The 72,089-nt window shown below is 41.6% G+C and overlaps 1 protein-coding gene across 2 annotated transcripts; it reads left to right on the top strand.

Annotated features, from left to right (window-relative positions):
* Positions 1-39,700: 39,700 nt before the first annotated feature.
* On the top strand, positions 39,701-64,072 carry LOC148037187 (ubinuclein-1-like). Of its 2 annotated transcripts, none has more exons than XM_087676107.1 (13): positions 39,701-40,204; positions 40,515-40,598; positions 40,688-40,786; positions 40,873-40,949; positions 54,279-54,864; positions 55,201-55,300; positions 55,427-55,527; positions 55,617-55,700; positions 62,179-62,304; positions 62,397-62,537; positions 62,626-62,673; positions 62,896-62,994; positions 63,073-64,072. In XM_087676107.1, the coding sequence occupies exons 1-13, from the start codon at positions 39,941-39,943 to the stop codon at positions 63,490-63,492; spliced, it is 2,229 nt and encodes a 742-aa protein (XP_087532233.1). In that variant the 5' UTR covers positions 39,701-39,940; the 3' UTR covers positions 63,493-64,072. The 2 variants fall into 2 exon arrangements, with proteins under 2 accessions (XP_087532233.1, XP_087532234.1); XM_087676108.1 differs by having other exon boundaries at positions 39,702-40,204; positions 40,691-40,786.
* Positions 64,073-72,089: the final 8,017 nt, after the last annotated feature.

Here is a 72,089-nt window from a genome sequence, read left to right as displayed (position 1 = left end):
TAGCAGAAAAGTTTGGGTGTATTTTATGAAAAAGAAAAGTGAAGTTTTTGGGCATTTCAAAACTCTTAAAGCGATGGTTGAAAAAGAAACAGGCCTGCAGATAAAATGCCTAAGGTCAGATGGAGGGGGAGAGTACCTCTCAAATGAGTTTGCAAGGTTCCTACAGGAGCATAGCATAAAGCAGCAATATTCATGCAGTCATACCCCACAACAAAATGGAATTGCAGAAAGGAAAAACATGCATATTGGAGAGGTATCTCGTGCCATGCTCAATGAAAAAGACTAGCCAGATTTTTATTGGGCTGAAGCAGTTGCTACAGCAGTCTACATAATGAATAGAACTCCCACTGCAGCAATACATGGAATGACTCCAGAGGAGAGGTATACTGGTAGGAAATCAGATATTTCTCATTTGAAAATTTTTGGTTGCATTGCCTATGTACATGTGCCAAATGAGTTGAGATCCAACTTGGATCCAAAAGCTGAGAAGTGCATCTTTATTGGTTACTCTCTGCAACAAAAAGGGTATAGATGCTATAACCCTTCTACTCGTAAGTTTACAGTGAGCAGAGATGTTGTTTTTTATGAGATGAGTAGCTGGTATAAACCAGTAAATGTGATTGATGATGTAGATGCACAAAATGGTAATGCTGCACAGAATTCACAGCAGCAGTCACAAATTATTAGTGGACCTGGAGCATCCTCTAGCAGTGGTTCACATTCTTCGCCATGGACAGGCAGATTGAGATCAGGAGAATCTTCTCAAAGTAATGCAGATAGTGGTATGCATGTATCACGAAAAGGAAAAGAGAAGGTTGATCAGCCCATGTTTGATGTGAATGTAGGTCACTCTTATGTGGATGGTGAATCCAGTGGCTCAGAACAGAGCATTGATGATGAGTTGGGTATTCCTTCTATTGTTACACCTGGAGTAAGGAAGACCAGGGATGTTTTGAGAGCACTTGGGAGTGAACCTACTTTGCGCAGGTCTACAAGAGCTAGGTATCCTGTGGATAGGCTGAAATATGATGGATTTACAGCCATTCACTATGCATATATGGTCAAAGTGATACAGGAACCAGAACCCACTTCTTTTGAGAAAGCCATGGGAAAAGAAAAATGGGAGAAAGCCATGGATGAAGAAATGGATGCCTTGGAAGCTAATGCTACATGGGAATTGGTACCTTTGCCTAAAGGTAAAAATGCAATTGGCTGTAAGTGGGTTTATAAGGTGAAGCACAATGCAGATGGTTCTGTGAACAGATACAAGGCAAGATTAGTAGTCAAGGGCTATGCACAAACATATGGTATTGACTATGAAGAAACATTCAGTCTGGTTGCAAGGATGGCAACCGTAAGAGCGGTCGTTGCTATGGCTGCATCAAAGGGATGGTCTTTACATCAGATGGATGTAAAGAATGCCTTCTTGCATGGTGATTTGCAAGAAGAGGTCTATATGGAGCAGCCACCAGGTTATGTGCATGCTGTTCATCCTGAGTTTGTTTGCAGGTTGAAGAAAGCCTTGTATGGCTTGAAGCAAGCACCTAGAGCATGGTCTGACAAGATAGGACAGTATCTTGTCACTATTGGCTTTCAAATTTCCAAGGCAGATTTCTCACTTTATGTGAGAAAAACAGAGAAAGGTATTATGCTACTTGTCATTTATGTTGATGATTTGATTATGACAGGTGACAGTGATGAAGATATCCTTCATGTGAAAATGCTATTGAAGCAGAAGTTTGAGATGAAGGATTTGGGAGAGCTGCGTTATTTCTTGGGCATTGAGGTGATTAGATCACCAAGTGGGATACAGCTCTTGCAGAGGCAGTATGGATTGGACATGCTGTCCAAATATGGGATGACAGGCTGTAAGCCTATTTCAGTTCCTTTGGAGCAGAATGTGAAGCTGAGCACAGATGCAGGTGAGCTTCTAGAAGACCCTACTATGTATAGACGCATAGTAGGAAGTTTGATTTATATGACTATTAGCAGGCCAGATTTGAGCTATGTTGTTGGATTGGTAAGTCAGTTTATGCAGGCTCCAAGGAAACCACATTTGGATGCGGCTAGACGCATACTCAAGTATGTGAAGTCCACATTGCAGTATGGACTATTTTATGAGACTGGGGTTCAGATATAGTTGCATGGATACACTGATGCTGATTGGGCTGGTAGTATTTCTTATAGACGATCTACCAGTGGATATGTGTTCTCTTTTGGGAGTGCTGCAGTCACTTGGAGCAGCAAGAAACAGCCTACAGTTGCCTTGTCGAGCACAGAGGCTGAGTACAGGGGTGCAGCAATGGCTGCATGTGAGGTAGCTTGGTTGCATAAGCTACTTTATGATATGCATCAGTCTACAGATGGACCAGTTGTCATTTATTGTGACAACATGAGTAGTATACACTTGGCAAATAACCCAGTCTATCATGCTAGAACAAAGCACATTGAGGTGCATTATCACTATGTGCGAGAGAGGGTTTTACTAGGTCTTATTGATCTAGTTTATGTCAGCACAAAGGATCAGGTAGCTGACATATTCACGAAGGCATTGGGCGCAGAGAAGCTGCGCAAGTTCAGAGACCTGCTTGGTGTGTAGGAATTGGGATTGAGCTCGAGGGGGAGTGTTGAGATATCGAGCTCCACTCGTGATACGCCAGGGTGACCGTTGTGTATTTATGTCACCGACTTGTCAGTTGCAGTTGCAGACGCGGTTGGTACACCGCCCATGAATAATAGCTACATGATAGCTATCCTTATCTACTCTAGTTCGTGGCTCAGTTAGTATGCCACCTTAGTTAGTTGAGTTTGGTTTGAGACCCATATAGAGGGTTCTTCTATTTCTTTGTACTAGAGTTCTTTTGGCTTACACAACTAAGAAGAGGAAAACTGTTTTCAGCCTCCACCCTTGTGTGTCTTCCCCCATTGTGCAAGCAAGAAAGCTTCAAGCGAGACTCCTTCCTTCTCTCCCACAATCTTGACACTTTGACCACAAGTCTGATTCTTGGGCTTGCCCTTCTAGGGCTCTACCTTTCCCTCTACCTAACACCATCACCGATACTAGTCTATAGTCCATGAGGATAGTGTTGCCTTTCTCATCGTACGGCACATATGGGTTTACATAAGGCTCGTCTACATAGTTGACTAGAGTATCACTCGGTGGGTGGGTCATGTAGGGTCCTGGTGGTCTAGAGATGCTTATAGGATTTATTTCCATTCTAGGGGCGGTCGATTTAGCATCATTAGGTGCCAGGAGAGCCAATGGGGCTTCCATTCTGAAGAGTTTTGGTGGCCTGTTCGCAAGGTAGGGTTGATCGTAAGGCTGCGGGTATGGGAGATTCCGAGGTAATCGACAATGCATGGTATCATGGCCGAATCTACCACAATTAGCACAAGGTCATGGCCTATCCTGACACTCAGCTTGCAAGTGGTTTCCATCGCAATGCACTTCCCCATAGCCTATTTCTAGTCAAGCAGAAAAACAATTCCTCTAAACTACAACCACCAGGCGAGACTCCCTCTTCTAGCGAGGATGGAGAGTTTGATTTGTTAGAAATCAAGCTCCACCCATATCTCTTTATGTCTATGTGACTGACCGACACTAGCTGGATATAGCTATACATGTGTTGGACATTAATAAGTCAGGACCTAACCTTAGTTAGATGATGGTTAGTGAAACCTAGTGTAATACTCTCTCTTTCAGTTAGTAGATTAAGTGAATGAAATAACGAAGAAGAAGAAGAAGAAGAAGAACATGAACTGATGCTTATGGGTTATGCTCCACTATCTGTCTCTCCCTCTCTTCCAATATGGTATCAACGCTATGCTAAGTGGGCTCTATGGAGCAGGAGGCTGTGAAGAAGACCTGAAGAACTTGAAGGCCAGGGTATGATAAGAGAAGCATCCTGCCATTATTTCTTAAAAGGTATGCATTGAGACATTGAGTTTGTCATTGCTCAAGCATTGTCTGTGGCTTGTCTGGCAGTGCACCAAGGATCCATTGAGCATTTATAAATTGTCAATGAGCACCATGTGCTACTGATCTGCTACAAATACATCCTATTAGGTTGTGTGAACTACGCCTGCTGGTTGCAGGCTGAACTTCCTTGATTGCCAAGAGATCACATAAAGTGACTACCAAGTGTTGGCCCATACCCTTTGAAAGGTGCCTGAAGACTATTGTACGTGAATGCTTTGGAGAGGGCTCAGTTATGAGCTAGGACATGAATGTACAAATCTAAAATTAAGTCTAAATTGATGTATACTTGAATGGACAGCATGTACTTTGTCATGATTGACACACAGAAACTCTTTGACATGCTCAGAAAGCATCATTGAAGCATAGGTATATGCAAGAAGGACATATGCACTTGTTCTTGTGCCTTGGAGCTGAAATTTGGAGGTAAAAACACTCGAATCTAGAAGCATTTACTTGGCTGGAAAACTATCATGAATTTGTGGACATCAAGCATTGTCTTTGCCTGAAGTACTACATGACATTGATTGGTCCCTATCAAATGTATGACTTAGGATATGTCTGGGGAATGTTTGGAGCATTAATATAAGCATTAAATACTACTGAAAAATGAAGTCTAGAGAGTTGAAAACAAATGCATTTAAAATGTCTTGGCTGGTTACAAGTAGGGAATGCAGTCCATGACCTTGCTCCTTGAAGACAGAGTGTCTATGGTTGTATGTATGGTCATGTATGGATCTCGACACAATGAAGCAAATGTATGAAGTGATTTGAAGAAAATTTGGAGCTAGATAAACTTTGTTTTGCTGAGAATTTGTTGATTGCAACCTACATGCAAGATATTTGACACTTGTACTTGATGCCTATGCACTGATATGTGCCCAAATGATCATGTATGGAACCCTACATGTACTAGCAGATATTATGGAGAATTTGGAGTATGTATGACATGTATACATCTTATTTTTATCTTTGAATCAGGTGCTAATCGCTGAGAGTTTACAAATTTCAAGCAGCATGTATGTACTCTAATAGTAAGGTTGCATGATACATACTTAAAGCAATTACATAGTCTATGTACTGACTCATGTACCTACGGGATATGCCACATGTTTGTGGATGGTTTTGAGATGTTGATGGGCTGAAATATTCTGGTTTTAACAATGAATTTGCTACAAAACATTGTCATAAACAGTCAAAGATTGTAGTTGGTTAGTGATACTTGTTGACTTGCAGGTAGTCAGGAGACATAGTCTGTTACAACATGGCAAATGCACAGGGAACTGACAACATTACCCATATTTTTGGTGAGAAGTTGGATAACAAGAATTTTTCCTTGTGGAAATTTAGAATGAAGAACTTTTTGGTTGGGAGAGGATATTGGGATCTATGCATTGGTGATGAAGCTAAACCTGAATTGCCTAAACGGCCGATACATGATCAGAGAAGAGCTCATAAACAGTGGATAGAGAGAGCATGCAAAGTGCTACATTAGTTTTACTTATGTATATCTGATGCTATGGAAATACAGATCACTGGATGTGATTCCTTGAAGGATGCTTGGGACATACTCATGAAGAACTATGGAAATGTAACACATGCATGAAAGATTCAGTTGAAATAGAATTTCAACAACATGTCTAGGAATGGTAGAAGTATTCATGCCTACATAACAAAGATTAAGACCCTAGCAGACCAGCTTGCCACTATTGGATCACAGGTATCTGAGGATGATATGATTGCTGTCACTCTGAATGAACTTGTTGGTAAGGAATATAAAGAATTTGATACATCTATTTCTGTTAGATTTGAACCGCCAGATTGGGACAAGTTGCTTGCCCTGCTGTTGCATGAAGAAGTGAAGCTTGGGCTGAGAACATAGGTTCTAGCTCGTCTCAAAGCAGAGAGACACTATCCTTTATTCTAGCCAGCATGGCAAAGGTAGTAGAGGCTGTGGCTCTTTTCAAGGTCATGCAAACACTCACAACACCTATGGACAATAGCAATAGAGTAATTGGCATGGCAAGAATACATAGGGCTAGTGTGGATCTAGCGGCTTTAGAGGCAGGGGGAGATCACCCCCAAGGCAGAGGTGGTGGATCCTGGTAGTCGAATGATCAGTCCAAAAGGGATAAGACTGTCATTATTGTGGCAGATATGGACACATTGCCAAGGATTGTTATAAGAAATAGGCAAACATGAAGGCCAAGGGCAGACAACATGGAAACTATGTATCTTCTAGTGGTGCTCATGATGAGCAAGGTGACTAGTTGTTTGCCATGCAGCATGTGTCCAAGAATGCACCTAGCAGAACAGAGATGAGAGATGGTACATTGAATCTGGGGCTTCTAACCATATGACACCCCATGGAGAGTGGTTTGATGAGTTGGTTGTAGGTTCACAAGGTTATGTTTGTACTGGGGATGACACCCAACATGACATTCAGTACATAGGAGTTGTTCTGTTGATGATGCCTGATGGCAAGAAAAAGAGCCTACATGATGTATTGCATGTACTGTCAATAACTAAGAATCTCTTGCCAGTGGGACAGATGGCAGAATAAAATCTTCAAGTTAGATTCAATAAAGATGGATGCTTTATTGAAGAATATGATAATGACTGCAAATTAATTGCTCGAGGCAAAAGGGATAGCATGAACACATGCTTGAGAGAGTAGTGGGCAAGCAGGCCTACAGTTTTTTGAATGGCTTCTCAGGATACAATCGAGTTCAAGTGCACCCTGATGATAGCAGGCATAAGACTGCCTTCACCACTGAGTGGGGTGTCTTCGCCTACATAGTCATGCCTTTTGGATTGACTAATGCATCTATTACTTTTCATAGGCTCATGTGTGCAATATTCAAGGATATGCTTAGAAAAGAGTTAGAGGTATTTGTTGATGACTTGTGTGTTCACTCCAATTGGAAGGAACACTAAGACAAACTCCGAGCAGTCTTTGAATGATGCAAACTATATCGTCTCTCATTGAACCCCTTAAAGTGCCAATTTTGGGTAAAGCACAGGTGTATCCTAGGGCACGTGGTGCCCAAGAATGACATTGCCACTAAGTTCTCCAAAGTTAGGGTTATTGTAGATCTTCCACCCCCAACTGATTACAAGGGAGTTCAGTGCTTCCTCGGCCATACATGGTACTATCGATGGTTTGTGCTAAACTATGCATTGATTGCTAGACCCCTATACAAGCTACTGATAATATTTGAATGGACCCAAGAATGCCAGCACACATATGAGGAATTGAAGAAGGATCTAACCATTGCACCCATCTTAAGAACCCTAGACTGGAACATAACCTTTCATGTTCATATTGATGCTTTGAAATTTGCAGGGGGGGCTATGTTGTTGTGCCAGCCTGGTGACCACAATCTAGACTATCCAGTGAGCTTTGCTAGTAGTAGACAACTCACAGATATAGAAATAAATTACTCCACAACCGAACGAGAGGGGTTAGCCATGGTGTTTGTCATAACAAAATTTTGGCATTATCTTGTGGCTACGCCCCTTATTTTCTTTGTTAACCATCAAGCCTTGCTGTATCTAGTAAAGAAACCCTACGCTATAGGACATAGCTCGATGGTTACTTTTGCTTCTTGAATTTGACTTTTTAGTCATCATACGCAAGAGAAAGAAACACTATATGGCTGATCATATGTCTCATATATCCATAGGAGAAGCCATTGGATAGGGCATTGGAGACGAATTGCCAAATGCACATCTATTCACCCTATCTAGTGAAAGAGATCTATTTAGAGCTGACTTGATGCCATATTAGATAGACGACATAGTCCAAGTGCTTGAGCACGGACTACCTGACCAACCCATAGAAAAGGCCCGATTGAGGCGACTTATTCTCAAAATCCAACCTTATCAATTAATAGCAGGTCAACTCTATCAGCTATAGGACAAGTCAAATTGTTGCCGAGATGCACGTGTGAGCACAAAATGCATGATATACTAGTTGAGGTGCACAGAGGAATTGCAGGAGGACACTTTAGTGCAGATACTAAAGCCCACAAGGTGTTGCAGTCTCCACTACTGTGGTGGCCCACACTCTTTTGAGATGCGGCACGATTTGCGAAACATTGTGATGAGTGCTAATGGATCAAGGTGCCAGTTTGCAAGGGCAAAATGGAGCTAAGTTCCATCATTGCAAGACAACTATTCAAGAAATTAGGGATTGACTTCATTGGGCTTATCAGTCTCACGGCTCAATATTCTCAAGCCAAATACATCATCATTGCCATTGATTACCTCACAAAGTGTGTGGAAGCTTGACCCACCAAGAAGAACAATGTGCAAACCACTGCTAAGTTCTTATGGGAGCAGATAATCTCTCAATTTGGTTGCCCATTGAACTTGTCAATGATCAAGGCACACGATTCATCAATGAGGTGATTACTCATCTCCTGTCCACCTTCCTGATCATCCACCATAAAAAATCCCCACCCTACTACCCTTAAACAAATGACCAAGCGGAATCAACAAATAAGATTATGGTAAATGTCCTGACCAAGGTAGTCTCTACTTTGCGCAATGACTAGGATAACAAGCTTATAGTAGCCTTACGGGCCTATCAGACAGCCTATAAAACTGTTGTGAGACAAACTCCCTGCAAGTTGACCTATGGAATTGAGGCAATTCTACTTGTAGAATTCTTTGTTCCTAGTTTGAGAATCGCTATTCAAGAGAGATGGGAGGGAAAGGAAGCATGGATGGAATGTCCAGTTGAGCTAGAATGCTATTGGAAACTCAGCTTCTAGCCACCCATGCGCCCTGATCTACAAAAAGGCACAATGCAAGAGTTGGTTTCACAAGCATATCAAGCAATGATATTTCAAATAAGGAGATTTAGTGTTGTTGTACTTGGTTAAGGAACATAAACAAAAAATGAAGTTTAGGGGGTTAGGACCTTTCAGAGTTCGCGCCATAAGCCGAACTGATAATGTGGAACTCAAAACCGGAAGGTAAGGGCATAGGTTTCTTTAATGGGCAGCCGCATAAAGAAGTATTATCCCCCCACTTAGTTGAGAATACATGCGATGACTTGGTTGCTTGCCTCAGTCATTTGGATGCCATGTTTACCATGCTTGCTAAAAGCTACAATCGGCTAGACTTAGGTCTTTTGGATGAGCCTTTAGCAACGGAAATGTGAATGCTACCTTGATCATGGGAGGAATTTGAATTCGTATTTTTCAAAGCTTCCCAAGCACAGCTGAGGAACTCATTGCCACCGAGCTTTCCATTGAACAAGCACACAAACAACGCCTGATCACATCTTATGACAAGAGCAAAGTCCTTACTACAGATTAGGAAAGTGGTAAGTTGAAGCAGCTCACTGACAGCCACTCCTCTTTCCTATACAAATGGTATGCTCTTCGCCTTCAATGGAAACTAGAAGGATGCTAAGTCATGACAAATGCTGAATAGAGACACGTGATCAAAACCACGGAGTATGCCCCGACATATATAGTCTTACTTCCTGTAGGGTGTTGATCACCGTTCATAAAATTGATCCCTTCAGGACCACATTAGAGGGCATCCCTATTTTGATCGAATCCTCACAGATGAGGAGGTCCATATTGCTAGCAAAGTCAACTCTAGGGATTTTCTTCTCGATGTCCTCACTTACATTACACAAGTAGGTGTCAGACCTTACGACAAGGACCACTATGATCAAATGGAATACAACCCCAACTTTTATCCTTGGCTCATGCAAAAGTAAACACAGTAACCATGCGCGGAACACCATTAACCCATTAACCATAATCTTAGGAAGGATTCTTCTTCTTTCTGCAAGGGGAGGGGGTAAGGTGGAAATAAGAATAAAACTCAAAAGCAAAGAAAAACAAATCAAAACCATTCACGGTTAAGAAAAAGGGTCATAAAATTTGGGATGCATGGACTGTTCGAGGGAGAAGTTTAATTCTAAAATGATGCATTTCAATTCCACAAGCATGTGCTCTTTTTTCTGTGCAAATAATTGTTTTGAAAAGCACTAATGGTGAGCATGGCTTCATGGTAGGCACCCAGCATGGCATGCCAAGAGTATAAGCTCGATTTTTCAGGTTGATAATGTACTGCATTCTCTCCTCCTCCGTGAAAGGGAGTCAGTGAACCCAATCTTGCTGCAACATCTTTCATTCCTGTCATGAACCATCATTCCCATTACTGCTTGCGAAAGAGTTACTTGTTGAAGAGAAAGGCTTTGTTTTGTTGAATGAAAACATTTAAGCTCCAACATAAACTTTCCTTTCAGACTTTTCCACACTTTAATTCAACTTTTTCATGACATTTTTTCTCACTCGCAAACTAATATGTTTCTTTTCTTCCTCTGTTTAAATGTTGATTGAGGTTTTCACAATGGTGTGGCTTTTCCTCACATGTTTATGCATCTGCTTGATTTGGTTCCAATTTGACTTGCCCACCTTACACTCACCCATCTTACCTTACCCCCCCCCCCCTCCTTCCGGATCTGGGGAGAATCCTTCCTAGGAAGAAAGCTAGGAGGCCCAGGGCTGTTAGCTTACAATCGAGTGTTTACCTTCGCATGAGACAAGCATAGAATTCTGGATTGTACTCTAGCTAAGCATCACGGTCCAGATCGAAGGATCGGGTACCTACATGTGTGATGTAAGTAAGGACATCTATCAGGACATCACCAAAATCAATGCGACTAGCAATATGTAACTCTTCCTCTGTCAAGAGGCAGTCAAGGTAAGGGTGTCCTTTGATGTGCTCTTTTAGGGGTCGGTCACGAATAGTGGTTAACACCCTATAGGAGGTTGAAGCGACATAAGTTGGGTCATATTTCGATGTCTTGAGGGCTTGGCGCTGCTCAGCGTTGGTCATTATTTGGCATCCTGTGAGTTCCCATTGCAATCGAAGGGCATACTAGCTCCGTAAGAATGGGATTCAGTCTCAGCGAGCCTTTTTAACTCCTCCAGTTCTCGATCAGTGATAGCAGAAGAGGCTCGCTTATCATATGATGTGATGAGCCACTGTTTGATGGCTTGCTCTATAGATATCTCAATGCGAGCAACTCTACAGCTGAGTGGGGTGCTTTGATGAATGCAAATTCCAGTGTGTCCCATGAACAAGGCATTGTACAAATTTCTATCGCAAAGGGCTCTTGCAAGAGGTCCAAGTCCAAGAGGTCGTAACTCAAAGCCAGTGACATGAATGTGGCATCTAAGCGTCTGAGGCAAGCAATGACATCATCCCCCGTGTCTTTGGCTAGATCCGTAGCCAATGACAATAATGATTTCTTCTCATAGGAGGGTCTAAGGCCTGTGGGTGGTTAAGGTCGAACGAAACTAGAGAGTTGGGTAGCAGATAGTTACAGGCTCGGTTGTTCCTGAGATTGCAGTTGGGTTGCTTGTTCGGCAGGCTCAGACAACTGGACTATGATTGGGACATCCCTGCTTGGGGGTGTGGCCTCCTACGTCTTGATTAAGTCACGTGAGACTAGTTTGGGAACAGTAGGCTGAAGTTTGGGCCGATAGATTTGGTCAGTCTGCGTGTGCATAATCAATTGCGAGTCAACGTGCTTGGTGACTCAACTCCTTTGCGACGTTAGGCCTTGACCCATTGCACGGTGGGGTTATGGTTACTCATGGGGGTGGCACTTGATTGGTGCTCTTTACTACTTTAGACTTAGAGATCCATATTCGGGAATTACCCTCACAATAACCTTGTGCTTGCAATAGGGTCTTAGGAACCCAGCGCGGCTTGACTACCTGTCGTTGTGTGTAGCTTTATTTTGGCCTTCTAGATTTTGGGGTTATGTTGTTAGCCTTGTGAAGGCATGGTCGATTGCCTTTGGGTGGTAGGGTCTGACATTTAGGCACCCACCTTAAGTGATGTTCATGGGCATTGACAGTGGTTTCAATCAATTGTTGGCATAGAGGCCTGGGAGGGTATAACAAATCACAACTCTCCTCCTTGGACTTAGCTGAATGCATGTTTACCAGTGGCATTGCGGGTTTGGTGGGAGTCGCACAGCCCTTGCTGAAGGTTGCCACTACGCGGACATTGCCAATGACTAAGTGGATACGTTGTGACACATAATCAACATTGCAGTGAGCTTGCTTTTTAAAGGTTCGACCCAGTAGAGATTCAGTGCCTACATTTTTCGTGTTCGACAATACATAAAATGTCATTGGTATGCTCGCAGACTCCATAGAAATAGCCACCCTGCATTTCCCTAGGAGTGCGTATGAGGGCCCCCCATATGGGCTCAGTTTGGCGGTAGTGGGCTGTAGTTGTGGTTTGCCAATATGGGTCCAATGATCGTGGGTTAAGACATTGAAGTCTGCTCCATCATCAATTAAAGCGTTGACAGTGCAGGTTTGCTTGGTAGTGATTGTGATGTGGAGGTAGGCAGGTTCTATCAGCTAATGACATGAACCTTAAAGGGCCCTAGACCTTTAAACTTCATTTTCTGTTTATGCCCCTTAACGAAGTACAGGAGCACTAAGTCACCTTGTTCGAAGTCGCGTTGCTTGACATGCTTGTCAAACCAACTTTTGCATCGTACTTTCTCACATATGACCACATGGGTAGCTAGGAGGCAAGTTTTCGAGAGGCGTTCAAGTTCAATTGGACGTTTTGTCCATGCTTCCTTTCCTTCCCATCTTTCATGAAGTGCAGTTCTCAGGCTAGGAACGAAGAACTCTATAGATAGAATTTCTTTAGTTCCATAGGTCAACCTAAAAGGTGTCTAGCGCGTACGGCCATTTTGTAGGCTGTGTGGTAAGTGCGCAAGGCTGCCATCAGCTTGTTATCCCAGTCGTTGCGCGAAGTAGAGACCACCTTGGTCAAGATGTTTACTAGAATTTTATTGGTGGATTCTACCTGGCCATTCGCCTGAGGGTCGTATGGCAAGGATTTCCAATGGATAATTAGAAATATGGCTAGAAGATTCTGCCTGGCCATTCGCCTGAGGGTAGTATGACAAGGATTTCCAATGGATAATTAGAAATATGGCTAGAAGATGCGTGATCACTTCATTAATGAAGTGTATGCCTTGATCGCTAAGCAATTCGATGGGGCAACCGAATTGTGAGATTATCTACTCCCATATGAACTTGGCAATTGCTCTCGCGTCATTCTTTCGTGTAGCCCGTGCTTCAGCCCATTTCGTTAGATAGTCAGTGGCTACAATGATATACTTGGCTTGAGAGTATTGTGCCATAGGACTAATGGGTCCTATGAAGTCAATTTCCCATTTCTCGAAGGGTTGTCATGCAATCACTGAGGTTAGCTCCATTTGATCCTTACGAATCGAGACCTTTGTCTGTTGACACTCGTCACAGTGCTTAATGAACAACGCTGCATTGCGGAAAAGTGTGGGCCACCACAGTTGAGACTGCAACACCTTGTGGGCTATTGTCTCTCCACTAAAGTGTCCTCCGACAATTCCACTATGTGCTTCTGAGAGCACTTCTTGCATCTCATATTCGCATACACATCTGCGCAACAAGCCATCTTGCCCTAGCCTATACAGCTGACCTACTATCAACTGATAGGGTTGGATCTTAAGGATGATCCATCTGAGTCGGCCTTTCTCCATTGGTCGTTCAAGTAGTCCATTTTCAAGCAGTTGGACAATGTCGTCTGCCCAATATGGCATCAAGTCAGCTCGAAATAACTCTCTCTTGCTCAGCAAGCTAAACAAGTGCGCATCTCGCAAATCATCTACGATGCCTTGTCCAGCGGCCTCTCCTGTGGGGATGCACGACGTGTGGTCAGCCATGTAGTGATGTTTTCCTTTTCGTACAACCAGGGAGAAGTCGAATTCTAAAAGCAGAAGGAGCCATCGAGCTATGCGACCCATAGCACAAGGTTTGTTTACTAAATATAGCAAGGCTTGATGATCCACGAAGAAGGTGAAAGGAGCGGCCAACAAATAGTATCAAAATTTATTCACGGCAAACACCATGGCCAGACCTTCTCTTTCTATTGTTGAATAGTTCATCTCAGTCTCAGTGAGTTGTCTGCTGGCAAAGCTTACTGGATAGTCGAGATTGTGTTCGCCTGGTTGGCACAACACTGCCCCTACAGCAAATTTAGAAGATCAATATGCATGTGGAAGGTAATGGTTCAATCTGGGGCTCATAGAATCGGTGTTGTGGTCAAGGATTTTTTTAGTTCCTCACATGCGTGTTGGCACTCTTCAGTCCATTTGAATACAATCAATAGCTTGTACAAAGGTCTAGCAATCAATGCATAATTCAGCACAAACCATCGATAATACCCCATATGGCCTAAGAAGCATTGCACTCCCTTACAGTTGGTCGGGGGTGGAAGATCAATAATGACCCTAACCTTTGAAAAGTCCGTTGCGATGCCATTTTTTGACACCACGTGCCCTAGGATACATCTGTGCTTTACCCAGAACTGGCACTTTAAAGGGCTCAGAGAGAGCAATATAGGCGACACCATTCAAAGACTACTTGAAGCCTGTCTAAATGTTCTCTCCAGGTCGAGTGAACACACAAGTCGTCTACAAAGACCTCCAACCCTTTCCTGAGCATGTCTTTAAATATAGTACACATAAGGCATTGAAAGGTGACTGGAGCATTTGTCAACCTGAAGGGCATGACTATGTAGGTGAAGACCCCCCCCTCAATAGCGAATGCAATCTTATGCCTAACGTCGAGATGCACCTGCACTTGATTGTATCCAGGGAAGCTGTCTAGAAAATTGTAGGCCTCCTTGCCTGCCACTCTCTCGAACATGTGCTCGGTGTATGGCAATGGGTAGTTGTCCCTCTTCGTTGGATCATTCACCTTCTTGTAATTGACACATACCCTAATCTTACCGTTCTTCTTCATTACAATGACTATGGGTAATACCCAGTCTGTGTGCTCAATTTCGTAGATGAATCCTGCTCTCGTCAGCTTGTCAATCTCTTCCTTGACCACATGAGTGTGTTTTGGATTCATGGGGTATAGTCACTACTTGGCCATCATTACATTTGGCGTCATGGGTATGTTGTGAGTTACTACACTTGGATCCACCCCCTTGAGTTATTCTAAGGACCAAGCAAATACGTCTATATACTCTCGTAAGAGGGCAACGAGACGTGTCTCCTCCTTCTCCGTTAGGTCATCGGTAATGAAGACAGGTCGGGGTGTCTCCCCATCAAGGGCTAGGTTCACCTCCTCAATCTTGGCGGGCCCTTCAATGGGTTCACTTGTTTGCCCTTGACGTTTAGCACCCAGTAGGATCACTACCCTATCGCCCTTTTTGAATCTTGTAAATCTCTTGGGGAGGTCATGTGGTTTTCGTTGTTCGTCCGCTCTTACGTCTCTAAATTGGTCTACCCTTTCTTCTTTTAAGCGTTTGCACCTCAGGTCAACGGGTAGGTCCCCCTTGGTACGTCTAGTCTTGGGATGCCTTGGTAATTTCGGGTCACTTTCTAAGCTTACTTCCGACTCAGAATCAAATTCTCCACCTTCGCTAGGTGAGGTAGTCTCCCCTAGTGGTCACAGCTCGAAGGGTGACTATGTTTTAAGCATTGGTATGTTACCTGGTTGGGTTAGGCCTGCTTGTTCTAAATCTATGGCTCTTACATGTTCCAACCAGGTGCGGTCACAATCCATGCACATAACCCTTTGCTCTATCCCGAATGTGTTCTTTCTCTTCAGCCTAGAGTCTACCCATATATGTTCTATCACTCATCCTTCAGTGTCGTATTCTATGGTGTCTACCTCGTCCTCACCCTCATCTCACTGAAGCAGGGGTTGTCCTTGCATTCATCATTGGAAGCATCTTCATCTAACTGCTCGTCGTCTCCTAGGTCTTAGTCTGTTTCATGTAGTTGTCCATCAACTAAGGCCCGATTGTACCTGTGGTTTAGGTCATGCACCCTAGCCCATCACCACCTTGGTTTATTTAAGAGATCTTGGAGTGGCTTGAAGTTTGTTGTTGGATTGCTTGCTAGCTTACTGGTCAAATACTCTAAAACCCCCTGGAGCTCCCTCCAGTTGGTTGGCACTTGGAAGGTGACAGGGTTGGGTCTTTCGTAAAGGTTTCTTGCCATCATGCAGATTGGTACTGAGGGTGTATTCTTGGGTTCGCCGATCGTCTTAAGGACCTGTTTGCACTCCTCGTCGTCCAAGAATGACAAGTCAATGGTACAAGGACATGCATCCAATCTCGCTCGTCTTCAAGACATGGCATATACTTAGTCAGGGGCCCATAGGATTTCCTGATCTAGGTACCACCCTTGAGCACCGTGGAGATGGCGTCGAGGTCAACTGGTGTAGTTTCCCAGGAGTCCATTTCTACCCTCATGGTTGTTATTCTATTGCCTAGGAAGATGACACCATTTCCCCAATCTTCTATCACTCTGGTGTTGTACATCCAGGGTCGACCCAATAGGACATTATAGTCCACTCCCTTCATGACTATAAAGTCAACCGAGAATTGGATTCCAGCAAGTCTTACCAGCCAGTTTTCTAGCACCCCAAATGGCTTGACTTTCATTCTGTTAGCTAATGTGACATTGAACCTAGCAGTCTCGACAGGTGGTTTTCCCCAAGTCAGGAGCATTGCATGGCTCAGTACACTAACTCCCGCCCCTGTGTCTATAATCCCTTTTCTTGTTATGTCATCTAGGGCTAAGCCGGCAAGACTGTGTGCTTCTCGGCGCCTTTCCAAAAAGCATTAATGTGCAAGGATTTGGGCATGGAGTATAACGTCAAACTCGGTATTTACGTCTCTGCATCATGTTCCTGTAGGTCTGCAGCAGCTTGCTCTTGTGACCCTTCAACCCACTGCTTCAAGTCCTGCCATAGACTCAGATGCTACCTAGCAGATCTCCAAAGTTTACCGTCATTGAGATGGCCACTAGAGTGGTAAGGAGGTCATTGGCTGCTCGTCTTTCTCCTCTTTCGGATTGTCCTGGCCAATGCCCCTAGCTGGGTTGCTAGCCCGTAGAGTCAAGGCCTTGTCTAAGCAGTACTACTTATGGCACTGCCACATCTCTCGGTTTCGGCAGAGGGGGTGAGAGTGGTGTGCTGATGCTAGAGAGATCCTCGATCTCGTCCTCCAAGATGGGCTCCGCATCTTCCAGGTGTTCCTGAGCCTCCTTTACCCACTTCTCACCTTCTCAATGGTCTCTAGTTGGTGCTTCAGGTCGGGGGACTCCCCCACCTTAGCACTTCCCTTTTCAATAGTCTTCGGGGCTGATGTCTCTGCTTCAGCATCAGTGACTTTCTTTCTAGCAGGTAGGTTATGGCGCTCTCAGTTTTCAATGCGATTTTAGCTTCGTGTCTCTTCTTCCTCCGCCTATGGCTCTTCTTCCCTATTGAGGCTGCGTCAAGATTGCTAGGACATGGTAGTGATATGCCGGCATGCTTCATTTGTGCATGGGTCATGACATGCGATGGTATAGGTGTAGCTTCACCGTCCAAATTCTCGACACCAAACAGTCCCAATGGGACGGATGGCACATTAGCTAAGTTTAAGGGTGTTTTTTGCTTTGGACAGTCGACGAAGAGATGAGTGATTCTGCACTCAAGACACCTTAGATCAGCCTTGTCTCTGTTTTGTTGCACTCTTTCGGGACAGCGTGATGAGATGTGTCCCGAGTGGCCGCAAGTCCATTGTTTCCTAGGTCTACCCTCCTAGGCCTCTACCTCGTCCCCTACCTAACGCCATCACCCGTATTGGTCGATAGTCCATAAGGACTGCATTGCCCTCATCGTCATGCGAGACGTAAGGGTACAAGTAAGGCTCCTCCCGTTTGGCTCTTCCACGTAGTGGATTGGAGCGTCGCTTTGGTGGATGTGTCACATAGGGGCCTAGTGGTCTAGGTATTCTACTAAGATTTATATCCATTCTAGGAACAGCCAGCTTAGCATCCTTTGGTGCGAGAAGGGCCAATGGTGCTCCCCTTCCAAAGAATTATTGCGGCTTGCTTGCTAGGTACGGTTGACTATACGGTTATGAGTACAAGTCTTCTAGGCAATCTACAATGCGCACTATCGTGACCAAACCTACCGCAATTAGCATAAGGCCGCGACCTGGGGTCTTGAACTCAATCGGCAAGTGGTTCCTGCCACAGTACATGCATTGGACATGTGGTCGCATTGGTCATCTTAGCATTTACTGCATCTTGGCTATTTCCATTTTCATGTCAGCCAATTCTTGGTTGGTGTCTACAGCCTTTCCCTTATCTTGGGTGCTTGTGCATGATCGCTCGTTGGATGTTGAAACTCTCTCCGAACTTCTCGAGTGGGTCTCTTCTTGGTTCAAGTTCCTAGAGCTCCTCTCCTTCAATTGGTCATCGACACAAATGGCCTCATCGAACACCCTTGCTAGCATGTCTCGCTGCAAGCTCGAGTTGCTTGCCAAGGCTTTATACAACTCCTCATTTCATATCCCATTGATAAATACAACTGCTCTTTCGGTCGGCCATTCGCCCGGACTGTTTGCCCGTCGAGATTCTCTTGAAGAGACTCCTTACATGGGTCACATAGTCATGGATGTCCTCATTTCCCTTCTACTTGATGTTCATAAGACATACTAGTAGGTTATCCAAGTATCCGGGCTCGAAAAATCTCTTAATGAAGAGGTTTTTCCAATCGATTGAAGTTTACTCGCTCTGCGGAATCTAGACTCATGTACCAAGTCTGAACCTTGTCTCCCAAGCAAAGCCCGAATGCTTGAGAGCGTTGAGTCAAGTTGGTGACACCATTGGCCTCATAGACCTACTCGAATTTCTCTATAAAGCCATATGGATCGTCTTGGGGCTAGTACTTATCGAGCTGCTTTGCAACAACTTGTATCTTAGGCTAGCTCTTGGAGCCTTGGTTCACCCCCAAGCCTGCTAGTAGTGACGTGGCCAATGTTGCAGTGCTCTGCTCTGCTGTTGTGTTGTCTAGAAATCGCTTCGTGAGAAGCTCACTTAGCATCAAGTCTCCTTCTAGCGCTTTCTCATGGTCAATTCGATTTCTGCATGCTAGGTTCAGCACTCGATGTATCTCTTGCATCTCTGCATTCTGCCTTAGGCTCCTAGTTTGCTGGTCTCTGTTGTACTCCATTATGCCTCACAGTGCTTTGTGGGCTAGTTTTCTTTCCTCCTCTAGGTCAGCTATAACGGCTTCTACCACTCTATCACGGTGCTCACACTGAGTGTGAGAGTAATAGCTACTCATCAACTGCTGGATCGCTTTTGGAAAAGCTCCTAAGTCGAAGTCCTCGTTCTCCTGCAGTCTGAGCTTTCCTTCGACATGGTTGGGTTCTCTTGCTCCACTAAGCTGTCGATAAGGCCAAGGAGGTTGGGTAGAGCAAAGTATCATGTTGCTATTTGCTTAGTCCTACACTGGGCTCAAATTTTCTATCTATGTCTCTACTAGGTGTCGTTAAGGCGTTGACTCTCTCGATAACCTACTCTAGCTGCTAAGCAGCCGCATCTTACGAAATTGCCTATTCCTTGTGCCATAATCGAGTCCCGGCTGTCTCGGGGTGGCTCACAAAGGTTAGTGTTGTTAAGATCTAGCTGGGTCTGGTGTGAACTTTCACAAAATGTGTAACAATCTGACTCGGTCCAACTTGTTGAGTTGCAGGGGCCGAGTGGTAGACTCAAACGAGCCAAATGGTTGAATAAGGGCATCGGCCAAACTTGTAGCTCGAATGACCGAATAGATATGTCCGAGGGCCGAGCGGGGGCCGAGGGCCGAATGACAAGAGAGGGCCGAGTGGTCCGAGGGCCAAATGACAAGAGAGGGCCTAGCGGCCCGAGGACCGAGTGGCAAAAGTGGGTAGAGGGCCAGTGGCTTGAGGGGTTGACTTGGACGGGCTGAGCAGTATGTGTCTAGGTTGAGCGGTCCGAGTTATCCTAGTGGTCCGAGGGCCAGATGGATTAGGTGGTCCAAGTGCCAAATGGTCCGATTCTAGGACTCAATCCAAACCCAATCCACTTGGATGGGCCAAGTCATGTGCGATGATGGCTGTGCTGAGGATGATCTCATTGAATCCAAAGATCCACGCAAGCACCAAGCAAGCCAACTTCCAGATCACAACAAATACATAGCATGAAGGTTCAAATGTACCTGAATCGTGCGAAGAACTCCCCAATGGCAAGGACGAATCAAATAGATGCTGGAAACACACACACACCCCCCCCCCCCTCTCTCTCTCTCTCTCTCTCTCTCTCTCTCTCTCTCTCTCTCTCTCTCTCTCTCTCTCTCTCTCTCTCTCTCTCTCTCTCTCTCTCTCTCTCTCTCTCTCTCTCTCTCTCTCTCTCTCTCTCTCTCTCTCTCTCTCTCTCTCTCTTTGCTAGGGTGAAAAATGAGCTCCTCTATAGTCCCGTGGCCCTTAAACCCCTTCCCGAGTAGGGTTTTGCCATCCCTAATCACTCACTTGTCGGCATTAACTGTTCCAACCACTCTTTTTTCCCATTCACCCCGATCTATGCATGTTTTGCCCTATTTTACAACAATAACCCTATGCTTCTCCAAACCGATTTCGTAATCCTATCCTATGCTAAATGCAACCAGAATCAAAAGAAAATGACTAAAATGATCTCCCCTTCTTTCCCAATCATTAAACAACCAAAATAACCAGAATATTTACTTATATCAAAGATCAAAAGCCCCAACTTCCTACCTATCTCAAGCTCCAATTCGGGGATGAATCCCTTACTTCGACGCTCGATATGAGGCGTGCAAGTGCTCAAGCTTGAATCAGTTGGTCCCGCAACGGAACCAAAATGTGGGAGCTATCACTCAACCGTCAAGACCCACGGACCGCTTATTGCTTCAAGCATTCCACCTGCAAGAATATATAGACGTCTTTGCTTGGTCCCTAGAAGAGCTCAAAGGAGTAGACCCGAGCGTGGTGACTCACAACATACCCATGATGCATGTTACAATGCCTGCCAAGTAGCAACCATATCCCATGAATCCAAAGCATGCTCACATTGTTAAGGAGGAAATTGACAAACTAATGAGAGCAGGATTCATCTATGAAATTGAACACATTGACTAGGTCTCGCCCATAGTCATTGTACTAAAGAAGAATGGGAAGATTAGAGTGTGTGTCAATTACAAGAAGGTAAATGCATCTACTGAGAGAGATAACTACCCACTGTCATACACTGAGCGCATGCTCAAGAGAGTAGCTGGCAAGGAGGCCTATAATTTTTTGGACGGTTTCTCTGGATACAATAAGGTGTAAGTGCATCCTAACGACATGCATAAGATTGCATTCGCCACACTGAATGGGGAGCCATTGCCTACATAGTCATGCCATTTGGATTGACTAATGCACCAGCCACTTTCCAACGATTGATGTGTACAATATTCAAAATTATGTTGAGGAAGGAGTTAGAAGTCTTCGTGGATGACTTGTGTGTTCACTCCACTTAGCAAGAACAACTGGATACACTCTAAGTGGTTTTTGAAAGGTGCCAACTATACCATCTCTCATTGAACCCCTTGAAGTGCCAAATTTGGGTGAAACATGGATGTATCCTAGGACACATGGTGTCAAAGAATGACATTGCCACCACAGATTTTTCAAAGATTAGGGCCATTGTTGATCTTCCATCCCCAACTAATTTCAAGGATGTTCAGTGTTTCTTAGGACATATTAGGGTATTATCTGTGGTTCATATTGAACTATGCATTAATTGCTAGTCCTCTATACAAGCTTTTGATAGTATTTGAATGGACTAAGGAATGCCAACGCTCATATGAGGAACTGAAAAAGGCTCTGACCATAGCACCAATTCTATGAGCCCCAAATTGGACACTCATGTTTCATGTGCACATCAATGCTTCGAAATTTGCCGTAGGAGCGGTGTTGTGCCAACCTAGTGAACACAACCTGGATTACCCAATGAGCTTTGCTAGCAGGCAACTCATTGAGACCGAAATGAATTACTCATAATGGAGTGAGAGGGCTTGGCCATGGTGTTTGCTGTAAAGAAATTTCGGCATTACCTTTTAGCTACACCTTTTACTTTCTTTGTTGACCATCAAGCCTTGTTGTACCTGGTTAACAAACTGTGTGCTACAGGATGCATTGCTAGATGGCTTCTTTTGCTTTTGGAGTTTGATTTCTCCGTGACGGTGCGTAAGGGGAAACTACATTACATGGCTGACCATCTATCTCGCATCCCCATGGGATAACTGGTTGGACAAGGCATCGTGGACGAACTGCCAGATGCGCATCTATTCCGCTTGTTCAGCAAAAAAGATTTGTTTAGAGCTGACATGACACCTTATTGGGCAGATGACATAGTTCAAGTGCTTGAACATGGACTACCGAAATGACCGATAGAAAAGGCCCGACTTAGGTGGCTTATTCTGAAAATCCAACCTTATCAGTTTTGATAGCTAGCCAACTTTACAGGTTGGGACAAGACAGCTTACTACGCAGATGTGTGTGTGAGCATGAGATGCATGACATACTAACAAAGCCACATGTGAAGTCGCAAGAGGACATTTCAATGGAGACACGATAGCTCGCAAAGTGTTGTAGTCCCAACTATGGTGGCCTATCCTCTTTCGAGATGCGACATGATTCGTGAAGCATTGTGATGAGTGCCAATGAACTAAAGTACCTATCCATAAAGATCACATGGAGCTAACCCCAATTATCGCACGACAACCTTTCGAGAAATGGGGGATTGACTTCATCGGCCCCATTAGTCCCACTGTATAGACTTCATCGGCCCCATTAGTCCCATGGCACAATATTCATAGGCTAAATACATCATTGTGGCTACCAACTATCTAACCAAATGGGTAGAAGTACGAGCTACAAGAAAGAATGACACTCGGACCACTGCTAAGTTCTTATGGGAGCAAGTGATCTCACGATTTGGCTGTCCCATCGAACTAGTTAGTGAACAAGGCACCCACTTAAACAACAAAGTGATAGTTCACCTCATGTCCTCCTTCCTAATCATCCATCGAAAATCTTCACCATATTACCCATAGGCAAACAATCAAGTTGAATCAACAAATAAAATCCTAGTGGATGTTCTAACCAAGGTCATCTCTGCGTCACGCAGTGATTGGGATAACAAATTGATGGTAGCCTTGTGGGCCTGCCGCATGGCTTACAAGACGGTGGTAGGACAGACCCGCTTTAGATTGACATATTTTTACAGAGACAATCCTTTCCTTGGAATTCTTGGTACCAAGCCTTAGGATCGCCCTTTAAGAAAGATGGGATAGGAAGGGGGCATGGACAGAACACTTGATTGAACTCGCACGCTTAACAGAAACTCGGTTTCTAGCCACCCATGTGCTCATATGCGAGAAGGCAAGATGCAAAAGCTGGTGCGATAAGCATGTCAAGCAGCGCAACTTCGAACAGGGTGACTTAGTACTACAATACTCAATTAAAGGACATAAGCAAAAACTGAAATTCTAGGGGCTAGGACCTTTCAAGGTTCGAACCATTAGCCGAACTGGCAACGTAGAACTTGAAACCCTAGAGGGCGAGGGTATAGGCTTCTTCAATGGCAGCCACATAAAGAAGTCCCCTCATGCACCCATTGCATGAGCCCCTAATGCCAACACTACCTGTAAACGTACGAGTAGCACTATCATCGAGATGGATAGTGAGGATGAGGAAGCACTACCACTAGCTTACCTATGCATGACGACCACTGCTAAACACATGCACCATCAACGCATTGATTGATGAGGGAGCTGATTTTGATATCTTGACTTATGACCATTAGACCCAAATTGGCAAACCGTAGTTGTAGCCCACTAATGCTAGTCTCACCCCTTATGGAGGCCAACCCTACAAACTTCTAGGAAAGTGCAAGGTTGCAGTTCCTATCGAGTCTGAAAGCATGCCAATAATTTTCTATGTGTTGTCCAACACTAAGAATGCATGCACAAAATCGCTATTAGGATGAACTTTCAAGAAGCAAGGTCATTGCAATGTCGACTACGAGTCGCAGTGCATCCACCTTGCCATGGGTAACGTCTACATGGTTACAACTTTCAATAAGGGTGGTCTGACTCTTTTCAAGTCCACAAAGCCACCGATAGAGAAACCCACTGCCAAGGCTAAGGAGGGGGGTCATGACTCATCACAACCCACCTATCCTTGAGGCCAACAACCCACTAGAACCCACACTAAAGCCCATGAACCCCAGTTCAAATGGGTACCTAAACAAGGAGGGCCACCTAAGAATAGAAACCCATGACCTTGCAAGGCTCATCATCCACACCCAAAACCTAGGAAGCCAAGGCTTTGCCATAAACATCGACGCACGGTCAAGCCATGATGGTTCCCCAAGATCTTATTTGGTGCGCAGATCGGACGCAGGTAGCTCACGTAGTGAATTCCCAAAGGTCCCCAAGAACAAAGCACTCTACTTTTTAGCACAAAAACCAATGTAAAAACAAGCACGACATGAGACAAGAGACAAATTGGGTTGAATCTCCCCCATGCCTTGTGTCAGCGCTTCACAAAGCATGTATTTAATATATATTTTCAATCTTTTTGCTCAAAAATAGCCCAATTACAAAAATATGACAAGCTTTTAGCTTTTGAGTTTGCTTTCTACCAAAAATAGGAAAATAAAGCTAATGGACGGTGCCCAAAGAGTCTGGCACGCCCAATCTCAATGTCCAAATAAAAATAACATATCCAGGCGCATAAGCGCATACAAAATAATAATAAATAGTCGATGTCTCTATAGACATAATCAAAATATAGGCGTGGCGCCTATCAAAATATAGTCCAAAGATCGGAAACCCGCTAGACTCCAATGCTTTCCTCCGCCACTGCTGCTATCTCTACACATCAACTGAAGCATTCACAATCGTTAGTAAAATAACACAATTAAACCGACAAAAGTGAATACCTAGCAGTCTTCAGCTACATAAATAAATCAACTGGTTAGAAATAAATCCTAACCTTAATTTATTACGAGTGCGCACTCTAAACTCATAAACGTTTATTAATTTAATATGCATTTTGCGGAATCACCCGCTATGGAATCACCCATGTACACACTAAATTAATGAAACGCCCGAAAAGGACAGGCGTCCCCATCAACTTCTCGCACAAAGAATCCTCTTTGCGTATGAGCCCCGGTCATCTAAGTTTACGGAATCCACCGTAAAATCTCACGGAATCCACCGTGGAATATGCCTCCTGGCATCATACCCCCGGGGTGGGATAGCAATTGACCTCAATTGCTATTAGCTCAATGTGGAGCTAACAGAGTGGGGAAAGCATTTAAGTCTCTAGCGTGCATCCATTGTGCTTCTTCTACAGGATGGTTCTTAAATTTCACGAGATATCTAGAGTAGCTTCGGCCAGTTCTAGTGGTCATGTAATCAGTGTCTATAATGGCTTCTGGTTCAAGGATTTCAGTCTCTTCTTCTAATAAAGGTGGGTTTTCATAGACAGGGTGGATAGGTAATTGTCCTCTAAATGGTCTCAATAAACTAATATGAAATGTATTATGAATTTTCCAATGTGATGGCAATTCTAACTTGAATGCATTGTCATTAATCTTGTGAATGATTCTAAATGGTCCGTAGAATCTAGAAGCTAATTTGACAACTGGATGTCTATCTACACTTTGCAGTCTACGCTTTTCCATTCTAAGCCAAACATAATCATCAACTTTGAAATTCATGGCTTGTCTTTTCTTGTTGGCTTGTTTGGTATATGATTGTTGGGCTTTAGCAATCATATCCTTTACCTCATCAAAAATAGTATTATGCATAACAGCAATATCATCGGCACTTTGTATTCTATTAGACAAAGATGCAACAGGTGTAGATAATCTATGTCCATAAATAACTTCAAAAGGTGCTTTCTTTGTAGATGTGTGCGGTGTATTATTGTAAGCAAACTGTAATAAATGTAAATGAGTATCCCATGTCTGAGGTTTAGAGATAGTGTATGCACGTAAAAGATCTAAAATAGTGCTATTTGTGGCTTCTGTTTGTCCATTTGTTTCTTGATGAAATGCAGATGAGAAATCAATCTTTGTGCCTAGATTTGCAAATAGTGTAATCCAGAAATTATTACAAAATCTAGAATCTCTATCTGAAATAATCACTTTCGGCAATCCATGGTTAGTAAAAATAGTTTTCAAAAATAACTGTGCTGCTTGTGATGCTGTTAAAGTTTTCTTACATGCAATGAAATATGCTTGCTTACTAAATCTATCTACAATTGTCCAAATCATGTCATGGTTAGATTTAGTATTTGGTAAACCAGTAATGAAATCCATAGATATATGTTCCCAAGGTTTAGATGGAATAGATAAAGGCATTAATAACCCATACTGTTTACCATGATGTCTTTTTATTCTTTGACAAATCAAACATTCAGAAACAAAATTAGACACATCTACATCCATATGCGGCCAATAAAAATCTTCAGTTAACATGCGTAATGTAGAAATGATACCTCTATGACCTTGATATGGGGGACAATGAATTTCATTTAAAACAAATGATCGGAATGGAATAGTAACACACAGTCTCTTTTCAAAGAACATGAATCCATCATTATATGACAATGAATCAACAGGAATGAAATTATTTTGAACTAATTTTTGCCAATCAGAATGAAAAGTAATATCCTGGTGATATGTGTCTTTCATAGCAATCAAAGAATCAAAAGATATGATAGAAATGTTATGAATTGCAGGTCTTCTACTCAATGCATCAGCAACTACATTTTCTTTTCCAGGTTGGTATTGAATGATAGGATGGAAACTTTGAATGAATGAAGCCCATTTGATATGACGGTCAGAAATTTGGGGTTGGCTAAGTAGATGTCTAATGCTTTGCTGGTCGGTCTTTATCATGAATTCTGAACCCATTAAATAATGCTTCCATTGTTTCAATGCTTGAACAACTGCTAAGAGTTCCTTGTCATAAGTGGAATATTTAAGCTCAGAGGGTTTCAGTTTAGAACTAGAATATGCTATTGGATGGTTGTCTTGCATTAGCACGGCTCCTATTCCTGATCCGCTAGCATCGGTCACAACTAAAAAGAATGGTCTGTTAAAGTCAGGCAATTGTAGGACAGGGGCATTGGTCAATGCACGTTTAAGTAAATCAAAGGATTTCTGCTGGTTTTCAGTCCATTGATAAACAATGCCTTTCTTAAGAAGTTTGGTCAATGGTAAAGCAAGTAATGAGAAATTACGTACAAACTTCCTATAGAAACTAGCAAGACCAAGGAATGAACGTAATTCATGTACATTTTTAGGAATAGGCCAATGCAATATTGCGTCAATTTTCTTAGGATCAACTTTTATTCCTTCTTCTGATACAATATGACCTAGATATTCTATTTCTGTCTTAAAGAATTCACTCTTGTCAGGATTTGCAAACAATTGATTTTCTTTCAGTAATTGAAAAACTAATTATAAATGCTCGTAATGCTCTTTTTCACTTTGACTGAACACTAAAATATCATCAAAGAAAACAATCACACAATACTGATATTTTAGAAAAATACGGTTCATCATTCTACTGAAAGTGGCAGGTGCATTAGTTAATCCGAATGGCATAACTAAAAATTCGTAATGGCCAAACTGTGTCCTGAATGCAGTCTTAAATATGTCGGATCTATCTAGCCTCACCTGATGATATCCAGATTTAAGGTCAATTTTACTAAATATAGAAGATCCTTGCAGTTTGTCCATAAGGTCATCAACTCTAGGTATAGGATACCTATTCTTTACAGTGATCTTGTTTAATGCTCGGTAGTCAATACACATCCGATAAGTATTATTCTTTTTCTTGACTAAGAGCACAGGTGCACCGAATGGAGAACTGCTAGGTCGAATTAAACCTCTATTTAGTAATTCTTCTACTTGACTCTGGATTTCTTTTTGCTCTATTTGATTGTGCCTATATGGGGCTTTGCAAGGTGGTTGTGTGCCATGTATTAGGTCAATCTTATGGTCTTCTGGACGTGATGGAGGTAAACCTGGTGGTAGGTCTTCTGCAAACAGTCCTTAAAATATGCGAGAAATTCCTTATGCCTAGGGTGCATATAAGTTTCTTTTGCGTGTAATTCATTCACCCAAATGAGATATGATTTAGTATTCTTGCGTAGTGCACGTTTTGCTTGAGTATGCGAAAGCAGTGGAAACATATGAGATGCATGCATACCAAATAATGTAATAGATTTTCCTTGAAAATTAATATTCATTGTGTGTGTGGAATAATCTATATTGGGATTATGTTGGTGTCTCCATGGCATTCCTAGAATAATGTCGCTAGACTGTAATGGGACAACTAAGAAATTTCTTCTTTCAATATATGGACCAATTTGAATTTCTAAATTTTGAACTTCTTGTGTGCCATTGTACCTAGTGCCTAAAAATGCAGCTTTTATGCGATAGTGCGTAGGTACTGTATGCAATTTCAATTCCTTTACCAATTTTGCTGAAATAAAATCATGGGTACTACCGTCATCATGCAATATAATTCTTTCTTTTCCATGCACCATACATTTCATAGTCAACAATGAATGTAAAGTAGGCATACCTGGTAAAGTGTCGGAAGTAGTAGTAGGATCATCTTCTTCTTCAGTGAAATCTGGCATATCCTCATGCTCGTCTTCGTCCATAGCTCCAAGGTAGTTGATATGTGCTGATGGCTTCTTTGAATGACAATTTGCTGCGAGATGGCCTGGCTGGTGACACTTGTAACATACGATGGGCTTGGCTTTGGTCACATTATTTGCAATGGCTGGGAGTCTGGGTATATTTGGATTTGCTTGTTGGATAGGCTTAGGATTTGGATTGACAGTGGATGGTAATGCGGGTGGTTTAGGCCAATTCTTGCGGAAAGATGATGATGAAAAACGACCTGGATTAAACCTTCTGAAATTTGAATTGAATTGTTTAGATCCATAATTACCGTTTGCTTGGAATGGCTGTGGTCGTCGATCTCTTCCACGTAACTTATCTTCAGTGTCGTGAGCTAAGGAGATGGCATCTTCAAGGGTAGCAGGCTTGAACATATTCACCTCAGCGTAGTAATGTCCAAGAAGTCCAGACATGTACTTCCGCTTATGGGTCGTCTCTGGTACGTCTTCAAGCATGCGTAACTGTAGGAGTGCATTCCAAAAACGCTTTGTATACTGTGGAATAGGCTCACGGTCGCGTTGTTGAAGTAAATCCCATTGCTTGATTGCCTTCTCATGAAATTGCGGTGGTAGGAAATTTTGCATGAACTTCTTCTTAAAATCTTCCCATGTAGCAGGACATTCTATACTCTTGCGGACGACAATCCACCAAAGTGATGCTCTATCTATCAGATGATTAGTAACACACTTGATTTTATCTTTCTCAGGATAAGTTTCCTCATGGAAATAGTCATCAAACTGGCTAATGAATGATAAAACAGTCTTTCCTTCTCTTATGCCATTGAAAGTGCGAAACTTGAAACTTCGTTTACTTATCTTGGATTCCTTGCGAATGGTTTGTGCTTCAAGAGTGGCGTCGATGGTACGGCGTATCAAATCTTCAGCTTGAGGTTCTTCTTTGTCAGTGGACGCTCCTTGTAGCTTTGTCAATTGCGCTTGCAAGGCTTGCCTAGCTCTTCGCTCTTCGTCTAATTGCAACATGATAAGATCTAGCTTTTGCTCCATGGTAGGCTCGGGTAGGTCGTCTTCAGCCATAGGATCATCCATATGTGGGGAAGTCATCCTGTAAAACTCAACAAACCTTACTCACTAAAAATCAGTTAGCGGGATGAGCGTAGCTCAAATTTGGGGTTACAAGGCTATGTATTTTTGGGTATTTTCTTCTTCAATTTTCAGAAATTCTGAAATATTTCTGTCTCCGTTTGCTGAAAGTACTTCAACGAACTTGCAGATAGGTAAAACAACTTGCTGCGAACAACTTTCCAGTTCTGAGTTTTTGCAAACGAACAAGTCTTCTAGGAGTTTCGAGCGTTAGTCAGTTCTGATTTAGTCTGACTTGCAGTGTTGCAGACTTAACAGACTTGCAGGGTTGTTGACTTGCTGAACTTAGCCGACTTGCAGAACTTAGGCCGACTTGATGAACTTGCAGGACTTGATTCCAATCGACTTGCAGAACTTGACTTCTGGTGCGCAGGACCCGGAGTTTAGTGACTTTGATTATCCTGTGTGACTTGAAGAAGCTTATAGTCTTAAGCTTATGGGACTTATGGCTTACCAAGCCAAATTGGATTTTCGTGTATCGGAGTATGTTGGCGACGGATTCGTTCGTGACGAGTTTATACTGACGCCGCCGAAACGATTTTTTTTGTGGGTTAAGCTTTATTAAAGCTTAAGACTAAGCTTTATAACTTTTGATTTTTAAGCTTTTAGGCTTGATGAAACTTAGCTCTGATTTTTGACGACTTGAAGAAGGAGATGAATGCGTGGTCCTCCGCCGACAGAGCCTGGTCCTTCGCGATCTGACAGTGGAAATAGGGGTTCTTGATCGCCAGAAGTCTGCCTGTATCGACGGTTCGCGACGAGATTGACTGTAGAGGCCGTTTGTTTCTGGAGCTCCGCCTTCGCCCGAGATTGGTAGCGATTGGAAGCCCTTGATCTCTGCTCCGCTCTGATACCACTGGTGCGCAGATCGGACGCAGGTAGCTCACGTAGTGAATTCCCAAAGGTCCCCAAGAACAAAGCACTCTACTTTTTAGCACAAAAACCAATGTAAAAACAAGCACGACATGAGACAAGAGACAAATTGGGTTGAATCTCCCCCATGCCTTGTGTCAGCGCTTCACAAAGCATGTATTTAATATATATTTTCAATCTTTTTGCTCAAAAATAGCCCAATTACAAAAATATGACAAGCTTTTAGCTTTTGAGTTTGCTTTCTACCAAAAATAGGAAAATAAAGCTAATGGACGGTGCCCAAAGAGTCTGGCACGCCCAATCTCAATGTCCAAATAAAAATAACATATCCAGGCGCATAAGCGCATACAAAATAATAATAAATAGTCGATGTCTCTATAGACATAATCAAAATATAGGCGTGGCGCCTATCAAAATATAGTCCAAAGATCGGAAACCCGCTAGACTCCAATGCTTTCCTCCGCCACTGCTGCTATCTCTATACATCAACTGAAGCATTCACAATCGTTAGTAAAATAACACAATTAAACCGACAAAAGTGAATACCTAGCAGTCTTCAGCTACATAAATAAATCAACTGGTTAGAAATAAATCCTAACCTTAATTTATTACGAGTGCGCACTCTAAACTCATAAACGTTTATTAATTTAATATGCATTTTGCGGAATCACCCGCTATGGAATCACCCATGTACACACTAAATTAATGAAACGCCCGAAAAGGACAGGCGTCCCCATCAACTTCTCGCACAAAGAATCCTCTTTGCGTATGAGCCCCGGTCATCTAAGTTTACGGAATCCACCGTAAAACCTCACGGAATCCACCGTGGAATATGCCTCCTGGCATCATTATTGCAAGGGCAAGGCTATTTATGCGAGTAACACCTGGATTTGACTACCTAAAGCCAAAACAACCAAAGGCCCTACTCAAATGCCACCCTCAAACTTGACCACATGAAACATCATGCCAGATACATTCACAACACAAGAGAATCAGGTCGCTAAGTACGTAGAACTGCCAAAGTCTAGCTCAACAGGGCCTGAACCAATCTATCACCCAAAATCGCAGCCCGCTACTAGCAAAATGCCCAGATCAAGTGCTAATGATACCTCTCACATCTCGAATGCATCTAGTGGCCTAACAACCTCAACTCCCACTAAACCCATCAAATGTGAGCCCAAGCTCCAACCTAAAGAACAATCCAAAATGCAACTATTGGCCTGTTGAACTCTCTAGTCATGTTAAGCCTCACCGGCCTTCAACCCTCTTATGAGCGACGGCCAATCTTAACTTTGGCCATGGACTTAGCTGAAAATACAGGGGATGACTTGGTTGCTTGCCTCCGATGCTTGGATGCTACTTTCATGACCTTGGCTAAAAGCTATGAACGACTAGACTTAGACCTTTTGGACGAATCTATAGCAACGGAAGTACGAACACTCTCTTGCTCTTGGGAAGAGTCAGAATTTGTATTCGTCAAGGCTTCCGAAGTAGCTCAGGAATTAATTGCAACTGAGATATCCCACAAACAAGCCATCAAGCAATGTCTCATTACGTTATATAACAAGACTACAACCCCGGCCACAAATCAAGAAATCGCGGAGTTGGAACAGCTTATCGACCATGACCCCTCCTTTTTTACAGAAATGGTACGCTCTACGATTGCAATGGGAGCAAGTGGGATACCAAATAATGACCAATGTTGAACAGTGACGCGCAATCAAAGCATCTGAATATGACCCAACCTATGTCGCTCCAACTTCTTATAGGGTGTTGACTTCTATTCGTAAGCAACCCCTAGAAGAACACATTGAGGGACATCCATTTTTAGATCACATCATCATAGAGGAGGAGTTGCATGTCGCTAGTCGAACGGACTCCGGTGACTTCTTACTTGACGTCCTCACTTATATTACGCACATAGGCATTCGCCCTTTCGAGATGGATAGCTATGCCAATCTCGTAATCCGAATTTCTATGCCTCGCTCGAAGGTAAAGCTCTCACACTATGTGATGAATGGTTGTCATCCTCTAACCCTTTAATCCTAGGAAGGATTATTCTCAATTCAGAGAGGGGGAAGCGTGCTGAAACAAACCAAATGCATAACAAGAACCATAAAGGAAAATAACACATGCGGAACATGAGGAACCTCAATAGTAGGACAAAACAACTTGTGACTAAGGAATTGACAATAAAACTTGGACGCAATGTACTTAGACTATTTGGAGGAAAAAGTTTAATTATGTACTAAAAATGAGTTTATTTGCCAAGCATGAAGTGTTTTCTTTTAGTGAATAGTTAGGTGGAAAAGCACTAATGGCAAACCATGGCTTATGACAAGAGTCGAAGATGTCGCAGCAAGATCGAGCCCATCGCCTACCCTTCATGGAAGAGGAAAGAGCCAAGTACGGTCTAACCCTTGAAAATCGGGCATACAACCAGCTCAAGTTTAGAAGCATCCACAACGTCGAAGGGGTGCTGACAAGCGCGAGGAAGCCACTAGAAAGATTGTGATTAGCACAACCTCACCACGTATATTCAAAAGTTCGGACAAGAGCCTAACCACACTAAGTGTGTGGAATTCCTAAGGACATATGACCCTGATAAGGCGAGTGGGACAGTGTCCTTGACAAGCAGGGAAGGAACCAAGCAGGTGCAGGTCCCACTCAACAAGACCTTAGTGGAAAAGGCACCGGGATTGGAACCAAAGGTGGAGAAAAGGCACAAAAGAGACATCTATGCCATGATGGGGATGAAGAAGGAAATCGTCTTAACAAACGATGGCATAAGTATCCAAGACATTTCCGACACGGAAATCAGATTGCAAGCAAAGGTGATCCACGCCCTTTTCTCCAGCCTAAGGTACAATTCGCTCATGCATAGGATCATTGTGCCCGTGCTGGAGAGCGTGGCGGCTCATTCATTGCAATAAGTGGATTGGAACGGCTATGTTAGGAGAACCATAGACCAATCAGCCAAGACACTCGACCTTGGAAGTAGACTGGCGGGTGGAGAATCCCTAGCATCAAAGGGAACTGACAAGAAGAAGCCCTCGGTCAAGGCCACATTCATAGGGTATGGAGGAGTCTTGACTGCCCTTATCCAAGAGGCTATAAAAGAGGCACAAGACGGAGAAGAGGGATCAAATGAAACGCTTGAGAAGCCACCTCCTCACCACGACAAAGAGCCATCAAGTGAGAGGACGATTAGTGAAGAAGAGAGAGAGCAAGAAGCTCAATCAAGCAAACAGATGGCGAAGACGCCTTAAAAGAAGGCAATGAAGAAGAAGCAAGAGGAAGAGAGGAAGAAAAAAGAAGAAGCGAACCTACTTAAAGCCAAGGCTGAGTCAAAAAGAGCTGTGAAACAAGATGAGGAGTTGAGAAGGAATGAAGAGGAGGACCTGGCACAAGTTGTGCACATATCCATTGAACAACAGTGCAGGCAAGAGGAATTAGCAGCAATGAGCCCGCCTAGGTAGGACAGATTGGGAACCAATGCCCAAGTAGTAGAAGACTTGCCTCCACCCGTCCCTGAAGGAAAGGGCAAAGCCACGCTCCACTCAACCCCACCTAACCTCTTGCCCACTACCCCAACCATCACAATAACACCATGCACCCTGGCCACAGTGGACACCAACAACCTCATGGCATGGGTGCAATTCTTAGTCACTCCCCAGCAACACTGTCCTTCTCAACAAGTGCCATGGGACTGGCACTCAGCTAGGAAGGGGGCAATGTTAACCCTTAGACGAACAAGGTGGAAAATCCAAAAAATCTAAAGCAAAAGACAAGGCCAAGGCAAAAGTGGAATGGAAGACAAAGGCACGCCAATAAAAAATATGAAAACACAAGAAGTACAGAAAAATCCTAAATCAAGGAGAAAGGCACACAAGAAAATGCACAAGTCAATACTCTTATAAAAGAGCGCAAGGTGCACCGTGATTTATTTTAAGAGTGTTGGGCTCTCACCCGTGCAAATTATAAAGGTAGATGGGCGATAGGAACAAAGTTAAGAAGAAAGGAGAACAATGGGAAAAAGGGCCTAGGCCACAACCGGCCGTGTAAAAAAGGGGATAAGGGGATGACCACCCAAAAGGGATTTAGGCCTTGTATATAAAGTTCAAAAAGTGAATGAGAGCTCATTCTTTGGTATGTGGCAAAGTGGACTCTTCTTCTTCTCTCCTTCTCTTCTCTTGCTTGCTTATGAGTGCTTGAGGGAGGGAGTGTGCGAGGGAGTGAGCTTGTGAGAGTGAGGGATCTTGGAGGTGAAGCTCTCCACCTTCTCCTCTCTTCTCTTCTCTTATCTCACGTGTGGCTATGGAGGATGGAGCTTGGAGGAAGAGGCTTGAGGATGCTTGAGCTTGCATCACAAATCGTGGAGCTATCGAAGTGCTTGAGAGAGGAAGCAACTCAATCAAGCATCAAGGTAAGCTCACTACACTCATAGAGAGGGATAGCTCGTTGGCTACGTGAGAGGTAGCCATTAGTGCTCACTTCAAACACTTGAACAATAAGTGGTCCGTGGGTCTTGGTGGTTGAGCTTGTGCTCATCTCTACACTTGGTATTACTGATGTGGCCCCTATACTACATTTGGATTCTATGAGTACTATCTAGTTAGCCAATAATCCAATTTTCCATGTGAAGCCAAAACACATTGAGGTGTGTCACCACTTCATCATTAGAGAGATCATTGAGGACAAGTCTATTGACCTTATCAAGATCTCAACTGACCAAAATCTTGCAGATCTGCTCACTAAAAGTCTCTGAACTTAGCATTTTGTCTTCCTTAAGAAGTTGATGGTTGGGCATTGGATGAGATGACATCTTTCGTCCTCCTATTGTACTTATGTACATTTGTATTCTATCAGTTTTTTCCTATTCTCTCCTCACCAGGGACACATTCACTTTTAAGTGGAAGGTTGCTAGGGGTAAAGGCGCATGTGCCTAGTCGTCAATGTATTAATACACTGACAATACCCGCACACCTATATACTATAGGTGGCAAGTGCCCGTCATGGTCACTTCATTCTTTATTCTTTCAATGACATTTGAATAAACGGAAGGTAGGTCACACATTGCGACTTTGGAGTTTTCACATTTTGTATGTTTCTCTCTCTTGCTCTTGCTCCTTTCACCATAGCTCTTGGTTTTGCTCACGTGCTTCCAATCCAAGCTCACTCCCTTCACTATTGAGTTTGTTGGGACTATACCTAATGCTTGTAAAGCTTGAGGTCTTTGATTTTTAGGCTGCAAGTAGTGTAAAATAATGCCATCTCAATCCTATGGATCGATGACACTCCAAACATGGGTGTCATCTTAAACTCAATTGATAACTTTACTTTTGATGCTCAAATTTTGAACCAACTATCACAGCTTAGTCTACACCCTCAAAAAAACTTCAACTCCAAATAGAGATGATAGTTCTAAAGGAAAGGAGCCATATAATGGGATCACACCCTCTATGCAGCAAAGAAGGTGTGACAAACAATTTGTCTAAGTAAGAAAACTAAGGCAAGTTCTAGCTAAGCAGAGCCCAATGGGGGTGTCATGCCCAAGGACCACACCTTTCATGTGAAGAGGCAAATTGCTCTAAACAATATGTCTAAAGAAAATAAACTAAGGCAATATCTAGCTAAATAGAGGCCAAAAATAGATGCCATGCATCAAGACCGCATCTTTTTATGTGAGGAGATGAGCTGGATCACAACTAGTTTATCTAAATTCAAAGGCAAGCAAGAGAGATTTAACAAAAAAGAGACCAAGGAAAGCAACTTTGAGTACTTGATTTGGCGATGCAATCAAAGAATCAGGGCAAATGATCCACGAGACTCAAGTCCCCAAGTTCTAAGTCAAAGTAAAGATAAAGGGGAGATCTACACAAGGATCAACCCAACAGATGGCCTCTATCAAGGCATGGCACAATGTGACAAACATTCCATTGCACCTTTGACCCCAACAACACAATCACTTGGAATCACTACCTATGCAAGCTTAGCATGCAAAGGCATAAGAGACAAGCTAAGTTGAAATAGGACTTTCAAGCTTTCACTCCTTAATTGTAATCAAGTTATGAGTGGATTAGAAGGAAAATGAATAAAATAAAAGAGTCTAGTGGAGGATAGAGATTGACCAACTTGATAAGAAAAGTTCTGTTAAGACCCCCAAGTTGTAGGTTGGTTGATATTGACTAGAAAAAGCTCTCTTAAGCTTGGTTGGTACACACCGACCAACTTAATAGAGAAAGTTATGTTATGAACCTAGGCGAGTCAAGGAAAGAAGTCTTTATTTTATGTGTGTGTGTGTGTGTGTGTGTGTGTGTAGAGAGAGAGAGAGAGAGAGAGAGAGAGAGAGAGAGAGAGAGAGAGAGAGAGAGAGAGAGAGAGAGAGAGAGAGAGAGAGAGAGAGAGAGAGAGAGAGAGAGGAATTAAAGGAATGAGAAGCGTGAGGAAAAGGGAAGATCAAAGAAGTGAATAACGAGACACTTCAAGATCTAGAGACTGAGAGTGAGAGGGAGGGAGATACTAGAAGAGTTAGTGGCAATAAAAGAGAGGTAGTGGAGTAAGTAAATCTCTTGTTAAGCTACAATAGGGATGTGAGAACTTTGTGATCCTTGTTGCTAGTTTTGTGGTGGGGGATCTCAAATTCTAGACAAGAAGTGGAATGAATTCATGGAAGTTAAGAATCATGTATGGATTACAATAAAGGATTTGAATTTTAATCAAAATGACATATTCTCTTTTGATTTAGTGTTCTTACGGTTGTGCCTAAAGAAATGTGCAATGAACCTTGTGTAACGGGACAATCAAGAAAGTTCTTTGTATATGTTAAATGGCATGATAACATAAACTACTTAAATAACTAAAGTATGTTTAGTGCATAGGGTGAAGAATTGTTTGTATATATTAAACGACATGATAACATAAACTCCTTAAATAACTAAAGTATGTTGAGTGCATGGTGGGAATGTGGGTCCCTAGGGATTGAGACTCGATCCCAAGGATAAGTGGACCCAAATAGTTGGGTGGCTTTTTATGTCATAGATAGGATTAGAGTTGATCAATCATGGTTGCTTAAGTTGTAAAGTAGAACTTGAACCAACATTGTTTTGGGGGAATGTCAATGTGACAATCGTAATGAATCAATTGCAAAACATAATTGTTTGTTGAAGTCAATGAGTCTCGTCGATACTAATTTGTAGATAGAGATGAAAAAAAAGATATTGTTAAGTAATCAATATTAATAAATCTATGTGTGTGTGTGTGTGTGTGTGTGTTCTAGTTCGATTGACATTCAATATGTTCCAACCTGATCAACATTGATTTGGATTGGAAGGAGAGGATCATTTGGTCTTATATAGGCAAGTTGGAAGGAGAACTATAGCTCACATGTAACAATATTAGAAATGTAAACTTATAAGACATCAATGATGAATGGCCAAGGCCGAATGAGTTTATACTATGGTTGCAATGCTCATCTCACCAAGCTTTCCACCTTTTGATGGTGAAGGTGGTTTCTAACACTTCTTGTTGGGTAGGAGAGGGTTGATGGAAAAGAGGGCAAGGGCAACTAGAGAGGTGTATTGGTTCAAGATGTGATGTGGAGGGTAGATGGCCATAATAGGGGTAGCATAGTGTTCATGAAATACATTTTTGATAGTAGATACATAAACTAACTCAAAATCCTAGAGAGTTTTTGAACAAAATTACATGTATTTGCCATTTTTATAACTTAAAATTTTTAAAAGCTAAAACATTTTAAAGCATCTTCTTTAATTTTGAAGGTTTTTAACATTAACTTTTATTTTTCACAAACATTAGGCAAACTTCTTATTGTTGGGGTTGACTTGGAAGTGGACTTGACCATGTGAAAACACAAATGGATTGCCTTTGTGTAGGTTCTACTAAATGAGGGTGTGTTTGGCAATGGAGAGGAACCCTACCACTCATGTACCTTTCATAAGGAAGAGGACCGCATTAGAAGGATGGACATGTGAAAGTTGATTCAATCCCTAGGTGTTAAGGAAGGTGAGGCTATTGCCATGTTCATGATCAATCCAAGGACCTTGTTGAACATACTACATTGGTTTTGGTTGATGCCTACTTGCACCAATGCACGCACATGCACTCACACATTGTGCACACTTGCACATGCACATGTGTGCAAAGAGAGAGAGAGAGAGAGAGAGAGAGAGAGAGAGAGAGAGAGAGAGAGAGAGAGAGATGTGTGTGTGTGTGTGTGTGTGTGTGCGCGCGCGCGTATGTGCGCGTGCCTAACCTCTCCATGATGAGTAGTATGCAAAATATAAATTGCTAGCCCATTTGGATGCCTTATATGATAGTAACTACCAAACTCATCAATTTTATGCGAGGATTCACAAAAAATACGCATATGAGAAATATTGTGCGCTTGTTGGAGACATAGAACGAGGTGGTCACTAAGCCTAGTTCTATAATATAGACGTGCCTCTAGTATTATAAATCTTTGTTGGGTCCTCAAGAAGTTCTTATAGATGTAGCTACCTATAATTATGTCAAGGACATGGTGTATGACTAGGTGAAACTTGAGTGGATGGATTTTATGGAGGCCAATATCATTGAGGAGAGGAGGTTGACAAGGTGTTGTCTCATTTGCATTGCAGGAAAAGCCTTGGTTGGGATGGCTTGCCTTATGACTTCTAGGTTTGGAAGGTAAGAGCTTAGGTTTGGGTTAGGTGAAGGAAGTTGTGTTGCCTCAAGGATTCCCTAAGCTATAGCTAAAAGGATGTATTTTAAATAATAGATAAGTGTGAGATAGATGTAAGATTGGGCAGCTAAACTTTACAAGTCGGGAAAAACCTAAGGTAATCCAAATTTAATACTAGAATAGATGGAGGTGGTGTTGAATATATTGCTTAAGGGTGGAAGCATGTGCCAAACACAACTTCTTAAACCTCTTGCTTGCGTGTCACTCTGGACAGCAACCAAATTGGTAGATATGTTAGCTCCACAACGGCAAATGTTATGCAAATGTACGGGGACCCGTGAACGACCACCTTTTGCTTGGTTTGGAGGAGCTCAAGGATGAATTCATAAACCGACCGCCCCTGGTTCGAAACCTGGGAACCTTGCACAGATAAAATCCACGACCTCGTCCCCTTGGATGATACGCACGACAAAGACACCTCCTTCCCTTCTTCCCTCCCTCCTCCCTCGTCTGTCCGTCTGTGTCTGCGCGCGCTCAATTCTGGCGATCCAACAGAGAACCTTCCTGTCGCAGTCAAGTGCCCCATATCGAAGGACACGATCTCTCACTCTAAGCTGGGGTCTTCCTCCTTGGACAAGAATGTCGGCCCGTTGGTCTCCCAAGAGGCGATAATGGTGGAAGATAGCGCAAGCGCAGAAAAGGACGCTGCTGGAGCTTCTAGCCTAGGAGGAGGTGGAGCAGCAGTCCTTTCCTCCTTCCAAGTCTCTTCGAAGATGCCGGGCCGAGCTCGCTTTTACGTCGAGCTCAAGCCAGGCCAAACCACCTTCGTCTCATGGAAGAGGCTTATGAAGGAATTCCAAAAGAGCGCGCCATCCCACTCTGCAGACGTGCCCGTGGGCGCGCATCCTGCACTCGAAGCTCGTATTGCTCCCGACGTAAGAGCTGATGCATGTGATGTCTTTGCAAGCTACGATCGCTAGGAACTAGGATCCATCTGTGATTAGCAGTATCAAGGACTGTGTTTGTACCATTTGGGGTTTCACATTTTGTCACAGATGTGGAGGCTACATTGGATCATTATGCTTAATTGGATTGTTCAAAGCACGGAAAGTGTCTTTGGTTCCTTGTTCTGTCAAACATTAGCTCTTGAGGCTCTTCGTCATTACACACGTTACTTTGCTCTGAATCTTACAAGGCTAGTTTGGAGGTACAGTAGATGCTTGACTCTGTTTTCAATGTTTTCAGATAGCAGCATTACAGAAGGATCCACTTCCTCCACCGCCCAACCGCTTCAACTCAGTTATTGAAAAAATCGAGAGAATATACAAGGTGCAGATTTAACCTGTATCTGCCAGTCCCTTTGACACTTTATGTTCCAGAAAGTTCTTATGTGATGTTAATTGCCTGCTTGAACTCAGCAGGGTTGTGATAGCAGCGATGAAAATGAGAACCTTAATGATGTTCCAGATGATGATCAGTATGACACTGAGGACTCCTTTATTGATGATACTGAGCTGGTATACATCTTAGAAAGTTGTTACTGTTCCTAATGTATGCTTGACTGCCAGCTCCTTATCGCCTGTGGCTCGTTGACACCATGCAGGATGAGTATTTTTCAGTTGATAAGGCTAAGTTAAAGCACAAAGGATTCTTTGTGAACAAGGGGAAGCTTGAAAGAGAGTAAGATGACCAGCCATTGTTTTCAATTCTAAAAGACCTCAGATTTCCAATTAGCAGCATTTGCCATGTTGTAGCTCTGTTGGCTTTGAACTGATGGGTGAAACCCTTTGCATTTAACCATCTCGCTCATGTTTGTTTAGTGTATGTTGAAATCATGGAAAGGTGAGTTTCTAGGCATTCTTCAGTTTCTAACTTATCATGCTAGGACATGCCGAACTGCGGCTTGGTTATGTAATCAATGTCCGTGTCTTTACTGCAGCAGGAAAACTTACAGTTTTAACACTAGTTTGTCATTGATCCTTGCCTACAATGATATGACATAAGGTGTGCACAAATGGCAAACTATATTTGTCTATCTGGGTCATGTATGCTGATTATTATTGTTTGGCCATGTGTGTGGATGCTGTTGCTGGTCTTGACATTGATGCATGGAGATGGGAAAACATGCGTTGCTAGTGTCTAATGAATGGTATTATTGTACAACTACCATGAATTAATGTGGTGCACAGGCAGATTTAAAGGTGTATTCCATAAACGACAACACCTAGGACCAGCAGCATCCAGAGACCAGGCTCTCATCACAATGACTGGTATTTCGTGCCATCAGCTTATACCAATCTTGGGTGTGAATGATGGGGACTTGAGTGTGGCGATCGCATAAGATATGGCACAATTGAGCTTGTGTCCATTTTGTAGGACTCCATAATTGTCCTAGTCTTAGGGTGCAGTGCATCCACCTCCATGCACTGACTTCTTGTGGTTAATGGGCAATGGTGTGGGCATTTAATCATGTAATACTTATGTCCTAGTATGTTACAATAGTCATCCGAGCGACTAGTGAGGAATCTCTACTCTTGCTTAACCATAGGAGCCATTCCCTGACCCTTTAGAAGCATAGGATTCATAGCCTCAAGAGGTCTCAATAGTTGATGTCCAATCAATGAGACTCTGAAATGTAGCAAACATGGAAAATGGCAAAATAGTCTAAAACTGTTTGGATGGACTTGAAGAGTCTATAGTTTATCATTCTTGTAGAGGTGGCTGAACGAGAAAAGGAGCTCAAGCTATAGTATATGAAGAGCTAGATGTCAGAGTGCAGCATTGCAGAAGCAGATGCACAGCCACACAGAGAGAGAGAGAGAGAGAGAGAGAGAGAGAGAGAGAGAGAGAGAGAGAGAGAGAGAGAGATGAAGATGGAATTCTGAAGTAGCGTGTACACAGTGTGTGCTTCAGTATGCACTCAGCAACCTCACTTTTATTGACAGAAAAGACGAAAGTATGAGACCATGAGGGCTGGGGCCTATAAGTAGGCTATAGGAGGGAAAGAGAGAAAGCAGGTTGACCAGGCTGAAACTGGTTGATTGCTGTTATGCCACGTGGCACAGCCCTTCGGGACTGCAGCCACAGGGCTGCAGCTGACTGGCTTGCTGGATTGCCCAAACATGCCTGTGATCCACTTGCCTGCCTGCATTGATGGCTTGCTGCTTGTGATGACTACTTGCTGCACGGTGGCTACTTGTTGGTCTTGCCTGGCTGCTTGGAGGCCCTCTGCCGGCTCGCTGTCTGTCCAGGGGATGTACTTTTAACACCCCCTTGTTAAGCTAGAAAAGGTGAATTACCGGTTAATAAGGCATATTAACAGTTGAACCTTCATTAGCTCATTTTAAATAGCCCTAGCCCCTAAATGCAATTTATACCAAAGTTTATGTGTACCATAAGCAAACACCAAAAGTTTTGTGGGATCTACATCTATAAATAGAGAGGCTGCCCAGCCACTTGCTCAGTCTCTTTAGCTGGCGCCTTCATCCATTGCTGTCTACACCCCTCTACTGGTGGATTGCTCAGTTCATTGTGGAGCTGGCCATCACCCAACTCTAGGCGACCTGCCTTGACACCTGTGCATACTATGTTTGCTACAGGTGCTCTGGTTCCAGCCAGTTCGGAGTAGATCATACTGCAGTTGTGGGCATGGACTCAAAGGGAGAAGGGGAAGTCAAGTAAGTCTGTAAGCAAGAGGTAGAATGCATGGGACCTTGTATAGGGGAATAAATGGGAACTTGCAGGACTTGTGTGGTGAAGGGAAAGTGGAGAAAAGTAGGGAGAAGAGGGGCAGCACAAAAGTGTGACTTAATATAGTCGGACAATGTCTCCGTCTCTTTGTACTCTATCTTATCTCTTCCTCCTCTTTGTCATCCACCTCTTCCAGACACTCCTCCACCTTCCCTCTACCATGGGTCTATCTCCATCTCAAGCAAAAATGCCTCCCTACAAGGTTTTTAATCATGAATATCAGTTCCTACTTTTACTTTATATTATGTATTATATGTATGTTGTAGCCTATACATGACGATTTATGAGCCATGAATGCTAATTCTAAATCAGTAGGTAAAATGGACGTTTTGGTTTTAGGTTTTTGACTTTTGACACTAGGATCTAGATGGAATGAACATTTTCATTTTATGGATTTGTTTTTTCCTCTAATAATGCTATACATGGATTTGTTTTTCTTCATCTAATGTTACACATATATAGTAATTACTATTATTATAAACAATATTTTTTGAAACCTCAACACCTCAAAACCTCAAGGCAGCTGTTACATCCTTGGACATCTAGATGGGTGCTAGTAGCTTTGGTCAGAATGGTTGTGAAGTGACTTAGTGCAAATGCACTAAGGACACTTCGAGGTTAGGATTGAAGGCCCTATCGTGTAAATTCATTGTGTGATCACCACTCTTGGACTCTTGGCTCGTTGGTTGACGCATCTGTACACTGGGATGGTGTGGGCTGGCAGTATGGGATGCCAACCCTTGGGATGCAGTCGCGGCCTAGAGTGTTGCTAGCTCCTAGGCTTGGGGGTAAGCTTGTTTGGTTCTATGGCTACGAGGTGAGTCTAATGTCCAGTCCCTATTATTGTGAGTTTGGCTCTTATCGTATCTTATTTGTAGATTGGATGCTAAGGGGACGTTTCATTGGTTTCATTGGAGGCAAGATCTGATGATGTGTACAGAACCACTTGTACTCAGGGAACTGTGATGGTTCATACCTGACAAGTATGCCTTTATCTTGTTAAGGGTGGTATGAGATATTGCTGGCGGGAGGGGTGTGCATGGGGGGGCACATGTTGCAGGTGATGGGTATAAAAGCAAGGCATGTTTCTTGCTTTATACTCATGCTCGGGTTTTGTGTTGGGTTGATGTTTGTGCACAAGGATTTTTGGTAGTTTTGATGATCGGAGTTTGGGGAGTTGCCACTAATGTTAATGTTATTAATTTTAACACTAATGTAACATTAAATGTTCGTTACTTTACCATTTAATATTACCATTCATTTTAATCTTAACATTAGCATTAAATGTTAAGATTAACATTGGTGTAGGCATTGGAGAGTGACAAAGATTGTGATGATAGAAGAGAGAGAAGAATAGAAAAGGAGACATTGTTGTTTCCAAGTGTGGGATGATGACATTAGGAGAGAGAGAGAAAAGTGAAGCAGGCCTGTCATAGTGTCCAACAAAACATGGGGAGTGGAGACAAATGCAGGTTTGACTTTTTACAATACATCTGTTGTAGGTGAGTGTTGAAGGTGGAGGGGTTGATTTTCTGCCACGTGGACGAGAAAGTCGATTTCCTTCTTAAGGGGGGGACTAACATGGATAATATGCCATTTGTGTGGAAGTCGTGGACAATTTCCTTTTAGCGAGGTGCAAGTTTCTTTTTCTTCAAACAAACAGAAGAATTGAAAGGGATTTATATCTCATTTTGTAAATGGCCTTTAAAATAAACTTGTCCTGCCCTTTAAAAACAAACTTGTCCCCTTTCTTGTCCACCCCAAAAAAAAGGGTTGAGCAAATTTACATTAAATGCACCCTATTTGGAGTCCTTCTTTCTATTGTGCCTTGTCTCTCTCTCACATTTGATCAATATATGTTCTTGCGTACACTCTTAATTCTCTTATTTGCTCGTCTTACACATTTTCTCTTACTATCATAGCTTCTCACAGGGTGTCTCCTTTTGATGCGCATATTTCTACTAAATCTCAACACATGGAGGATGCATGTTCAACTTTTATCGAATCCAAACATATACACGAGTAGCATCTCGAAGCCTCTTTTTTTTGTCAAATCCAATGGAGATTTATCCCTCGTGGTGATTCTCCAAGCTCAAGTCAAAGAAATGTAGCAGTAGCTAGCTAAGCCGTGCACTTCCCATTTTCCATTTATGCCTATAGCCATGAGGACATTGCCTTTTCTGTTCCAACCCGATTTCTTTAAAGGCAAAAAGAAGGAATGTGATGAGAGCAACATTGATTCATGGTTGGCCAAATGGATGGTGCATTTTGATTTGTATCAGTTCGATGACGCTCAATGTATCGGGCAAATATAAATCATTTTACAAGGAAAGATGTATGCTTTGAGGCGGGGCTATGCCTTGAGCTAGTGCCATGTGCTGATTTTCAATCCATTTTTGGGACATGTTTCATGATTGATGATCATATTGAAAATTGTTAAAAATTATTTGAGCTTGATATGGAAAAGAAGAGCTTGGATGCGTAGTCATAGAAGTTTAAAGATTTATTGTATAAAATAAAGATATGGGATGATCCTCAAGCACTGCTCTACATATGATGCCTCTTTGGATTGTTGTTGGACACACCACGATGAGATGCTTTGCAATCCGTTTCATTTGCTCGATAACGTTTACAAGTATGCAAAAAAAATTGATAACATTTTGCTTGCAAGTATGGACAACTAGTTGACAAGGAGTTTCCATTGAGCTGCCTTGGTTAAGTCAAAGAAGTCAACTACCCTAGTAGCAGCTTGTTAGCTGTCTTCGGAGTTGCATAAGGACGGTAAGTGCAAGGTCACTTGTAGCGAGGATTGCTCGAAGGGTCGTTGCTTTGGTTGCCATTAGATGGGTCACTTTCATGGTGATTGTGAGTGCCCTCAGACAAGAATACAAAGTCTACTTCTAAGACTTTGATAAATACTCTTGAAGCTCCAAGTATATCTTTCGAAATTTTATGTTTTGTTAATGCTAGTAATAAGAAAAGTAGTTCCATTAATAAAACTTTTTTTGGCCCGCATGACTTTGTAAAGGTCATTGGGTATATAAATGGCCAAGACGTTATGGTTTTATTCGATAATGGCTCTACTCACAAATTATTTTTTCTCATTTGGTGCAAAGATTGTGACCCCACATGGTATTCTCTAATCGAGTTGATCGTGCTCGATATGTGGAGGGTGCTATAGTGGATCATTGGAAATTAGGTGGTACGGAACTTAGATCTTTTGATCCAAGAGTGCCATCAGATTATGGATTTTTGACTTATGAGCCTTGACCTTGTGGATGTAATTCTTGGTATGCTATGGCTCTTTGATAAATACTCCTGTTTGTATATTGATTATGAAAATCATATACTTTCTTTCAAGCTTGATGGTTGTTTCCATATGATTGAGAGTTGTTTACCCTCTGGGATCACAAATGGGTATGAAGCTCATGAAGATGGACCAATAGGCTATGGAGGGTGAAGCACCATGGGGTGTATATGTGTGGAGAGAGAGAGAGAGAGAGAGAGAGAGAGAGAGAGAGAGAGAGAGAGAGAGAGAGAGAGAGAGAGAGATTATCATTTTTAAAACCTTTTACGAAAAAGAAGAAGATTATTTTTACGAAAAAAAGAGAGAGAAGATTATTACGAAAAAAAAGAGAGAGAGAAGATTATATTAACATCTACAAAAGGCCAAATCAGCTTTAGACTAAAGTATTACATCTGAAAATTTAGGGAAATGGAAAATAAACAATGAACAATACATAGCTGATGGATACAAAATGATGTCTAAGCCAAATACAATGTGGAATTGCTCAAGAAGCACTCTCATCTCAGGATATCTCTTATGAGTTTTTCTAGTATAGAGAGATTGAAGCAGGGGAGGTAGGGTTCCCTTGTGATGGTGTAGTATCCTCTGTATTTGCAGATAGTGCCTCTTGCAAGGGTGTGGACCAGCTAGATGTAGGCAGTGGGTTGTATCTTTGTTGCTGTGTATAAGGTGATCCCCTGTGGGCCGTCGGTCGGAGCAAGGAGTACTTTGTGGTGGAGGGAGTAGTCGTTGCTCTATAGACCTCCGTGAGTGCACATTGGCATGTGGCGTTTTGTCTTTGCTATTGGGTTTGTAAAAGAGATGCTCTTTGTGGCAGCGTAGCTCCAGCAAAAAGAGCCCAAGGCATCTCTGATTCGGAAAATCCATAACCTTGGATAGTGTTCCAAATCCCCCTTTGAACAAGCTATGGAATAAATTTGAAAATTAATTTAATGGCTAGATAATGCTGGAAAATGGGTTTAGAAGGTTGGCACTTGGCAAAATTGCCCATGCAAACTGAGAACGTTTTTGGGGGTTGGGTTGGTAAAATTTCCCATGCAAATTGAGAACGTTTTTGGGGGTTGGATCTCAGCCATTCAGTCAGTTTTCAGCTTGGGAGAAAGGAAGAAGGTTCTATTGGTCAGAATTGAGACCTATTCTCAGCCATAGGAGGTTGTAGACAGCAGCTAGGAGGTCAGGAACAACAAGCAACAACACTTCTAGCACCAAGAGCTGCTGGCAATGGCATTTAATGCAGGTGATAATAGATTGGAGGACTCTATGTAGGAGGCGACATCATTAAATGCTGATTGGTGCAGGCTACAGGCTGAATCTGGGGTTTTCCCATGTGAAATTTTGAATTTTTTCTTTCTTTGGCATCCTCTCACCTTCTCCAGTCAATTCTCGAGAGATCTCAGCATTTCTCAGCCATTTGGAGCAGATCTCAGCCATATTTGGTGGATAGTAGAGGGAATTCTGATGTAAACCCTAAATTTTTGCAAACTAGGGTTTAGTAGCCACCTTGGAACCTGTGCCAACAGAAGGCATTGTAGACTGAAGTCAACACTTGAAATTTGCAAATTGTTAGGGATTTCAGATGCCTAGCCATCCATTGTAAATTTGGGGCAGCATTTGGTCAATTGGTGGTTCCATTTGTGCAGGTCTTGGGGGAAAATCAAGGGGCAATTGGCCCAAATTGCTTGCTGATTGTTTGTGCAGCAAGGGGCTTTAGTAAAGGAGATTGTGGAATCTTAGCTTGTACTCAATTCATTAGCAATCAAAGTTAAAGAAATATCGAAAGGAGCACGAGTTTTGGGGCAAATAGGGTGTTCAATGTTCAAGATTGTGTATTACTATGAAATAACTGCCATGTGAATTACATGTGCTTGAAAACCTTGCACATGCCTTAGAACCTTGCATATGTGATTATTAAATTATTAATTAAATATTACTAGCAAGATTATTTTAGCATTTCACAAATTTCATGTCCCAGTGATACTTATTGCCCCTTTTTATTCAGCTCCGATTAGTTTCACATACCTCAAGGTCCATCTTTGGTGGACGTATCTACTTGACTACTCCCATTGCACTGCCTTTGAGCATCCTGTACATTCTTACATTCATGTACAACATTGATTCATTTGCTTCAGGGCTCTCTCTCTTGGTGTTTGTGTTTTGCGTTTTTGTGTTTATTGTGTTTTTGTTTGAGTTCTTGTGTTTTAGTCATGTTCGTACATTTTATATTTTCTTAATGCAAACCCTAGTATCACTTCACATGGTTTCAGAGTCATTGCTCTTCTAAAGAGTATCTTGTAGTTATTGCAGAGAGCTTGGTTTATGTGAGATGAGATACATGAATAGCACGTAACCAATTCACAATGTCTTAGACACCTTCTTCTTAAGATCCCATAGTGTCTTTTCAGACATCTCCATCAGTGGAGGTGTTGAGGAGGCATTATGAACTCAACAATGAAGACAACACATCTTTACTTTCTTCTCCTTGGTGGCCAAATGTAGGGCTCAAGACGGAGGAGGAGTTTAGGGAATTCTTGGGCATTGAAAATTCTCACCATACTCGCGGGAGCCTTGTGCATTAGATAGGATTAGTTGGTGAGGTTGGCCATCTCTCCCCTGAGGGAGGAAATATTGCATTTGGGGTGATTGGTGACCCATATTCTTCATCATAACCAAGCCAAGTGTCAGACTTTTGAGTCATATGAATCAAAACTTTTCCATCTTTGTTCTTTTGGTGTAAGGTTTGATTGTATTAGCTTCAATAGAGGAGGCTCTCTCTCTCTCTCTCTCTATATATATATATATATATATATATATACTCTCTGCCTTGGTCCTTAATAGATGGGAGTTGAGGGATCAATATTTTACCTTTGCATAGTGTGTATGTTGCATTGAGCATCGTATGTATTCATTCATTCATCTTTTTCAATGTTCATTGTCTCTGAGTACCCTAACCTTTACTGCGTTTTTTATTAGTCTGTGATTTGTCATATGATTGTGTTTGTTATCTGTAGATGAGTATTTCATTACACCTTACACATATCCACAAGTTAGCATACCTATCTATCCTTGGATATTCTGTGATGGATATCTCCCTTTCCTTGGACTTTCATCACCCTTTCCATCATTTTCTTAAACGTTAGAATACCTATTCTTTGCTTATACACACTCCATGGATCACTTCGATCCGCTCCCCCGTCAAAAACCCCAAAAAACAAAAAATCTGACCTACCCTATCCCTAATATTCCTTACTTAGCACTACAACTCCTGTTGTTGTAGCCAAGAATGCCTTTACGAATAAGACTTGTTTCAATGGGTTGAATTTCTCCACTTGCTCTAACTTTGTGCAACAAGTGCTTGAGTCTCAAGGTTTTTGGGTCCTAGTAGTTAGTTTAGAGTCTATGTCAGACCCTCAATTGGCCCACCTTGATCACATTTGCCAATTGAGAGCTTGCAATGCTATAGCCAATGTTGAGTTAATGTAGGGGTTACTTCATGAGTTCCACTCTCATTTAATAATACTTTCCCCTAGCATTCGATTGTTGGAGTCATCTCCTTAACTGGTATGTAGCAAGAGATCAAACCCAACACATCGTTCTCGATCATGAGTTGCAGGTTTTTTTAATTAAGGGGATGATTTGAAAATCAAGTTGGCTAAATATAAGCGGTTACTTGCCAAGTTTGCCATGATTGAGTTACCTCCGATTGTGGACCTTCTATGAGTTTGAATGCCAGTTTTTGCATTATGCAAGACTCCATGACCAAGTTCACAAGAAGTCTCCATTTTCCTATTTAGAGGGGGCGTTGGTAATCATTTCTATGAAGGAGAATATCAACGTTGGGAAGAACTCTCAAAACGGAAAGGCAACTCAAATTAAGGGTGATTATTACCTCTTCCTTAGACGAAATCAAAGACACTAAAGAGACCAAACCCATGTAGTAGTAGTTCTCTAAAAAGAATAGGTTTTGCATACATTGCCAGAGATTAGGCCATTATTCAAGGAGTGCCATAATAAGGTCCAAGGTCTACTTGCTAAGAAACCATAGAAGGCCATGATTGCTCCACTCCCCTTGGATAGTCGAGTGGGGCTATGCCTCCTAGTGTTTCCCATTTACTCTTCCTAGCACTCATGCCACTAGACATGTGGCATAGAGAGCCTCATCTCTTTTCCTCCCCCCCCACTTTCTTCCTTATGGTATAATTGAAGCTTTTGGGTGACTAGTTTGCTAACACCACGCCATTAGGCTGCTACTAAATCCTAATTTCTTCTACAGATTAGGGTTTACAATAGAGAAATCTAAAATTTCTTAGTCTTTGGTGATCTCAATGCTGTAATCTTTGGAGCAAGGTTGTAGAAAGGTTAGGAGATGAGAGAGAATGTTGAGGAGAGATAAAATTCAGACTTTCTTCGCTAAGAACTGAAGAAATTTTATCATTTATTGCTGCTGCCCTGTCTCAATAGCTTGTAGATGCAAAGAACTAATGAAAACCAGTCATTTTCTGCTGTTGCTCTTTCTCAACAGCTTGTAGATATTGTCACTTGCTGTTGATTGGTCTTCTCCTGTCCTTGGCTGTCTCAAAAGGTCCTCCAATAGCTACAAATCAGACGAGCAGCATCTCCTCCCTCTCTTTTGCAGGCTGAATATACTAAAATGCCTCTCTCCAGCCTCCAAGGACGTTTTTCACTCTTGGGCATTTTCGACAAGTAGCACCCTTCCCAAATGGTTTTTTGAGCATTATCCATAATTAAATATTAATTTTCAGTCTTTAAATACTAAAAATTAATCTAGTAATTATTTTGGTGCCCTGAAAAATAATCTGGCTGGCCAATAATTAAATTGGCCAGGCAACTTCCATTCTCGAGTGTCTCTGTGCCACCTTTGACCATCAAATTGGTGTTAGGTACCATTAAACGCTACTTCTCTAGTGTCACCAAGTGACACTTATGGCCAAATGAATGATCTAGGCCAACAACTGGCACCAAATAGTACCAAGTATCTGTGCGGCACAACTTATAGCAACTTTTGTGTTTAACATCTTGTGATTTCCTCGGGTCTCGGGCTCGAAATTTACTCTAACCCCAGTTACACCTCACATGTGCAACATTTACTTAACCATGTGATTAAAAATTAATTCACATGTTAAGTAAGGTTTCAAATATACATGTCCTCATGACATCAGCCCTCTTTCATCAGCTGTCCCAGCCCTTGTTGGTTGCAGCTACACACCTTCCAGCCCTTGGTGCCCTGTCCACCATTGCTCCCTTTTGCTTCCTATTGTTGGTGACCATCATATAACTTCTAGATAGCCACGTTTGCAGGTTTGGTAGGCACCTTGTTAAGGTACTTCTAGAGGTTGCTGCAACTTGTGTTTATCATAGTATAGGCCACATCATCATCTTCTACATTTGTCGCCTTGCTCAGCCTTTGGCTATGCTGTTTGTGATCAGGAAATGTCATCATTGAGGCGATACATTGCTGTGTTAACAAGTTCCAACCCTTTAGATTGATGCGTTTTGGTTTCCAGCTTGTCGCCCCTTCACAGTCAGCTTTGATTGGTGGTCATATACCTTGGGATCCCTTTGGTGGACACTCTCTGACTACTCCCGTTGCTCTTCCTTTGAGCATTTTGTACATTCTTACATTCATTTACAAACATTGATCATTTTAGAGTTCTCTCTCTTCTCTATTTATTTTTTATGCTTTTGCATTAATATGCTCGTCTTTTATTTGAGTTCATACATTATGTGTTTTCTTAGTGCCAACCCTAGTATGATTTCACAATTAGCTCAACAGAAAACACTATCATGATCATGGATTCCTTGCCTTTGGTTGGACCACTAAAATGTCCCCTCATGTAAGAATAGACTAGGAGCAAAGACCACTTGCTCTCAGACATCTCATCATGAACCTGAAAGGTAAAGAACTCTATGATTTGAATTTGCTAAACTTAGTTCATGCATGTAGAAAGTCACACTTAGAGCCCATCACACTTGCGTATGGATGCGGCTTAGATGTCCCACCACCACCACTTACTCACACTCCCTCTTTGGCATTGGAGTTGTGAAAGACGATGGCACCACTAGCACTGGAATGCCACAAAGGTTGCCATGGCCTTTGTTGCATGGCTAGAATCATAGTCGGAATTTTAGGACAATGAAGAGTTGTCGGAGTCCTTGCCCTTCTTCTCCTTCTCCTTCTCTTTTTGCAATGGTGCTAGTTTTTTCCAATCCTTGTGGAGGTGCTTGTTTTTGTCACAGTGGTATCAATGGCCCTTCTTCTTTTGCATGTTTCCCCTCTCTAATGCAGCCAAAGCATTCAAAGAATAACCACCAAACCAATATGGTAACCTCCTCTGTAGTTGTAAAGCCAGATCCGTGCTGAAGCAGCATTGATGCCATATGTTGGAAACTGATGGGAGAATTTGGTATCTGAGCTCATAGGGCATTTGCAACATGTGGCATTTTGCCATGGCATGAATATGCCTTAATTTCTTGATTATTCAACAAGTGTTGCAACAAAAAATTGCTGCCTATTGAACTTTCGATGAAAACATGATCAGCAAAACCATTATGATACTGAATGCAGCCTAGCCATGGCACCACTAAGTCTTATTTGTTGACTGTTCAAAAAGTGTTGCTACAAAAATTTGCCACCTATTGAAGTTTTGACCAAAACATTAAGATGTGTTGCCTCATCATCAAAATCTGCCTGCCAGACTGCTGTCAATTGCATGCAATCTGCTGCATCATGATTTGTAATGCAACATCTGCACATGACGTTTTGTTGCTTGACCATCTTTTGGCACTCCAGCCATGTCTTCCACCCATCCCATAGCCTGTTCAATGTATGAACATGTTGATGTTGGCAGTGCCAGGTGTATTACAGCATGGCACATTTTGAAAAGCTCTTCTGAGGTCAATTTACTTTCTTCTGAGGTCAATTTACTTTCCTATACCAATACTGTGCGTCTTCAATGATAGTTCTCAATGTGAAATGTGGTCGAAACTGGAGGACCTCTGGACTTTGAACCACATTGCAGCCTGTTGTGGTAACATTGATAGTGTTGAAAAGTGATGTTTGGGTAAGTTCTCGGTGTTGAAGTTGGGCTTGTTAGGTATGCACCCAAAAACTCTACAATGCCCAAACTGAGGGATACTTTTCTGGAAGAAAGCTTTTGGTTTTCTAAGAGCCTCTAATGTCTTTGCTGTCCCTAGTTTTGAAAGGCAAATGAGTCATCATCATGTTTTGCCAAGACATGTTTCCTGTCTTCCAAGTCATCTGCTGGAATAATCTTTGTACTGTTGACCACTGATTTTCACATATTTGGGCTCAAATAACACAGCAATGCAAATACTCCTGTGTTAAGTGAGGCCTAGCCTGACTGAAATAGGTATTCTAATCTGACCTTATGATCCATTAACCCTTCCATTCTTCTGAAATATTCCCCTGGATTTTAATTCCTATGATTTCTAGGAGTTTCCTTTCTGGACATGGATGTGTCATCAGTGTTGAAACGATCTTTCTTCCCCTATATGTGTCCATGAATCTCTCATGGATGAGATCAATGGGTGCCACCCCAAGTGTTGAACTGTTACAAGCGTTTCTCTCCGATAGTCACTTGCTTGTCTCGATAGATGGCCTGTTTCCCTGCATCTCTAGCTGTAACTCCATGTATATTTTGGCACTTTGTAGCTTTGGGTGCTGTATCAAAAATTCTTTTTGACTGTATTTGGTAATATAAGATGAGAGATCTCTCTGGAGTGGTATCCATACCTATGGAAGATGTCTCTTCGAAAATTCTAGATTGTCCAAGAAGAGTGACAGATATGGTGAGTCACTGCAGTGTGAGAAAAGGAGGGAGGGGGGGACTCTGGAGGGTGCAAGGGAGGGGAGAGGCTCTTGCCCTCCTATGGGACCTGAAATATGATTAATGATTTCTTATTTTTGTTAACAGAAGTGAGCCTGTTTCCCCTCTAGCTGGCCCCAAGAAGAGGAGACGAAGAGACTCTAAGAAAGTAAACCTTGAGGATGATGAGGATTCTTCGAAAAAGCTATCAAACTCAGGAGGCAGACTAAAAGCTGCTGCCAGGAAGATCACTCCATCTGAAGTTGAAGCATCTCCTTCAAGTGAGAAAAAGAGTTCCGTACCTGTTTCAAGCAAGCAATCAACTAAGAGAGAGAAGAGAGAAGCTCAGACTACTGTGTTGGGACTTGAAGCTTACAAACCCCCAGAAAAAAGGTTGTGTGATGTCGACCGTGGCCTTAGAGACCATGTTGTAGCACAGCATGCAAAAGCTACAGTTGCAGATGGACAAGATGGCAATGAGGCTTGGATAGGGGTTTCTGCTGAAATATCTGTAGACCAACCACCAAGCAATGTAGGGCCTCATCTCCTGGAAAGAGAGAATATCATTCACATGGAGCAAAAAGAGGCAGCATTGGTGAGCACTGTTAAGACCAAATCTGCACAAAAGATTCAAAAAGAGGAGGATTCAAGGAAATTACCGGGTTCTGTGCTGAAGCCTCAACTTGCAAATACTGTAAGACCATCCTTAACTGAGATAATTTGATTCTTACATACCTGAAATACAGTATATTTTTGTCCTTTAAAGTTGTATAATGACCTTCCATAGTTCTTTAAGAACTTCAATGCAGATTTGCATTTCAAGAAATTGGAAGGAAACTGCATCAGAGAAATATGGCCTTTTTCTAGGAAGATATTAAGCTTGCTCCTTGGAGTCTGGACTTTTCATTTGGTCTGGCACCATTGTTATGTTTTTGGTTGCCCTTTGTGATTGTTGTTTATAGATGTTGATATACTATTGATCTAGTTTGCATGAGGCTCAAATATTTGAAAGTTGATAGTTGTTTTACAGAGGTCATCTCCTCCTCCTGGTAAAGAAGTTAGTCCAGCTCGGTCCAAAGGCACAGCATTTGAGAGAGCTTTTCAGGATTTGGAAAAGGGAGTGGCTCAATGTAGGTCCTAGGATTTTCTGTATATTGCTCAAGATGATCGTTTTATGCAAAAGAACCTCACTATCATAGCTGTTAGATGTTTTCTGTAATTGAGTGTGGCTTATATCTCTCATGTGACAAGTGCAGTGTGCCCCCCCTCGGAGGCTCTTCGGGAATCAGAGCAAGGCAAAAGGAACCGTTTACCTCAAGACGTGAAACAAAAGCTGGCAAAAGTGGCAAGATTAGCTGTATGATCCTATTGTTCTGTTTGCATTAATACTAATCAAGGTTTTAATTTTTTTGATAAGGTCTTGATGGCTGCATGTGGTGGTAGCAGGCAAAGCAGGGGAGACTTAACGATGAGCTAATTGAACGCCTCATGGGGATATTGGGCCATGTAATGCGTGTTAAAACATTGAAGGTATTGATCTTTTTCTTGTCTTCTTCTTAACAGGGTCATGTGGAGCCAGGAGCACAAATGTGAATGGCTTTGCTCAATGAACTGGTTATTGTCAGCATTTGTGTATCTTAGGTGTAATATCTGCTCACTTACACAGCTTTATTTTTGCTTGGTTAATTCACATCTCCTAAAGCAGTCTGGGGCAGCTGGATAATGATTTAGGAGTGGAACATTGCATATTGATTTATTGGTTGAACATTGAATTCTCAAGCTTTGTCTGTTGCTGTTGTAGAGGTGATATCCATGCAAGGCAATTATACTCAAATGTGTACAGAAGCATTATGCACATAGAAAGGCCTCTTTTGTTGGAAGAAACATACAGAAAAGTATGGATACTTCATTTGAGTAAAAGCATTAGTTGGCTGTAACAGGTAGTTTACAGCAAGCATGACAAGGAAGATTTGGGCTGCAGTCTGCTGGCCAAGGATAAATTTAGCTTTGAGCCGAATTAGAGCTATCTGAAAAAATGCAACTTGGAACATGGAATGCACTTCTTGGTGAATGAAAATGTTGCTCAAGGAACACATGGCTTGCAGTAGGTGGAAGTAACCAGCAGATCATATACAATGCCTAACAACTCTGACCAACTCATATATTTGCTGAAAAGAAAAATGCAGAGGACGAGGACAAAATGCCATATTAGCCAAAGGCTGGTCAAGAGCATCACTGAATGGTTCGAGAAATCATGTTGCACTGCAACCAGACATAGGGGTTAGAGAACACAGCCGGTAGAGATTGGAAACTGCCTTTGAGCCCAGCCACATCCAAATGAACTAGAGCCAAAGGCTCACCTGCGTGCATAGTGCAAGATTTCTTATGTGTGTTACGAATCTACCTGCCATATAAACGATGATCACAAGAATCAAACCATGAAAAGTCTAGGGATGTGTGATATTGCAAATGAGTCAAGACTTTCATTCCTTTTAGGGACATATGCCCAAGACGGCGATGCCAAATAGATACACATGGAAGATTAGTTACAACCAAAACATGGTCGGTAGTGGTAGATATAAGTAAGGGATAAAGCTGCTAGTCTTGGCACCTCTAGCCAAAATGAGGTTGCCATGAGTGATTTTGGTTCCATTGCCCAGTGGAAAACATGCATTGCCATGCAAGTGGGTGTATATGTTAGTAGTATTGTTAGCTCATGAGTGAGTCTAGGCCACACCAAGTATTTCTAGCTATTTTAGGCATTTTATTGTGGCTTGTATGATGCATATTTTGGCATTTATTGCTGGCCACCCAACATTAAATGCTGGCCAACTTGATCCATTATTTGCATTCAAGCTAGAGATTAAGATTGCTGGTCTTGGCATCTCTAGCTGAAATGAGGTTGCCACGAGTGATTTTGGTTCCGTTACCCAGTGGAAAACATGCATTGCTATGCAAGTGGGTGTATATGTTAGTAGTGTTATTAGCTCATGAGTGAGTTTGGGCCATGCCTAGTATTGTAACTATTGTAGGCATTTTATTGTGGCCTATATGATGCATATTTGGGCATTTGTTGCTGGCCAACTTGATTCATTATTTGCATTCTTTTTACCCTATTTATTTGGGCTCCTCCTCCACATTCAGCCATTCATCACTTGTAAATCTAGAGCATACCTTGGTGGAGAGAGGAGCCAGTGCTAGTGCCCACACAGCCAATGACTCATTGTTGTACACGATTGTCTTGTGTTTGGTATATGGATTCCATTTCCCGAGCATTCTTCTGAGTTCTCGTCTTTGTAGTGTTATCTCTTTTTCTCTCTTCTGTCTTGTGTTCAACAGTTTATTTTAGCACTTGTTTATGCTTGCATTGTTGCATCCACTTTTGACATGGTATCAGAGTTCAAGATCTTTGTTGTTGCTGTTGTTTTTCTGTTGATTGCACGTCTGCCCCTGCTGATTGTTGCCTTTTTTTGCATGTTGGACATTGTCTGCAGCATGGAGACTACTGTTTGCTGTCCATCGCTCTATTTCTAGCCTTTTGTAGGCTGCATTTTGGTCTAGAAGACTGTGTTTTGATTTCCATATTATTTTATTGCTGATCAACTTGCGTTTTGATGTCCAATTATAGCATTTACTGCATTTTATGCCTTTGTAGGTGGAGTGACAGCATTTGCTGCCTTTTTGACAGTGTTTATTGGCCTTTTTTCTTTTCTACCGTCGATTTTGTGTGATCAGCTTGTGAATATTGCGTGTGAACTCTATTATTGTGCAGCCTTTGTTGTTTGGTTGCCAGTGCTCTCTCTCTCTCTCTCTCTCTCTCTCTCTCTCTCTCTTTTTCTCGCTCTCCATACTCGTGTGATCCGTTTGTGAATACTGTATGTGAACTCTATTATTGTGCAATCTTTGTTGTTTGGTTGCATGTACTCTCTCTCTTCATACCTTCACTCCTCTATCTTCTCTTCTTGTCCTCTCCATATGGCTCCTCCGTGCACTTCTACTGATGATAAGTTATATGGACTTGACTATCTAACATGGAGTGCTGTTACATAAAAGCCTAGTTTGTGCAAAAGCAGTTATGGTATATTGTTTGTGAAGCTATTTCACGTCCTCATTGTCCTTTTTCAATTCTTGAAGATTTTGATGACGACAACTACGAGGAAGTTGTGCTTACATGGGATACGGATGATGCACGTGCCTATTTTGCTATTCTTCAATGTATTTTAAAGAAAATCTATTGGTGGTTACCTCCTACAAGACATCTCCAGAAGTATGGTCGAAGCTTCAACTTTGTTGTATGAGGCATCCCTCACCATGTGTGTCGTGACGCTTTATAGATAGCTTCAGTAGATGAAGTTTGGACATAAGGACACCATTTAGTCATTTTTCCTCCATGTTACACAGGTACAAGATCAACTTTGACATATGCAGTCTGTCCTTCTAGAGGCACATCTCATGGGAATGATACTCTACAAGCTTTCTTTGGAGTTTGATGGAGTGGCGAATGCTTTGAGAGCATAGACATTATCTACACTTGTGAGCTTCACATATATGTCCTTGATGTTGCTTGAGCATGAGGCATCTTTGTGTCTATAGGGGAGGCGGTAGGTCTTTGTCTCATTATGGAGGTTCTTGTGAGACTTTTGCAACTTCAGAGAGGGGCGACAAGAAGAAGAAGTTGAAGGTCGAGTGCTGCCACTGTGGTACGAAGGAACACTTGTGGAAGGACTGCAAGGAGTTAGTAGCTTCATGGAAGAAAAATGAGATGAAGAAATGGGATGTGAACTCCTCTGATGAGTCATGCTCTTTGTCCGACTTTGATTCCGATCCTTCGGTAGACAGGCAAGGAGAAGTCTAAGGCACGGAAGGATTCCACTTTTTCAAATCGAGGAAAGGGCTTTGTAGCTCCTTCCTTTACTGCTTTCTAGCACAAGTGATGTGGTCATCCTTCATGACTCTCCAATGCTAGAGAGGGAGTGTGAGAGGGTTGTGAGATGGGGCATTTGCGCCTTATCTATATAGGTATATTGGTGTATAGGTTCCAAAGGGGGACGTCCCCAATGCATTGATTGAAGTCTAGCAGGTTTAAACTTTGGAGCTACGATTGACATCCAGATTCATAATGAGCTAGTTCTTTGACAGAGAGCGGGATTGGCTCCTAGTCTTGTGTTCACATGAGGGGCCACTTTGGCAGTCTTGGCCAAAGGTCGGGAATCCATGGTTGCGTATGCTCAGAGGCATTTTTGATAAGATGGTCTTGTATGCTATTGTGAGATATTGATAATGGACACAAAGATATGCTATGGTTCTTCTCTATTTTTAATAGCTGGTACGATCAACATTGACATCAGGTTTTCTTCAAGGCACCTTGGTGGTGGCTTGATCACCTACTACTTGGGTATCTATGGTTTTACTTTGGTGGTTCCATGTTGTATGGACTAGGATGAGTCATTATCATTGTATCATTGTATTGTATCAGATCACCCTTGATCTAAGAGAGGGTGTTAGCAATATTATCAGCTCATGAGTGAGTTTGGGCCATGCCTAGTATTGCTAGCTATTTTAGGCATTTTATTGTGGCTTGTATGATGCATATTTGGGCATTTATTGTTGGCCAACCAGCATTAAATGCTGGCTGACTTGCTGCATTATTTGCATTCTGTTTGGTCTATTTATCGGGGCTTCTCCTCCACATTCAGTTATTTATCACTTGCAGATCGAGTGCATACCTTTGGTGGAGAGAGGAGTTGGTGCTAGTGTCCAAGCAGCCAGTGACTCATTGTTGTACATGATTGTCTCGTGTTTGGTATATGGATTCCATTTCCTAAGCATTCTTTTGAGTTCTCTTCTTTGCAGTGTTCTCTCTTTCTCTCTTTTTTTGTCTTGTATTCAGCACTTTTGATAGTATAAGTTCAAGAGCACCTTTGGTTGCCCTAAATATCTTTGTAGCAAGTAGGTTGCACATGCAAAGCTTAAGCTGATGCTCACCAAAGTTGAGGCATTGATACATGCTACATGCATGGTTGTTAGGTACAAAAAAGTATGATATAATATGGCATGATTAAAATGGTACTAATTGGTATCTTAAGATTTTTAAAATACCTTAATTTCTTCTAAAAGCTACTTATAACCTAATTTCTTTGAACAAGAAAAGGTAGAGAAGTTGCTTGAATCTCAAATAACATCATCCCATGAGTGAATCATATTAGTATAAGAAGCATTTAACTCATTTCAAAATGCGGATTGGATTGGAAAAGAAGTATCCATTAAGTTGGCACCTTATGGTACTAATATGTAGGGTATGGTGCCTTTAGTACAATATAGTATGAACCCTTGCATACGTTGTGATAGAAGGGTTTGACCTGTTTGTCTTTAGAGTGTTCAATCCAAGTTTTTCTTTAGCATGTTTATGTTAATATTTTTACAAATCATAAAAATTCATAGTTGCATTTGTACTATGTACGGATTGGTTCGTTTTGTATGGTTTGTACTGTATGGTACTGTACGTATCCGTAGCAAATCGTACCAAAAAACAAGCTATATTTTGCCTATGAAGACTAGACCATACAATATCCTCTAGCTTTCTAGCCATACGTTTATTATTATAATTTCAAGCCTCTCACTAGATCTCTCCAAACTTCCAAGATGAATATGCAATTCCAAGCCTCCCTCTCACACACACACACACACACACACACACACACACACACAATGAAGAGCCTCTTTGTCCACCCACCCTATACTTCGTTTTTTTGTATGACGTATGATGTATGATATATTACGTATACACTCCCATTTGTCTCCTTGTAGCGCATTGCACATGAGGTTTTGCCTTGTTACCCTCATGTATTCATCCTGTTAACTCGAGTGACATTGCTATTTTAGCTCTAAACATGTGTTCTATCATCTGTAGTCCAAAATAACCAAGTTCTTACCGTACCTTTCATACATGACGACCTTCAAAGAGTTCACATGCAAGGAAAACCCCTCATGCAGCCATTGTACTTCAAAACTTCTTTGCTGTTTTTGTGATGCGAAAACTACTAGGAAGTGCTATCTTTAAAAGTTCTCATGGTGGAAACCCTGTTCTGTCTGAGATTCAATTTCTCTTATGTGCTATCGTAGTTGTTTTGGATGAAATTCTCAAAACTCTCTTCCTGAAGCAGCCCTTTTCATAGCTATTTTAACATCATTCCTCCTCTCAATTGCATTTTCTCTGTGCTATTCTGTTGGGATGCTTGGTCAATCAATTCTTCTCGAGCTTGGTTCTCTTCTTGGAGCTTTCTTCAAGGCTTAGTTTTTTTTCCTGGAGAGACTGCAACACTGGCTCATCAAAATGGTCTGTCTCCATGATTCTCATAATCCAATGTAGTTGAGTTAACACACCCTGAAGATTATCTCTTGTCAGTAATGTCCTTAACTGGACAATTGCTAACCTGTTCTGTATGGCTCATCAAAATGGTCTGTCTCCATGATTCTCATAATCGAATGTAGCCGAGTTAACACACCCTGAAGATTATCTCTTGTCAGTAATGTCCTTAACTGGACAATTGCTAACCTGTTCTGTATGCTTGCAGTATCTCTAGGTAGTCTCCATCCTTCAACTGGGCATCTGAAGTCAGTTGCTTATAAATTTCGCCAAGACATGTTTTGAGAATCTTTCACCTTGCAAACTGTGTCACTGATGGAAAAGTCTGTTTTTATTGGAGGACTTGCCTCTTCTTGCATTTCTCTGGTGGGTTTTGGTTCTTCCAGATAAAAAGCTTCTATAAGTCACATGCAAAGCATTTTGACTCTTCATTACCAGGCAAGACAAATAGTGTAGGTACTTATCTTATTGTTATGATGATGTTTTCCCCATTTATTTGAGAATGATGTGTTTGGAAACATCACATTGTACCTGTTTGGACAGGTTTGTATGGTCCAGTATGCAATGAACTAATACTAAAAATTGTTCTAAAAAATGTTCATGACTCATTAGAAGATGCTGGTGTTTTTTCTTTTTTCTCAGAGGAATATGAAAGCAATGATTGAGCTGGGGTATTCTGCAATGCAAGAAAAGGTAGGCCGCTTGCAAGATATCAAGCGAGAGGTTACAGAGATGGTGAAATCTAGAGTTCAAACCCTCCAAGCACAGGTTATTTCACTGAATTTTCAGTCTCTGATTTGAATGGTTGTTGGATTGTGTGTAAAGGTGAGTTCTGCTACTGATAGATGTTGTGTTACTAGGAGATGGAGCATCGGGAAATCTCATCAGATGATTTCCAACCAGCAATGGGTTCTGCAGAGAAAGCAAGTATTGAACGGCGGTATAAGTGGGATCATGCAACTGAAGATAAGATCTGTGATTTATATGAGCAGTATATCGAGGTTAATATTTTAATATGATTAGTGTCATTTTTTTGTGCGTGTGAGGATGTTTGATGTTTTGAAATGTTTTGACTCCTTGTATCAATAGGGCATGGATGAAAATAAAGGGCCACACATAAGGAAGCTATATGCTGAGGTATTTATGTCTGACAATTCATTTATGAAACATAAGTTTATGTCTTATACAGGTGCATTGTTGTAGACATCAGATGCATGGGCCTATGACAAATGTACTGATGCATAACATTTATGATAGGGAATGCAGGTGGTGCTTGCTTTCTTAGGTTTCTCATTATTCTAATCAAGTCTCTTGTGACGATGTTCTAACTAGATGCATGATCTTGACCAATGTCCTCAGCTTGCAGAACTTTGGCCAGATGGTTGGATGGATAATGTAGGCATTAAACTTGCTGTACAACGAGCCAAAGACCGGAAAAAGAAACAGAATACAACCAGCGTAAGTGTTCTTTTTCACAGAAAGTTTTATGGTAATCACATAATGGACACTCTAATGCTGATTTCCTCAACTCTCCAGGCACGAGAAGAATCAAGGAAGAGACGGAAGCCCAGTGGAAAACAAAAAGGAGAGCTGGTTGGAGCTGAAAGGGTTTCATTTTTGGATTTGAATTTATCGGGCTCTGATCAAGTCTCCAGTGAGAAAGCAGCCAACTATGATTTTTATAACAAGTCAGCCCTGAGTGTGGAGCATGAACAGCTGCAGGTCATAAAATCCAGTAATATGGAGAGAAAAAGGATTAAGCTAGAATCATCTCCACTTCTAAAGAAAAAAGTGAAGCGAAAGCTGGAGAGAGGTGATATGGACACAACTTCTTTGGGTGTAAAAGGCAGCAACATGCATACTGCCTCTGTGAAGAGTTCCATCTCCAAGGAGACACCATTGGAAATGTCAAAAGTGGTGGCGATCTTTGCAAATAACATAGCAACTGATGCTTAATATGTAAGATTCATGCAGTAGGCATTATATTTCAGTTGTCTTGGACTCATCATTGCTTATTTGTGCAGGGATTCTTGCAAAGTGCAGGCATCCCTGATTATTTCCCAGCGTCAGCTACTAGCTTTGCCTGTTTTGATATGTCCTGTGAGCTATCCAATCATTCCACTATTTTCATTCCCATTGCAACAGTTGACACATCATGTCAGATATGCTACTTTCAAAGGGTAAGCTTGATTAAGGAAGCACTTTGGATACATGTTAGGCTTCCGATTCTTGAATTTTATGGAATAAGACGTGATAGCTTCAATGATGATTATGCCTCGTAAGCCATGTTGGGTGAGCTTGATTAAGGAAGCACTTTGGATACACGTTAGGCTTCCCATTCTTGAAATTAATGGAATAAGACGTGATAGCTACAACCATGATTTCTAAGCCATGTTTTATGAGCAGCAAGAGAGCTTTCATTATATAACTTCGGGACTTCATAGCTGCCAAGCCTGATCTTGGTATTGTACCTGTGAAAAACACATAATCAATGGAGTCTATGGTTGCAACTTGTTTTTCTGGTATCAGGTCACTTCATTTTTGGTCATTTAGTCAGTTTGAGATCTGTGTTTGGGACTTATTTGAAAGACGGGGTCTTTTCTAAATCGTGTGGCATTAAGATGGCCAAGTTGATTGCTCATGAAATTGTTCATAAGAAACCCGGTTTTTAATCATGTAGTGACAACATTCAGAAAATAACCTTGAGAGTTAAGGATAGGTCTGGGGTCAAAAGTTCACAATGGCATTGAATAATTTCTAGTCAACTTGAGATAAATTGCTGACTAAAGACATTTGTGCCTAGATAGCATGAAATTGGTTGAAACACTCTCAATAGGGTCACTAACCTTGGTTCACCCTTAGCCACAAATCATCACCATATTAGTAGTTGAGTCATAATAGTATGCATATGAGTTTTATTATGTACAAATTTGGTTAAACATGCATTTGCTCATTCTAATCTTACTAAGAAAGAAAATTATTCTCACTCACCAAAATGTGCATATTTATCAAGAAACTCCATTAAAAGTGAGAAATATATGGTGGTCTTGTGTCAAACCCTAAAGTACTAGAAACGATATTTGTTTGTGTATTGTTACTTTTGAGACATACTCATATCAATGATTTCTCATTTGCTTTATGAGGCCAATGGTGGGACATTGAGAGAATAATCTTATTGATTCAAGAGCATCACTCTTGATGCATTTGCTTGTCACATGGATGGGCCCATCTCTTGCGCGCGTGGTGCACACACACACACACACACACACACACACACACACACACACACACACACACACACACACACAATTGCCAACTTCACTCATTCTTCCTTGAATGAAAGCATGCAAGGAAAGTAAACAAGAGAATACAAGAAATGCTCACATATACCTCTTCCTTTCCATTGTGGTCTAAATTTTGGAGGTGAAATCTTGATGCTTGATTGATTGAAGGTGCATGAATGATAGTGATGGATTTCTCTCACACTCACTTTGACTCTCTCAAGCTCTTTAACTCAACATGCATGCGCACGTGTACATGCGCGTGCACACACACACACACACACACACACACACACACACACACACACACACACACTCTCTCTCTCTCTCTCTCTCTCTCTCTGTGGAGTTGGAACTGGGAAGGAGTGGAAGATAATAGCACAAGGGCTCTTTAAACTTTGTAAACCTATGATAAGTTTGTTTTTATTTTTTGAACCTTAAATAAATGGGGTTACATATAGGGCTGAGCATAATTGTACTCTTTCATATTGCCCATTACAATGCCTATTGTGATTTGTGGCTTGTCAGTGGGATTTACATTTAGAGTGCATAGCTATCCTACCATTTAGGAGCCTCATTTGAATGTTCACACAAATTATATGGACTTTGCAGCTTACACACATGAAAATTGATGTTACTTGTAAATAAATAAATAGAAGTCACATGGAGAATGTGGTGCTTTGATTTTGCATTGAATGCTCTTCCATGTTGCAAAGTTCTTGAAAAGTATTGGTCGAGCTAATAGAAAATGAAAGTTATTATTGAACTCAATACTTTTAGTAGCACCAAACATGAAAACGATTTTAATAATTAGTTTAATATTTTTTGGCTCCTATGTTGGCCTTGTCTACTTTATTTTTTTGCATTTGGACTTTGATTGCTATTTTTGGCACTTGCTAAAAGTTGTGCTTTTGGTAGCTTATGATGCTTTTGAAATCTTCTTTTATATCCAGATTTTTAGTTACTATTTTTAGTAATTGCCATATTTGTAGTTATTATCCTTGGTAGTTACTAAAATTGGATAACAATTGTGTCCTCCAAGATGATTACTAGTCCCTTGGTACTCTCCAATGAAGTGTGTAGTAGCACACACCTTATGTTCTTCTCATGTTGTAGGATTCTTTGAAATCACTACTAGGACACAAATCTAAAAGGTATTATGAAACTCTATTTTTAGCAATGTTGAATGTGAAAATAATTCTAAAAATCATTTAAATGTTTTTTCAACCCCTACCTTCGACTTCTATACTTAAGCATTTTGATTTTGGTTGCTATTTTTGGAACCTTTTGAAAATTATGCTTTGGTAGTTTATAGTACTTTTGGTAGCTTGACTTGAATGGCTATTCTAGTATGGTTAATTTTAATAGTTGCTACTTTTGTAGTTATTGCAATTGACTTAGATTTACATCCTCCTAGATGAGTGCTATTTACTTGGCCCTCTTTACAAAGGTAGTGTGCAATAGTATGCACCTTATTCTCATCGCATGTTGCAGGATTCTTTAAATTTTTTGCTAGAATTCATGGAACATTTAAGTTATTACAAAACTCTTTTTTTGTAGCACTAAAAGAAAAAATAATTTCAAAGTATTTGTGGCTCCCAACTTGGTCTTCTCTACCTATTTTAGCATTTCAAACTTTAAGTGATATTTTTGGCACCTTCTAAAAATGGTGTAATAGTAGTTTATGGTGATTTTGATAGGTTCTTTAATATTTCATATTATTTTCTATAGATATTTAAATTCATGAACATTTACACCCTCCTAGATGAGTGCCAATCCCTTGGCACCCCCTTAAATGACCAATGTAGTGTGTAGTCGCAAACACCTTAAACATGGAATGATAGGACGAGTGATTAAGGCTCAATTGACGAGTGGTGATTATTGTGGATGTGCATGGTGCCTATTTACTCCAAGTTAAGTGGGTAGTGGTAGGATGTTGTTGGACAAGGGATTGTTGCACTAGCTTTATAGACTATAAGAAGGTGGTGAAATGTGCTGGATGATAAGGCTTTTCTAAAGAGGATTCTGTTGTTGATATTAGGACTCTTAATATGACGAGTCCTTCCATGATAAATGTGAGTTGAAGTGTTAGAAATGAGCAATTGCAAGGTGTGAAAGGTTAAAGAACTTGTTATCAAAAGTGGAGATGAGGGGAGCTTGGTTTCGCCATTAGCCTTGATAGCTATATTGTAAAACCATGTACATACCCACTTCTTAAGGGGAGCACTAGTCTTCTTGTCTATATAACATATATTGGTGGATTGGGAGAAGGGTCTAATACTAGGTGTTCTAAGACTCCCTAGGTATATCCCACACTTGAGGACCCAATTTGTGTGAATAATATGTGAGGACCCAATCTATTTATAAGTTGTAGTGCAAATAATATATGAAAGCATGTGCTTACCTAGACCAATATAGAAGTATAAAAGGTTGAAGTGGATTGTTGTTGTTGTTGTAGCAAAGGTGTCTCCATTATTATGAGATAGGAAATATTGTTGATGATGAAGTATGGGAAGCATGAAGAGGATTGTAACGGGAGAGTTAAGATGATGGATGAACATTAGTGTTCTATATAAATGGAAATAAATGTACATATAGCCCTTATGATTCAATTTCTAGATGGTAGTTAGGGATTATCTCATGGGGAATTTCTTGTTTTCTCTTGCTATTTGTTTGTTTGTTTTATTGTCACTAGTGTAGATGATTGGCATTTTAGGAGGAAAAGAGGTGTAGGTGACTTAGGTGTTCAAGTTGAACACTATGCAAGAAAGAGCTTTCTAGATATATCCCGAACCTGATGTGCCCTAAGCATGTGTGGGGTTAGTGTTTGGCTCGATGAGAGCTCAACAATGGGAGATTGGATGCAAACTTTTATTCTTTAAAGAGCTTGATAAGTTTGAGTATCAACTACATCTAGGCTCTCACTTAGTTGTGGGCCATACTCCTTTGAATCATATATGTTCTTCCTCTCTCTCTCACATGAATAAAGAAGGTTAGAGAAACAAGAATGTAGTAGACTCACCTACTTATCTTCACCATGTTGTAGTCCAAAAGGATAGAAGGCTTGTTGATAGTCTCACGATTCATGCATCACACGTCAAGCCACCATATCTACTCCATATCTACATCCTATAGCTCCAATGTTGAGAAGATAAGAAAGAAAAGAAGAGGATGGAGAATATATTTTCTCAATTGGTCCCTCACTTTCTCTCTCCCTCTCCCTCTCCCTCTCCCTTATGCACTACCTCTCACTCAACTTCTTACCCTTTAAGCTATGGATGCAAGACTCAAGGCCTTGGTCTCTCACTCACTTCATACTCTCACTCTCAAGAAATGGTTGCCACAAGTTGATAGACTAAAAGACAAGAGAGTATAAACTCAATAATTGCATGCGCAAGAATGAGCTATCTATTTTCTTTTATACATTATATACATTAGGTTTAGGGCTTTCACTTTTGGTTGGGAGCTCTCCCCTTTTCCATTGGGATTATATTGGTCATTCTCCTTGGTGTATATACTAGCTCTTTGTGGACATGGCTACTCTAGAAGCAAATAGAGATTTCCCACAACCCTCACATTTTTTGTGGATCTTCTAATGTAACTTTGGAAATCATTTACAATTTGCAGGGGGGGCGAGTCTAGTTTTCATTGAATTTTTACAAAGTAAAAATGTCTTTCACTTGTAAGTGATGGTGGGTGAAAAACATTACATGAGCACCTTACTAATGAAAGATATCTAAAATAATATATTGACCTCTTCAAACTTTAACATAGCTTGAAAAAGTACTTTTTGGCACCCTTCATCACTCTTCACTCCTTGATTGGCTTCTAGCTTGTCTTCAACAACTTTTCGTTTGTGAGGGTTAACATGTACCCCCTTGCTAGCCAAGTGCCAAATCCCGTGGCACACTCAATCAGTGTAGTGTGGTGGCCATCAAAAGATCTAGATCTTGGATGTGCATATGGAATGCCTAGCATGGAATGATGGTATGGAATGACTAGTGTTGACAAGGATTGTGGATTGTTAAAGCTCATTATTACCATGCTCCATCTTTAGTTATTTATACAAACAATATGCTCTCCTTGGGGGTATGCTTGTCTAACTATAAAGTGTATTGGTGCATGTGTAAGTACAACCAAGGAGATGAAAAGTTTCTTGGTATGTGTCCTGCACTTGAGGACCTAGTTGGTGGAAGGGTGTGTGCAGCAATTGCACTAAGGGTGATGACTAGTCTCTATTGACCAGGCTGGAGGTCTCATGTTTTTGATGTGTTGTGAATTTGTGCAGTAGGGGGAGGATGGGGCTAGGGGATTAGAGATGGAGAAGGTTGGTCTGACGTTCTCTAATTTGAGGACCCGTAGTTGTAGGGGTTGTCAAATGTGCCTAATCTAGTTTATTTTTTCTCCTCCCCCCCTCTTTTGGACTAAATAGAAGTGAATATTAAAACCTAGGGAGTAGTAACAATCTTCATGATAGGCAACTTTAGCTCTACAAATACTCTTTTAGTTGCTCCCATAATAGAATGTGCAATTCTAGGAAGAATTGATGGGTACCACAAGTGAAGTTGTTATCAACCATATCCTCTAGTAGAGTTGAAGTAATGCTCAAAGATGGAGCTCTGCCATTGTGACTTTGTTAATGATATCTTTGAAATCAAAGAAGAGTGATAATAATCTCTCCTTGCACATCATTGGTTTTTTCTCCAACAACTTGATTAGAAGCCTTAAGTAGATGCAAATGGTGACAAAGGCTAGGTTAAGGAAATTGTTGAAGTTTTTGACGAAGTCGGAGAAAGATTCCTTTAGATCCCCAAGCTAGAACATATATGCCTACCTCTTGTTGATGGCTCCGATCTTCTTGCATCAACAACGACGGTTCCCTTCAACCATCTACGCAATGGGCCCAGTGTTCCTAACCCTACCTTTTTGTTTGCAAGTGCATGTTATGTCTTAAGGGTGGGGACGTCAGCATCTAGTCGGTTGACAAGTCCCAGGCCGTGTCGATCAATCTATCCCAACCGATAAGGTTTTAAGTGTGGGGATGCGTCCCTACACATCTAATGTGCATACCGTCTGCATATATCATTACCCAATCGTGTGTGTCTACCACGTACTAGTTTTGCCCTGATAGGGTCCCTTACCCAACCACCGACCCTCGTATCCCCTGTCGTCGAGGCCATTTCCCTTGCGGTTACTTTTATTGCGCAATTTTTTTCATTTTCTATGTGAACACACCTTACGTTCACCAAACTTCCGATCCAACCTTACCCTTAGAGTTCTTTGTTTTCCCAACCTAAGGATAGCCCTTCAAGAGAGATGGGAGGGGAAGGAGGCATGGATAGAATGCCTGGTTGAGCTCGAATGCTTATCGAAAACTCGACTTCTAGCCACCCATGCGCTAATATGCAAGAAGGCAAGACACAAAAGCTCATTTGACAAGCATGTCAAGCAACGAGACTTTGAATGAGGTGATTTAGTATTGCTAATATGTAAGAAGGCAAGACACAAAAGCTCATTTGATCAGCATGTCAAGCAGTGAGACTTGAATTTGGAGATTTAGTATTTCTATACTTAGTCAAGGGACATACATAGAAAATGAAATTTCGGGGGTTAGATCCTTTCAAAGTATGAATGTGTTGTACACAGTTGACTTGACAGTGTTGAAGAAAATGGATTGAACATGGAGCATGTCTACTACCCTTTTGTCATGTGTGTTTTTCCATCTCTCACTTTGATTTTGTACATGGTATCAGAGCAAGTTATTGTCCTTTTCTCAATATACACTCAAGCTAGCTCTGTGTGAGCTATTGGAGCTACCACTGCCAGAATCATCAAGTGGAAGAGGTGCAGATAAAGGCCAGAATTTGGAGAGTAATTCTAAGAAGTGAGCGACGAATGGGTTTGTAGCATTCCCTTTCCTATGGAAAGGCTCATCATGTGGTTGCGCAAGAGACATTATGCAAGGCCCGAATTCCACACTAACTCTCAACTACCTTTTGGAAGAGTACCATCTCATTTTTTAGGTTCAATGCCTACTAATCACAATCAGCCTATTTTGAGACAACAACCTTTTTTTGAAAGGGAATTGAAAGACAAAATCGTTTTGGAAAAGTACAATGGATAGTCATCTTCACCATCTGACCTAGAAGAATGGATTTCAAAATTAGAGTTATATTTTGATATATTCCCTAGAATTGATGATATGAATATCCATTTTTTCTCATTATATTTGGAAGGATTTGCACATACTTGTTAGAGATATATTAAGACACAGAATATACTAGTAGAGAGTTGGTATGTATTCAAGGCACTTATGATTAAGGTCTTTGTCTCCTCTTGAAAAAAAGAATTGACACGAAGATGGTATGGATTAAAGTAACGAGTCCTAAATTTATGGGATTATACAAACCAATTCTTGAGTCTCATCATGTATGTAGAGAATATAAGTGATGAAGCTAAACTCCATAAGTATATGTATGGTTTAAAACCTTATTTATTTAGCTTTGAAACAAAATTCTGTGTTAATTGCTTGAAAGAGACAAGTCCAAAATTTAGAGGTGAATAATGAATCCCTATTGTTGACAATCCTTTTTGGCAATCTATGTAGTCTGAAAATCTCTTGAGAAACAACCTAGTAATGTCAGATGCTTTGGAGGTAGTTTTCATAGAAATGATGGGAGTAACCTTTCTCAGCATATCTATGACTACTAGGATTGAGTTATAACCTTCTCAAACAGTTGAAAAACCAACCACAAAATCCATACTGATGAATTCCCATTTTGTTTTAGGAATGTCAAGAGGATGTAAGTCTCTAGGGAGTTTGATCCTTTTAGCCTTTATTCACTGATAACTTAGGCATTGAGTTACATACTTTAATACATCAGCCTTCAGTCCTAGCCGATAGTAACTCTTCCTTACTACATTTACAATCTTTGTATAGTTGGGTGTGTAGCTATTAGACTATCATGGGCCTCCCATAGAATCTTCTTCTTAAGGTCCCAACTATTGGGCACACACACCATGTGCTAACTATAGAAAATTTCCCTCAATGTGGTAAGGCTTGAATTTGGCCTTTACACTTTGGCTATTTTTCCTAGATTGAACGGATCTTTTTAGCTCAAGATAATCAAGGTCTTCAGGACTTTCAACAACTATAATCTCTAGGATGGGACTGCTAGGTGTGGAAATTAATCTTGCAGCAAGTCCTCTATTGGTTGGTTTTTCCATTATTAAAGAAATAGGAAGGACTTCTTGATAAGGACATTATGTACT

Source organism: Lygodium microphyllum, chromosome 4 (assembly GCF_053477565.2).
Source record: "Lygodium microphyllum isolate KBCC chromosome 4, Lygodium_microphyllum_v1.1.10, whole genome shotgun sequence".
Taxonomy (NCBI): domain Eukaryota; kingdom Viridiplantae; phylum Streptophyta; class Polypodiopsida; order Schizaeales; family Lygodiaceae; genus Lygodium; species Lygodium microphyllum.
The sequence above is the reverse complement of the archived record's forward strand: the minus strand, read 5'-3'. Positions and strand labels throughout refer to the sequence as shown.

Coding starts and splice junctions, on each gene's coding strand:
- LOC148037187 (XM_087676107.1), top strand. CDS start 39,941: ATGGTGGAAGATAGCGCAAGCGCAGAAAAGGACGCTGCTGGAGCTTCT. Junction 40,787..40,872: donor TTATTGATGATACTGAGCTG/GTATACATCTTA, acceptor GACACCATGCAG/GATGAGTATTTTTCAGTTGA. Junction 55,701..62,178: donor TGCGTGTTAAAACATTGAAG/GTATTGATCTTT, acceptor CTTTTTTCTCAG/AGGAATATGAAAGCAATGAT.